Source organism: Salvelinus namaycush, chromosome 24, assembly GCF_016432855.1.
Source record: "Salvelinus namaycush isolate Seneca chromosome 24, SaNama_1.0, whole genome shotgun sequence".
In the NCBI taxonomy this organism is placed as follows: Eukaryota; Metazoa; Chordata; class Actinopteri; order Salmoniformes; family Salmonidae; genus Salvelinus; species Salvelinus namaycush.
Genome location: NC_052330.1, coordinates 17,506,709 through 17,578,797, shown reverse-complemented (window position 1 = coordinate 17,578,797; position 72,089 = coordinate 17,506,709). Strand labels below are relative to the sequence as shown.

The 72,089-nt window shown below is 42.7% G+C and overlaps 1 protein-coding gene across 1 annotated transcript; it reads right to left on the bottom strand.

Annotated features, from left to right (window-relative positions):
- Positions 1-52,833: 52,833 nt before the first annotated feature.
- Positions 52,834-57,134, bottom strand: LOC120019314 (terminal nucleotidyltransferase 5A-like). Its single transcript, XM_038962612.1, has 2 exons — positions 56,697-57,134; positions 52,834-53,715 (listed from the first exon to the last, which is right to left on the bottom strand). The coding sequence occupies exons 1-2, from the start codon at positions 57,132-57,134 to the stop codon at positions 52,834-52,836; spliced, it is 1,320 nt and encodes a 439-aa protein (XP_038818540.1).
- Positions 57,135-72,089: the final 14,955 nt, after the last annotated feature.

Sequence of the window (72,089 nt, the reverse complement as noted above, 5' to 3'; positions counted from 1 at the left end):
CATGAGTTGCATCCCACTCCCGAATCACTTTCTTTGCCTCTGTCATTGTATCAGTCTATGTCACTCTGTCTGGCTATTTGTCTGGTCTAGCTAGACTAGTGTATGATAATAAACAGACCAAGCATGGATATTTTTTCTGCCTTCACTCACTGACCCTTCTATTGGTTGAATAGGCCCATTTCAGTCACCAATTTGACGTTGAAAACATCTTGCCATTCACCCACGTGCACGAGTGCACACACACACGGACACACCGACTTTGCTTACCAAACTGTGGACTTTCAAACTTGAATGGAAGAATTTGTCTGCACCACAAAAATAATATTATCAATATTATAAAAAAGAAACAGATCCCATTTTTGCAACGGGGCATGACATTAACCCTAAAAACATAATTTCTAAACCCATTTTTTATCCTTCTGAAATTTGTTAACTTTGTCAAGCAACTAGCTACCATATAAAATATATATATATATATATATATATATATTGTGTTATGTGTAATATGGAAGAATGAAAAGTTATCTCTTTACTAGCGGTGAACTAACACTCCCACTTGGATTCCCCCCCACTATGTTACGGCCGTTGTAAGAAGTGGACCAAGGTGCAGCGTGGTGAGTGTACATTATCCTTTATTTTGGAATGACGCCAACAAAACAATAAACAAAATAAACAACCGTGAAGCTTACAGGGCATTAGTGCCACAAACAAAGTTAACTACCCACAACGAAAGGAGGGAAAAAGGGATACCTAAGTATGGTTCCCAATCAGAGACAACGATAGACAGCTGTCCCTGATTGAGAACCATACCCGGCCAAAACATAAAAAACTAAACATAGAATGCCCACCCCAAATCACACCCTGACCAAACCAAATAGAGACATAAAAAGGCTCTCTAAGGTTAGGGCATGACACACTAGCTCTGACTTTACTGAAAAGTCTGTCTGTATACAATTGTTGGAAAAATGACTTGTGTCATGCACAAAGTAGATGTTTTAACCGACTTGCCAAAACTATAGTTTGTTAACAAGAAATTTGTGGAGTTGTTGAAAAACGAGTTTTAATGACTCCAACCTAAGTGTATTTAAACTTCCGACTTCAACTGTATGTTGACACCACATTTCATGCATATACACGAAACAGGATTTGTTCTGTGGCACGTGAATGGGTTAATGTATTGTGACGTCTGAGAACAGTGATCGGAAAGATTGGTCGACCACTATTGGTTAATCTCCTGCGAATTTGTAATGAACCTTTTCCTAAATAATTTTTTCCAAATAATATACTGTCAGAGTCTAAATCATTCTAATTACTCTTTCATGTGTGAATCTCTAAATCGTAAATCGTTAATTCAAATTCCTAATTTCTATCTCATTTGGGTGTTCTTCAATTATAAGATGATGGACGGGTGAATGAATCTGAATGAATTCTCTGTCATGTAGACGGCATTGCCAAAATGCTGCAGGCTTTGAGTAAATCATTAGGTTTTCAATGGAGATTTAAAAAATCTGATGTCCTCATGCATCCAGGCAATATTGCGGGTGAATAATGCAGTTTGCAACGTTCAGATTGATTTCTATTACATACTAATTATCATGGAAAGACAATCAATGTTTGCGATACATCCCTGGTCTTGAGGTGCAACAAGGGATCAAATGAACCCAGATTTATGAATTAAAATTGATTGATGTTTATCTTGCCTGATTGGTGGTATTTGATGCAGGTGTAACGACTGTCTTCGGGTGAAAGAGAGGAGGACCAAGATGCAGCGTGAATATAATTCATATTTAATGGGAAATACTTAAACACCGAACAAAACAACAAACCGACAAAAAAGGAACGAAGACGATACAGTCCCGTAACGTGAACACTAAATACTGGTACACTGAAACAGGAACAATCACCCACAAACAAACAGTGAAAACAGGCTACCTTAATATGGTTCCCAATCAGAGACAAATGACAAACACCTGCCTCTGATTGAGAACCGTATTAGGCCAAACAACAAACCCAACATAGAAACACAAAACATAGAATGCCCACCCAGCTCACGTCCTGACCAACTAAACAAAGACTAAACAAAGGAAATAAGGTCAGGAACGTGACAGCAGGTTTCACAATATGGCAAATTGTGACAGAAATCAACTCCTGCTTTGCAAATCTTAATGAATATTCCAAGTCTACCACAAAATAAGTTAAAACCAGCATCCTGAGCATCAGTCATCTTCATAACCTGCATCCCATTTTTTTTTTAGCATACTCTGGTTAGTAACCAAATGCTTGTGTGTGTGTGTGTGTGTGTGAATGTGTGTGTGTGATGTTGGCCTAGCCCTCCTTGTTCAAAATCACTTACTCACCCTGTCACAGAAGCAGCTTGCACCAAGCTCATTGTCACGGGGAACTTTAAATATCTGACCAGGACTCCATTTTGATCCTCCCTGCCTACAAACAAAGACTCAAGAGGGATGTTTCGGTGGTCAGGTCTGTACAACGCTGGTCTGACCAATCAGAATCGATGCTCCAATACTGTTTTGATCACGTGGACTGTAATATGTTCCGGGTCACCTTTGGGGATAACATCATTCACCAGATTCATCAAAAAATGCAAAGATGATGTGATACGCCAAATTCTTGTGTGTGTGTGTGACCATATTATTATTATTATCTCCCAAGAGAATTCCCTTCGGTTATAGTCACAGCTGTGTATATCCCTCCTCAAGTCGATGCCACGACGGCCCTCAAAAAACTTCACTGGACTTTATGCAAGCTGGAAACCACATATCCTGAGGCCACATGTATTGTACTGTAGCTAGGGATTTTAACAAAGCAAATATGAGAAAAAGGCAGCCGAAGTTCTATCAACACATTGACTGTAGTACTCGCGCTGCTAAAACACTCGACCACTACTACTCCAACTTCTGGGATGCCTACAAGGCCCTCCCCTGCCCTCCTTTCAGCAAATCTGATCACGACTCCATTTTGCTCCTCCCTTCCTATAGGCAGAATCTCAAACAGGAAGTACCCGTGGTAAGAACTATTCAATGCTGGTCTGACCAATCAGAATCCAAGCAGAATCACGCGGACTGGGATATGTTCAGGGAAGCCTCCAAGAATAATATTGACAAATACACTAATACAGTGACTGAGTTTATCAGGAAGTGTATACTGTAGGAGATGTTGTACCCACTGTGACTATTAAAACCTACCCTAACCAGAAACCGTGGATAGATGGCAGCCTTCGCGCAAAACTGAAAGCGCAAACCATCGCATTTATCAAATCAAATCAAATGTATTTAGATAGCCCTTCTTACATCAGCTGATATATCAAAGTGCTGTACAGAAACCCAGCCTAAAACCCCAAACAGCAAGCAATACAAGTGTAGAAGCACGGTGGCTAGGAAAAACTCCCTAGAAAGGCCAAAACCTAGGAAGAAGCCTAGAGAGGAACCAGGCTATGAGGGGTGGCCAGTCCTCTTCTGGCTGTGCCGGGTGGAGATTATAACAGAACATGGCCAAGATGTTCAAATGTTCATAAATGACCAGCATGGTCAAATAATAGTAATCACAGTGAACAGGTCAGGGTTCCATAGCCGCAGGCAGAACAGTTGAAACTGGAGCAGCAGCACGGCCAGGTGGACTGGGGACAACAAGGAGTCATCATGCCAGGTAGTCCTGAGGCATGGTCCTAGGGCTCAGATCCTCCAAGAGAGAGAAAGAAAGAAAGAGAGAATTAGAGAGAGCATACTTAAATTCACACAGGACACCGGATAGGACAGGAGAAATACTCCAGATATAACAGACTGACCCTAGCCCCCGACACATAAACTACTGCAGCATAAATACTGGAGGCTGAGACAGGAGGGGTCAGGAGAAACTGTGGCCCCATCTGTTGATATCCCCGGACAGGGCCAAACAGGCAGGTTATAACCCCACCCACTTTGAAAAGCACAGCCCCCACACTACTAGAGGGATATCTTCAACCACCAACTTACCATCCAGAGACAAGGCCGAGTATAACCCACAAAGATCTCCACCACGGCACAACCCAAGGGGGGGCGCCAACCCAGACAGGAAGACCACGTCAGTGATTCAACCCACTCAAGTGACGCACCCCTCCTAGGGACGGCATGGAAGAGCACCAGTAAGCCAGTGACTCAGCCCCTGTAATAGGGTTAGAGGCAGAGAATCCCAGTGGAGAGAGGGGAACCATGGCAAGGTGACTGGGAATATGGCCGAATACAAACAGTGTAGTTATTCCCTCCGTAAGGCAATCAAACAGGCAAAACATCAGTATAGACACAAAGTGGAGTCGCAATTCAACGGCTGAGACACGAGACGTGTGTGGCATGGTCTACAGACAATCACAGACTACAAAGGGAAAACCAGCCACCTCGTGGACCCCCGACGTCTTGCTTCCGGACAAGCTAAACACCTTCCTTACCCGCTTTGAGTATAACACAGTGCCACTGACGCGGCCCGCTACCAAGGACTGTGGGCTCTCCTTCTCTGTGGTCGACGTGAGTAAGACATTTAAGTGTGTTAACCCTGGCAAGGCTGCCGGCCCAGACGGCAACCCTAGCCACATCCTCAGAGAATGCGCAGACCAACTGGCTGGAGTGTTTAAGGTTTATCACTGCCTAGTACGGCAACTGCACCGTTCACAACCTCAGGGTTCTCCAGAAGGTGGTGCAATCTGCCCAACACATCACCGGGGGCAAACTACCTGCTCTCCAGGACACCTACAGCACCCGATGTCACAGGAAGGTCAAAAATATCATCAAGGACAAGAGCCACCCGAGCCACTGCCTCTGCACCCCACTATCATCCAAAAGGCGTGGTCAGTACAGGTCAAAACTGAAAAACAGCTTCTATCTCAAGGCCATCAGACTGTTAAATGCTGTTAAATAGCCATAACTAGCACATTAGAGGCTGCTGCCCTATATACAATGACTTGGAATCACTGGCCAGTTTAATAATGGAACACTAGTCACTTTAATAATATCTACATATTTTGCATTACTCATCTCATATGTATATACTGTATTCTATTCTATTCTACTGTATCTTAGTCTATGCCACTCTGACATTGCTCACCCAAATATTTATATATTCTTAATTCCATTCCTTTACTTTATATTTGCGTGTATTGTTGTGAAATTGTTAGATATTACTGTTAGATATTACTGCACTGTTAGAGCTAGAAGTGAAAGCATTTCCCTACACCCACAATAACATCTGCTAAACACGTGTATGTGACAAATAACATTTTTTTTAATTTTTTTATTTGATTTTGATACTGATGGTGTCTTTCAAAACTTACCCGAATTAAAAACCGTGGATTTATGGCAGTCTTGTCGGAAGATTGAAGGAGAGACATGCTGCTTATAAACACGGCAAGGTGACAGGAGACAATTGTGTACTTAAACAGTACAAATACAACCTAGGCACATCCATCAAGATAGGGACAAAGTGGAGGAGCAATTCAGCGGGATGGATACAAGGCTTATGTGGCATGGGCTTCTAACGATCACGGATTACAAAAAGAAAGCCAGTCACGTCGCGGGCACCAATGCTGCCCTTCGGAGCGAGCTAAACACCTTTTTCTCATGCTTCGAGAAAAATTACTCTGAGCTCGCCCCTATCCTCATGAACGGGGCCGTCATGGAGATGGTCAAAAACATCAAGTTCCTCGGCGTACACATCTCTGAGGAGCTGAAATGGTCAAACCACATTGACACGTGAAGAAGGCACTACAGCAACTCTTCAACCTCAGGAGGCTGAAGTAATTCGGACAGTCCCCGAGGGCGCTCACGGTGTTCTACAGGAGCACCATCGAGAGCATACTGTCGGGCTGCATCACAGCCTGGTATGGCAACCACCGCTGATGCTGACTGCAAGGTACTACAGAGGGTTGTACGCCCAGGCGAATGCATCATTGAGTGCACACTGCCTGCCTTCCAGGACACCTACAACACCAGGTGTCACACGAAGGCCTAGAAGATCCTCCGAGACCTCAGCCACCCATCCATGCCCTGTTCTCCCTGCTTCCATCACTCAGACACAGGCAGTACAGGAGCATCTAAAACTAACAGACTGGCCAATAGTTTTTACCCCCAAACCATCAGGCTGATGAATAGCCAGTCTTAGTCAGTTACCTGCACCTCCTGCCCCCTCAATGGACAATTAACCTGGCCACCCCCAATGGACATTTATATGTACAGTATCATTGTCCCAGTTGTAAACATGTATTCTTATTTTTTTTATTGTTTCATTCACACCTGCACTGCTGGAGCTCAAAGCTTTCACTGTACACTGCAACTACATATGTGACCCTGTGCATGTGACTAAATAAAATCTAATGTAATCTGATATAATCCACTCCTGAAATGTGGATTTAGAAAGAGCTCATGGTTATGCTTTGCAAATGTTTGGGATATGAGCTGATGTGAGCTGTTCCATCTCTCACTCTTCTCACTCCCTCTCTCCCCCCTCGCTCCGTTGTTAATATTAATACTCTGTTGTCTGTGAATTCAAATGCACATGCACCACTTTGAACCCTGGCACCCAAGACTGCTCTATAAAAGAGAGAACTGCCCTGAGGCTAAAGCAGAGCCAACCCTAGAGGCACTACACATTCTTCCATCTCTGTGGAGGGGTTAACTCCAGCAAAGCTGCAATTTACATCATATTAAACACAATATTTCTCACAACATTCTGAGCTCTGTTTTCACTTATCTTTTCAAAAAAATTATCCCATCCCTTAGTCAGAAACCCACAGCCAGACCGCCCCATATACTGTCTCTGTCGCTACAACAATGAATCATCCACTGTCTGTAATTTGGCAAAAAGGGACCAGCTCTTTATGTTCCATGAAATCTTTATCCCTCTAACTAGCTGTAAGTTAATAGGCTAAAGCCACAGGATAAACCAAGGACCATTTAGTTACATTACATTCACACGAGTCAGAACAGGCAGTCAGCGGAAATTTGGCTTGACATTTTCCTGTCAAATTGATGCAGATTGAATCAAAAGCAGGGCCGGCGCCAGAACGACTCAGTTTGATGGGCATTTCATTTCCATAGAGGGGCACTTTCTTTTCACTTTCACGAGACTTCATATGTGTGTACACATTTTATAAATGGATTTTATAGTAAAGACACAATCTAACTGTAAAAATGTGTTACCTTTTAATGTGTCATGAACACAACCATTCATGATGTTTTCATCTGATTTACAAACCTCTTAAGGATCTGACCCTTTTTGAAAATGTTCACCTAAAATTACTTTCCCAAATCTAACTGCCTGTAGCTCAGGACCTCACTTTTTTTTACCATCATCTTGAAATGCAAGAGAAAGGCCATAATGTATTATTCCAGCCCAGGCGCAATTTCGATGTTGGCCACTAGATGGTAGCAGTGTATGTGCAAAGTTTTAGACTGATCCAATGAACCATTGCATATCTGTTCAAAATGTTGTATCAAGACTGCCCAAATGTGCCTAATTGGTTTATTAGTACATGTTTGAAGTTCAAAATTGTGCACTCTCCTCAAACAATAGCATGGTATTCTTTCACTGTAATAGCTTCTGTAAATTGGACAGTGCAGTTAGATTAACAAGAATTTAAGCTTTCTGCCCATATCAGATATGTCTATGTCCGGAGAATTGTTTTTGTTACTTAAAACCTGATGATAATTACATTAGTCTACATTAGTTCAACTGTCCCGCGGGGGGGACACTGATCCCGTCGAGGTTTTAGTCACTTCAAGTTTGGGGAAGCTTACAATTTATCCTACCATTTATACAGATCTTCATGATTATTTTTACATGCACATTTTTAGTGGAACAATTTAATTTCATTAATAATATTAAAATTTCTCAAAATCATTGTCATCTGGTTAATCATATAAATATGAATTAAAATTATAAAAATCTAAAAGTTACAATTCAGCTCATGCGAGAGCACTGCCATATGGACACATTGATACACCTTGATCCATTGGTAGCTAAAGAAATGAGCGCATGGAACTCAGAGACAGCCTGTAGGCCAATGCAGCAGTAGGCCTATAACTTCCATCTCAAACTAAATAAAATACATAAGCCTAAACTAAAGCTGATAAATTAAAACAGTAGAAAATATCCTTATGAAAATTCAGGTTCTTTCAATCATATTAGTCTCTCTACTCCGCCTGTCTGCCTCTCTTTTTATTTGTCTTGACTTGAGCTTTCGCTAGTGGAGTGCAACATTGCATCAAATCAATCAACTGGTTGCTATCGAACTTGCAACATTGTATCAACCAGCCTATTCTGGGCATTCAGGGTTTCCTGCTCCAGTGAGCTTGGGATAAACAGTTTTTATGACGTTTCCATGATCCATGGGCTCATCAGACCATGATATTTTGCTATATCACACCGAGACTTGGTGATTATGGAGGCCGGGAGAGTGTTGTAAAGATTTGTTAAATACTGCGAGGAACTAATATCATTTACAATGGATGTTAAAAAAATTACTTAGTTGACTTAATGTGTGAGGTTAAGAAAAAATGACTGACAAGCTCAGCTTATCAGTGGTGGACGTGGTAAATTAAGAAAATCAGAAATCCCCAAATGGGCACCTACATTTGCGCAGAGCAGGCCAGGTACTTCTATGCGTACTTAGGCGTGCGCACTCCCTCAACATTATCAGGACAGAGAAACCAGACACATGCTCATTGCTGACATGTAGCAGGTAGTGAGCTCTGCAAACAATGTTTCCACTCTGAGAATGGTAAATGACTTTAATTAATATGTGCATTAACAGAAATGTATGTAACCAAATTATGGGGATTAACTGTACATTTACTAGGCCTACTGGTAACATACATATAGGTAATGGGGAATTTATCAAAATAAACAATCAAAGGGCAAACAATTCACACAATGAAACAATGAATGCGCAAGAATTGGCGGGAGACAGCTGAGTGCATTCTGGATAGCTGAGTGCATGACACGCTGTATCTTCGCCACACTCCCCTCCCTTGTTCTTGTCTCAACATTTTAAATGATAGTCAAGACACTATCTTCACACATATTTGAGATGCTTTTCACTGACAACCACAACTCAATAATCAGCTAGGCCTGTTGCCATGAGTGCTGCCCAAATTGCGGGCTACCCAAAATTTGGGTAGCGAGCGTGGCAATAGGCCTATCTGATTATTGCCCTTGTGATTTGAAACAATCCACATACATTTAAAAAAAGAAGCTAATAATCCTCTCTGGTTAAGTCATGTCTTGAGATGTTGCTTCAATATATCCACATAATTTTCCTGCCTCGTGATGCCATCTATTTTGTTAAGTGCACCAACCCCTCCTGCAGCAAAGCACCCCCACAACATGATGCTGAAACCCCCGTGCTTCATGGTGTTCTTCGGCTTGCAAGACTCCCCCTTTTTCCTCCAAACATAGAAATGGTCATTATGGCCAAACAGTTCTATTTTTGTTTCATCAGACCAGAGGGCATTTCTCCAAAAAGTAAGATCTTCTTCCCCATGTGCAGTTGCAAACCGTAGTCTGGCTTTTTATGGCGGTTTTGGAGCAGTGGCTTCTTCCTTGCTGAGTGGCCTTTCAGGTTATGTCGATATAGGACTCGTTTTACTGTGGATATAGTTACTTTTGTACCTGTTTCCTCCAGCATCTTCACAAGATCCTTTGCTGTTGTTCTGGGATTGATTTGCACTTTTCGCACCAAAGTACGTTCATCTCTAGGAGACAGAACGCGCCTCCTTCCTGAGCGGTATGACGGCTGTGTGGTCCCATGGTGTTTATACTTGCGTACTATTGTTTGAACAGATGAACTTGGTACCTTCAGGCGTTTGGAAATTGCTCCCAAGGATGAACCAGACTTGTGGAGGTCTACAATTTTTCTCCTGAGATTTTGGCTGATTTCTTTTGATTTTCCCATGATGTCAAGCAAAGAGGCACTGAGTTTGAAGGTAGGCCTTGAAATACATCCACCGGTACACCTCCAATTGACCTAACTAGCCTATCAGAAGCTTCTAAAGCCATGACATAATTTTAAGTAATTTTCCAAGCTGTTTAAAGGCACAGTCAACTTAGTGTATGTAAACTTCTGACCCACTGGAATTGTAATATAGTGAATTATAAGTGAAATAATCTGCATGTAAACAGTTGTTGGAAAAATTACTTGTGTCATGCACAAAGTAGATGTCCTGACCTACTTGCTAAAACTATAGTTTGTTAACAAGAAATTTGTGGAGTGGTTGAAAAACAAGTTTTAATGACTCCAACCTAAGTGTATGTAAACTTCTGACTTCAACTGTATAATGACAAGATGCTCATGTCTCTGCCCTGACAGTGGGAGTTATTGTGCCAACGGCGGGAAGGAAGGCGACAAGCTGAGTTCTGCATATTAAGGCCATAGAAACACATTGGGCTTATTCTTGACCTATTTTGGCGAGTGAGCCCTCTTGCTTCACCTCTTCCTCTCTGCTGAAACTCTCACCAGAGAAAGCATCCGTGCAAGCGATAAGAGAGCCCCTATGCTGTCTTACTATACTGTATGTAGCTTGTGTATCTGATGCTGTCTGGACAGAAATCGTCTGACATGCCATACTCTTTTTGTCCAGACAGCATCAGATACATGGTCAACACGTACTGAGACAGAGGGGTGCTGTTTCCCTCGCTCGGATGCTTTATCTGAGATTAATCCTTCTTTATGTCGGAGTATGTCTTGGTGAAATAAATGATCAACATTTACATCTTTTTTTTGGAAAGGCAAGGAGGTACGGTAGGGCGGGCAAGGCATAATGCTGGCCTTGATCAAAGGGAATCACTGAGATGAATGAGAAGATAGATAATGTATTTTTTTCAGTTTCCTTCTGATGTATTTTTCTACTTTTATTTTCACAATACACACGTCACACCTCTATTGTTCTGATACGACCCCAAAAGCAGACAAGTAGTCTACAATCTTCCACTGTCCACTAAATCCTCTATGGCGCCCCTAGTGTTCTGAAAGGGATAGAATCTGTATTCATCGCCAAAGGAAACACTGTAGTGAATGAGTCCTGAAAAGTACACTTTCATAATGTTCTGTGTTCTCTCTTTCCCATGACGGGGTTCTTCTCAATAGGGGGTGCTGTTTGCACTTTGTAATAATTTCGTTCCCAAATTAAACTGCCTCGTACTCAATTCTTGCTCGTACAATATGCATATTATTATTACTATTGGATAGAAAACACTCTCTAGTTTCTAAAACCGTTTGAATTATATCTGTGAGTAAAACAGAACTCGAGTTGGAGCCTTTTTCCTATGAGGATGTGAGAATGCTGAATTCTGCAAGCTGTTCCCAGGTCAGTTTATTAATTTGCCTGTCTTCTATTGGTTGAGATGCACTGCATACGCCTTCCCCTGGATGTCAGCGAATAGTGAGAATTGAAATGGAGTCTCTAGGCAGATCTGAAGGCCTATAAATAGGCTGGCAACGTGGTGTACCCTCTTTCCCCTTTTCGCCATGACGCAGGAAGGACCTTGGCATGTCGTACTAGAAAGCTCCGGTTATAGCTCTTAGATATATCCGGCTCTGTTTTTATTCGATATAGCTGTTAAAGACATCATAATGTTGTTATTTTAAACCGAGTTATATCAGTTTATGTCAGTATATTGCGAGAGTTGGGCACGTCTGGCCCACATGGCTAATGTTTACTGCTAATTCCAACGTTGAAGACTACATTCTACAACCGAGCAACGATTCTTTTGGAAAAAGGACAACTTGCCCAAGATTCTGATGGAAGCACATCAAAAAGTAAGAACTATTTATGCTGTTAATTCGTTGTTCTGTTGAAAAATGTAAAATGCATAATCTGCATTCATTTCGGTGCGGTCTCGCTTTAACGCACGCTGTATGTCGTAGTAACGTTAATTTTAAAAATGTAACACAGCGATTGCATTAAGAACTAATGTATCTTTCATTTGCTGTCCAACCTGTATTTTTTAGTCAAGTTTATGATTAGTTATCGATTAGAATAGGTGCCTCTCCCAAGATTTCTCCCGACATTTTGTTTGCATTTTGGCTACTATTCATATTGTATAACCACGATTTGTGCCACTAAATATGCACATTTTCGAACAAACTCTATATGTATTGTGTAATATGATGTTATAGGAATGTCATCTGAAGAATTCTGAGCAGGTCAGTGAAAAAATTTATATCTTTTGCTGGTTTATACGTTATCGCTATTTTTGGCTTGAATCAATGCTGTTGTGTGGTTGGCTATTGTAGTAAGCTAATATAATGCTATATTGTGTTTTCGCTGTAAAACACTTAAAAAATCTGAAATATTGGCTGGATTCACAAGATCTTTGTCTTTCATTTGCTGTACGCTGTGTATTTTTCAGAAATGTTTTATGATGAGTATTTAGGTAATTCACGTTGCTCTCTGTAGTTATTCTAGTCGCTTTGGTGAGAGTTGTGATGGTGGCTGCAATGGTAAACTATGATTTATACCTGAAATATGCACATTTTTCTAACAAAACATATGCTATACAATAAATATGTTATCAGACTGTCATCTGATGAAGTTGTTTCTTGGTTAGTGGCTATTTATATATTTATTTGGTCGAATTTGTGATAGCTACCTATGCAGGAAAAAAATGGTGGAGTAAAAAAAGTTGTCTTTTGCTAACGTGGTTAGCTAATAGATTTACATATTGTGTCTTCCCTGTAAAACATTTTAAAAATCAGAAATGATGGCTGGATTCACAAGATGTGTATCTTTCATCTGGTGTCTTGGACTTGTGATTTAATGATATTTAGATGCTAGTATTTACTTGTGACGCTATGCTAGGCTATGCTAGTCAGCTTTTTTACTGATGGGGGTGCTCCCGGATCCGGGATTGTGTGGAAGTAGAGGTTAATCTAATGCATGATCTGAAAAATATTTGATCTCTGTCCCTCTTTACACATACACACGATGTACACACACACACACACACACACACACACACACACACACACACACACACACACACACACACACACACACACACACACACACACACACACACACACACACACACACACACACACACACACACACACACACACACAGAGTGGCAGTGCTACCCATAGCGGACCCACGTCTTTGTGCAACCCCCTCTGCTTTACATGAGGTACATTCCCTATACTGTCCACTTCTTGTAACAGGCTGTCAGTCATGAAGATTATTTTATTCGTTTTGATAGTTTCACAGGCAGACAGTGTGCTGGGCTCCTATGCTCCACAAATATGTCTGAAGCAATCAAGGCCAGGGTTGTGACGGCCTGAATCTCAGACCTGACTATTACTATACTCTGTCTCCTGTTTCTATGGCTGTGCAGCATTATTTTCAGATGCGTCAGTTGGCTGGAGCACAACTCTGGCAATACCAGAGTTGTGGCTTTGATTCTTTATAGACAGCACATCATGTATCAAATCAAATCAAAATGTATTAGTCACATGCTCCGAATACAAAAGGTGTAGACCTTACAGTGAAATCCTTACTTACAAGCCCTTAACCAACAATGCAGTTTAAAAATATGAATAAGAATAAGAAATAAATGTAACAAGTAGTTAAAGAGCAGCAGTAAAATAACAATAGCGAGACTATATACAGGGGGTTCCGGTACAGAGTCAACGTGCGGGGGCACTGGTTAGTTGAGGTAATTGGGGTAATATCTACATGTAGGTAGAGTTATTAAAGTGACTTATGCATAGATAATAACAGAGAGTAGCAGTGGCGTAAAAGGGGGGAGGCAATACAAATAGTCTGGGTCGCCATTTGATTAGATGTTCAGGAGTCTGATGCCTTGGGGGTAGTAGCTGTTTAAAAGCCTTTTGGACTTTGACTTGGCGCTCCGGTACCGCTTGCCGTGCGGTAGCAGAGAGAACAGTCTATGACTAGGGTGGCTGGAGTCTTTGACAATTTTTAGGGCCTTCCTCTGACACCACCTGGTATAGAGGTCCTGGATTGTCGTGCCCTTTTCACAATAGAATAATTCACTGTGTGTGGATTCAGAAACTGCTAAATTATCATATATAATATTGCCGTATGCTTTTGATCAATGCCATTATCATGCATTTAAATTAAACACTGGATTCCGGTGGCAGTAAGTGCATCTTGGCAGTTTGCCTTCTGAGTAATGTGGTGACAACATGGCGGCAGGCTCCTGCCAGGTGAGCTCTCATTGGCTCTGTGTTGTGTTGGACACGTGGAGGTCACTGTCTTGCATGATAATAAAACAGACAGAGTTATAGGGCTGATCTCTCCTGCCAGTATTAACTGCAACACACATGAGGAGCCACATCAATCACTCACCTCCCAATGGAGACCAGATGGTTCCTTACTTCAAGGGTAGAATGTGCTATCAGACCCTGGTGTTGGTTTTTAACCAAGGCCAGTCCACACAGATAGAGCCATTGGCCAACTTGGTTGCAGTTTTAGAATTCTTATGGGTGCCATGTTGGCAGCAAAGGTCATGGAAACAGGTTGTTTAACTTATGTGGTTATGCAATAACGTAATTTTCCACATAGTAAAACAGGTATTTGGATACAACACCCCAAATGTCTTACATTTTTCAAAACCCATGGAATAGGAGTATAAAACGACCTTCCTCAAGATTATCATTGGGTTATTTATGATGCTCTTGGAGACGGTTCTGGAAGGGGCTGGGATTCCCTTCTCTGGGACCTAGAACCTTGGAAGTATTCTGACCAGCAAGGCGGGAAGCACGGCTATTTTTCACAGCTGATTCTGGAGAGAGATGAAGATAGATAGGGGGAGAGAGAGGAATAATGTATAATGTATATATGGAGAATATACACTTGCCATGGTAATTTTACGTGGTCATACAGTATATGAATGAGTCATGAGCCCTTTGCGAGGATGAACAATAAAGCGACATACTTAATTTCCCCTCGCTAATGATGAAAGTCATGTCAATCATTCAGCCCTCCATACTTCCTCTCCTCTTTTCATTCAGCCCTCCATACTTCCTCTCCTCTTTTCATTCAGCCCTCCATACTTCCTCTCCTCTTTTCATTCAGCCCTCCATACTTCCTCTCCTCTTTTCATTCTAGCACTCCTGTCCTGTCTCCCTTACAGCCCAATGACTGCACTCAAACATCCACATTCATCTCCAGTGTGTGGGCGTGAGGCTGGAGGGGATAGCTGCATTTGATAAATCACAAAGTTAATTCAATTTAGGTGAGTTTCCTGCTCCTCGTTCCTTTGTTTTACAGCTAAGAAAGAGGTCAATGAAGCTGAGGAATTTTCTCTTTTTCTTTTCTGGGGCCCATAAAAGTAAAATGAATGTCTGGCTCCTGGACTGAGTTAGGGCATTAAGGTCTTCCCTCCTTTTATGAGTTTAGACAGAATAGACTCATCAGTAGTGATGGTTCTGGCTTTCGGGTTATGGGTTAACTGTATGCCACTTTGAATAGAAGTGTGACATAAACTGCCATTCTGACTAGCAATGATTCAATAGCTAGCTAAACTGCAATTCTGACGAGCTATGATTCAATAGCTAGCTAAACTGCCATTCTGACTAGCTATGATTCAATAGCTAGCTAAACTGCCATTCTGACTAGCTATGATTCAATAGCTAGCTAAACTGCCATTCTGACTAGCTATGATTCAATAGCTAGCTAAACTGCCATTCTGACTAGCTATGATTCAATAGCTAGCTAAACTGCCATTCTGACGAGTTATGATTCAATAGCTAGCTAGCTACTACAGGAAAGGCTGCACAGAAAATATGTTTATTTGTGGTCAAGGTCAGGGCCGCTCTCCATCACCTAAGGCCAGATTTATTTTTGATTTTGTTTGGTTGACAGGGCCATATTTTTAAGTGGTGTATGTTTTTACACATTGGGACGTATCCTCCATTTCGAAGGGAAATTCATGAGCACAGCGTCTTCAGGTTTCACATGGTGTGTAATTATATTTTTACTGCCTCAGTGCTAAAAACAGTTAATGCCATTCTGACCATGAATTATCGCTTTATGTACCTTCATTTTAACATGATAAACTGTCCTGTCACGTTTGAGGTAAATCTCACTCTTTGTTCCCTCCTCTCTCCTGCTCGCTCCTCCCTATAATTACCATTCTCTCTCGTTCCTCCCCTTCATTGAAGGACAGTAAGCAGTTAATCAACCCGGTGTCTACTGACAGTATGGATTCCTCCTCCTCTGTTTTTTTTCTGGATTCCTTTTTTTTTTACGATGTCAGTTTTGGGTTTTAAAGTCTTCTGTGCCAGCTGAATTGGCTGTAACCACACAGTGCGGTACACACACTGAATCCATAACGACCCAACGGAGCCAGGAGCCCTTACTGCCCTGGCAGGACAGACAAGAAGAGAGGTGTGTGTGTGTGTGTGTGTGTGTGTGTGTGTGTGTGTGTGTGTGTGTGTGTGTGTGTGTGTGTGTGTGTGTGTGTGTGTGGAATAGCCGCATCTCTCCATATTCACGTAGGCTTGTTCCTTGTATTCCTCATACAAAGTGACCCTCCCTCTGTGGTCCTACTGTATCAGACCTACAGCAGTGGAGGAAACAGCACAGCAAGGTAAAACATTTCACTCCTCTGGCGATAACACTGTGGATCATAAACACTTCACAGAGATAATCTCTCATCTGAACCCAGAGACCTAACAATTCAGGCGTCCCCTCTCAAACACAGCTGGTGCCAATATCACACAGATTATAGCACAGGCATTCAAGTCTGGTTCAAATAGTGGTTGCCCTTAGACACAGATCCAGGATTAGGACTCCAGCCACCCTAGTCATAGACTTCTCTCTGCAACCGCACGGCAAGCGGTACTGGAGCACCAAGTCTAGGTCCAAGAGGCTTCTAAACAGCTTCTACTCCCAAGCCATAAGACTCCAGAACATCTAATCAAATGGCCACCCAGACTATTTGCATTGCACCCCCCCCCCCTTTTGCACCGCTGCTACTCTCTGTTGTTATCATCTATGCATAGTCACTTTAATAACTCTACCTACATGTACATATTACCACAAATAACCGGTGCCCCCACACATTGCCTCTGTACCAGTACCCCCCAGTATATAGTTTCGCTATTGTTATTTTACTGCTGCTCTGTAAAAACGTGTTACTTTTATATCTTATTCTTATTCGTGTTGTTCTATTTGCTATTTTTGGCCTGTAGGCCTCATTGACCTGAGCTCATACAACTCGTTTTTGAGTTTAAAAAAAGCATAATGTATGGATTATTTTGACTGTAACAAATACTCAGATGAAACATATTGTGCTATTTATCACAGACTATTTTGTGTCAAAGTTTAACAAGGAATCTCTCCTCCTCACCCGTGTCATGATCAAAGATATGATCAAGAGCCTCACATACAGTATATTGTTTAGTCATTGTGCTGCCACAGAAAGAATTGTGAGCAAGGCCTCAAAAAAGCTTTATATACCAGAGCTGCAAGAAAAGTTCTATATATTATTGAAACAATGTTACGATTGTTTGTGAGAATGCCAACAGGTGTGGTTTCTATTGGGGAAAGGTTCCCGTGTGGGGTTAACATGGAATCCAAGAAGGGGAGTGAGGTGTGTGTGTGCTCAAACACACATCAAATCAAATCAAATCAAATTGTATTTGTCACATACACATGGTTAGCAGATGTTAATGCGAGTGTAGCGAAATGCTTGTGCTTCTAGTTCCGACAATGCAGTAATAACCAACAAGTAATCTAACCTAACAATTCCACAACTACTACCTTATACACACAAGTGTAAAGGGATAAAGAATATGTACATAAAGATACATGAATGAGTGATGGTACAGAACGGCATAGGCAAGATGCAGTAGATGGTATAGAGTACAGTATATACATATGAGATGAGTAATGTAGGGTATATAAACATACAGTGGCATAGTTTAAAGTGGCTAGTGATACATGTATTACATAAAGATGGCAAGATGCAGTAGATGATATAGAGTACAGTATATACATATACATATGAGATGAGTAATGTAGGGTATGTAAACATTATATTAAGTGGCATTGTTTAAAGTGGCTAGTGATACATTTTTACATACATTTCCATCAATTCCCATTATTAAAGTGGCTGGAGTTGAGTCAGTATGTTGGCAGCGGCCACTAAATGTTAGTGGTGGCTGTTTAACAGTCTGATGGCCTTGAGATAGAAGCTGTTTTTCAGTCTCTCGGTCCCTGCATTGATGCACCTGTACTGACCTCGCCTTCTGGATGATAGCGGGGTGAACAGGCAGTGGCTCGGTGGTTGTTGTCCTTGATGATCTTTATGGCCTTCCTGTGACATCGGGTGGTGTAGGTGTCCTGGAGGGCAGGTAGTTTGCCCCCGGTGATGCGTTGTGCAGACCTCACTACCCTCTGGAGAGCCTTACGGTTGTGGGCAGAGCAGTTGCCGTACCAGGCGGTGATACAGCCCGACAGGATGTTCTCGATTGTGCATCTGTAGAAGTTTGTGAGTGCTTTTGGTGACAAGCCGAATTTCTTCAGCCTCCTGAGGTTGAAGAGGCGCTGCTGCGCCTTCTTCACAACGCTGTCTATGTGGGTGGACCAATTCAGTTTGTCCGTGATGTGTACACCGAGGAACTTAAAACTTACTACCCTCTCCACTACTGTCCCGTCGATGTGGATAGGGGGGTGCTCCCTCTGCTGTTTCCTGAAGTCCACAATCATCTCCTTTGTTTTGTTGACGTTGAGTGTGAGGTTAATTTCCTGACACCACACTCCGAGGGCCCTCACCTCCTCCCTGTAGGCCGTCTCGTCGTTGTTGGTAATCAAGCCTACCACTTTAGTGTCATCCGCAAACTTGATGATTGAGTTGGAGGCGTGCATGGCCACACAGTCGTGGGTGAACAGGGAGTACAGGAGAGGGCTCAGAACGCACCCTTGTGGGGCCTCAGTGTTGAGGATCAGCGGGGTGGAGATGTTGTTACCTACCCTCACCACCTGGGGGCGGCCCGTCAGGAAGTCCAGTACCCAGTTGCACAGGGCGGGGTCGAGACCCAAGGTCTCGAGCTTGATGACGAGTTTGGATGGTACTATGGTGTTAAATGCTGAGCTGTAGTCGATGAACAGCATTCTCACATAGGTATTCCTCTTGTCCAGATGGGTTAGGGCAGTGTGCAGTGTGGTTGCGATTGCGTCGTCTGTGGAACTATTGGGTCAGTAAGCAAATTGGAGTGGGTCTAGGGTGTCAGGTAGGGTGGAGGTGATATGGTCCTTGACTAGTCTCTCAAAGAACTTCATGATGACGGAAGTGAGTGCTACGGGGCGGTAGTCGTTTAGCTCAGTTACCTTAGCTTTCTTGGGAACAGGAACAATGGTGTCCCTCTTGAAGCATGTGGGAACAGCAGACTGGGATAAGGATTGATTGAATATGTCCGTAAACACACCAACCAGCTGGTCTGCGCATGCTCTGAGGACGCGGCTGGGAATGCCGTCTGGGCCTGCAGCCTTGCGAGGGTTAACACGTTTAAATGTTTTACTCACCTCGGCTGCAGTGAAGGAGAGCCCGCAGGTTTTGGTAGCGGGCCGAGTCAGTGGCACTGTATTGTCATCAAAGCGAGCAAAAAAGTAATTTAGTCTGTCTGGGAGCAAGACATCCTGGTCCGCGACGGGGCTGGTTTTCTTTTTGTAATCCGTGATTGACTGTAGACCCTGCCACATACCTCTTGTGTCTGAGCTGTTGAATTGCGACTCTACTTTGTCTCTATCCTGGCACTTCGCTTGTTTGATTGCCTTGCGGAGGGAATAGCTACACTGTTTGTATTCGGTCATGTTTCCGTTCACCTTGCCCTGGTTAAAAGCAGTGGTTCGCGCTTTCAGTTTCACGCGAATGCTGCCATCAATCCACGGTTTCTGGTTTGGGAATGTTTTAATCGTTGCTGTGGGTATGACGTCGCCGATGGACTTTCTAATGAACTCGCTCACCGAATCAGCGTATTCGTCAATGTTGTTGTTGGACGCAATGCGGAACATATCCCAATCCACGTGATCGAAGCAGTCTTGAAGCGTGGAATCAGATTGGTCGGACCAGCGTTGAACAGACCTGAGCGCTGGAGCTTCTTGTTTTAGTTTCTGTTTGTAGGCTGGAAGCAACAAAATGGAGTCGTGGTCAGCTTTTCCGAAAGGAGGGCGGGGGAGGGCCTTATATGCGTCGCGGAAGTTAGAATAACAATGATCCAGGGTTTTACCAGCCCTGGTAGCACAATCGATATGCTGATAGAATTTAGGGAGTTTTGTTTTCAGATTAGCCTTGTTAAAATCCCCAGCTATGATGTATGCAGCCTCAGGGTGTGTGGTTTCCAGTTTACATAGAGTCAGATAAAGTTCGTTCAGGGCCATCGATGTGTCTGCTTGGGGGGAATATATACGGCTGTGATTATAATCGAAGAGAATTCCCTTGGTAGATAATGCGGTCGACATTTGATTGTGATTCTAAGTCAGGTAAACAGAATGACTTGAGTTCCTGTATGTTGTTATGATCACACCAGGTCTCGTTGATCATAAGGCATACCCCCCCCCCCGCCCCTCTTCTTACCAGAAAGATGTTTGTTTCTGTCGGCGCGATGCGTGAAGAAACCAGCTGGCTGCACCGACTCCGTTAGCGTCTCTCGAGTGAGCCATGTTTCGTTGAAGCAAAGAACGTTACAGTCTCTGATGTCTCACTGGAATGCTACCCTTGCTCGGATTTCATCAACCTTGTTGTCAAGAGACTGGACATTGGCGAGTAGTATGCTAGGGAGTGGAGCGCGATGTGCCCGTCTCCGAAGCCTGACAAGAAGACCGCTTCGTTTGCCCCTTTTACGGCGTCGTTGTTTAGGGTCGCCGGCTGGGATCAGATCCATTGTACTGGGTGGAAGGCAAAACACAGGATCCGCTTCGGGAGAGTCATATTCCTGGTCGTAATGATAGTGAGTTGACGTTGCTCTTATATTCAGTAGTTCCTCCCGACTGTATGTAATGAAACCTAAGATTACCTGGGGTACCAATGTAAGAAATAACACGTAAAAAAACAAAATATTGCATAGTTTCCTAGGAACGCGAAGCGAGGCGGCCATCTCTGTCGGCGCCGGAAGTATGCATGTGTGGGTCTGGGAGAGGAAGTGTGTCCATCTGATGATCCATCTGATGAATGGGCATGTGTCACGTCCTGACCTTAGAGAGCCTTTATATTTCTCTATTTGGTTAGGTCAGGGTGTAATTTGGGTGGACATTCTAGTTTGTCTATTTCTTTGTTGGCCGGGTATGGTTCCCAATCAGAGGCAGCTGTCTATCGTTGTCTCTGATTGGGGATCATACTTAGGCAGCCCTTTTTCCCACCTTCAGTTGTGGGATCTTGTTTGTGTGTAGTTGCTTTCTGCACTGCATATAGCTTTACGTTCGTTTTGTATTTTGTTGTTTTTCGGTGTCATTTTTAATAAAGAAAAATGTACGCCTACCACGCTGCACCTTAGTCTCATTCTAATGACGAGCGTTACAGAAGATCCCACCACAAACGGACCAAGCAGCGTGGTCAGGCGGAGAGGACACGACGGAAACCCGAGAGGCAGCCCCCAATTTTTTTTTGGGGGGGGGGGCAGATGACGTGGGCGTCGGTGCTGAGGGGTGAGTCCGAGACCAAGGAGGAATTCTTGGACCGTTTGAGCGAGGAGTGGTTAGCAGTGGAGAGGGACGAAAGAGTTTGGAGGGGTTGGAGTCTGAAGCAAGACAGTCGCTTTGAGGAGTGTGTTTGACCCTTCAGGCACCATGCTTTGCGGTTACACGCACTGTGTCTCCGGTACGCATCCACAGCCCAGTGCGTCCTGTGCCAGCGCCCCGCAGTTGCTGGGCTAGGGTGAGCATCCAACCAGGACGCGTTGTGCCAGCTCTATGCTCCAGACCTCCAGTGCGCCTCCTCGGCCCAGGATATCCTGCGCCGGCTCTGTGCACTGTGTCCCCGGTGCGCCTTCACAGCCCAGTACGTCCTGTGCCAGTGCCCCGCAGTTGCCGGGCTAGGGTGAGCATCCAGCCAGGATGGGTTGTGCCAGCTCTGCGCTCCAGACCTAAGGTGCGTCTCCACGGCCCAGTATATCCTGTGCCAGCTCCACGCACCCGGTCTCCTGTGCGTCTGCCCAGCCTGGTAAGCCCTGTGCCAGCTCTACGCACCAGGCCTCCAGTGCATCTCCCCAGCCCGGTAAGCCCTGTGCCAGCTCTACGCACCCGGCCTCCAGTGATGATCCATGGCCCGAAGCCTGCAGTGATGATCCATGGCCCGAAGCCTCCAGTGATGATCCATGGCACGAAGCCTCCAGTGATGATCCATGGCCCGGAGCCTCCAGTGATGATCCATGGCCCGAAGCCTCCAGTGATGATTCATGGCCTGAAGCCTCCAGTGATGATCCATGGCACGAAGCCTCCAGTGATGATCCATGGCCCGAAGCCTCCAGTGATGATCCATGGCCCGGAGCCTGCAGTGATGATCCATGGCACGAAGCCTCCAGTGATGATCCATGGCCCGAAGCCTCCAGTGATGATCCATGGCCTGAAGCCTCCAGTGATGATCCATGGCACGAAGCCTCCAGTGATGATCCATGGCCCAAAGCCTCCAGTGATGATCCATGGCCCGGAGGCTGCAGTGATGATCCATGGCACGAAGTCTGCAGTGATGATCCATGATGTTCTGCAGTCCAGAGTCTCCAGCGACGGTCTGCAGTCCAGAGTCTCCAGCGGCGGTCTGCAGTCCAGAGCCTCCAGCGGCAGTCTGCAGTCCAGAGCCTCCGGCGATGATCCACGGTCCGGTTCCTCCGGCAACGATTCACGGTCCGGAGTCTCCGGCGACAATCCACGGTCCGGTTCCACGGAAGCGGAGGGATCAGTGTGCGGAGCGGGGGCTACGTCCCGAACCGGAGCCGCCACCGAGGATAGATGCCCACCCGGACCCTCCCCTATAGAGTCAGGTTTTGCGGCCGGAGTCCGCACCTTTTGGGGGGGGGGGGGGGGGGGGGGGGGTACTGTCACGCCCTGACCTTAGAGAGCCTTTTTATTTCTCTATTTGGTTAGGTCAGGGTGTGATTTGGGTGGGCATTCTAGTTTGTCTATTTCTTTGTTGGCCGGGTATGGTTCCCAATCGGAGGCAGCTGTCTATCGTTGTCTCTGATTGGGGATTATACTTAGGCAGCCCTTTTTCCCACCTTCAGTTGTGGGATCTTGTTTGTGTGTAGTTTCTTTCTGCACTGCATATAGCTTTACGTTCGTTTTGTATTTTGTTGTTTTTCGGTGTCATTTTTAATAAAGAAAACTGTACGCCTACCACGCTGCACCTTGGTATCATTCTAACGACGAGCGTGACAGCATGTGCTTGAACTCAATTTTATACACTAATTGTAGTCTCACCAATTAATTTCTAATGACCAGTAATTTTTGATCAGTAACACCACAGGTGTACAAAAGTTAAATAAAACACCCAAAATGTAATGAAAACCATCAAAATATGTTTTGTGTGTTCAGATGCCCTGTGTGGACAAAGTCATGAAACCTTATGACAATCAAGTTAAATTAACTACATTTTTCAGAGAGACAACTTGTAAATCGGTCCAATTCGACCGGAACACAACAGGAGGGTTAAACTGCATTGTTGGTTAGGGGCACATAAGTAAGCATTTCACTGTAAGGTCTACAGCTGTTGTTTTCGGCGCATGTGACTAATACAATTTGATTTGATTTGAGCTTACTCTTCCCATACCATAACCTGAAAGATTACCCAGCTAGCACATGTTATGCTTAAGTACTGAAATTCCCACCTAAAAAACACATGGTTCTCAGAACGTTACGTGCTAGCTGGCCATCCAGCACCATTCCAAGAAAGTTGTGGGAAGGCTGTATGCAAAATAACCATAGGACAACTACGCTATCACTAAGCTCTAAGAAACATACGATTCTCAGAACGTTATATGCTAGCTGGGTAGAGAGAGAAAATGCAAAATGGACCTTCGATCAGTGTCTAGGCAGGGGCTACATTCTCAGGTCCAGGTCCATCCCAGCTGGATCCATACAGATAACAGCTGTCCATATCTCTGGAGGCAGACTGTTTGTTTGTAGTCTGTCAGCTGTAGTGGCTTATAGAGACAGAAATTCTTAGGGTCTTATGAAGTTCAGTGAGGCTATGGTAGAATACAGTAATTTATGCTTTGGGTTTCACTGCTAAGCTGCACACAACCAAAATGAAGTCCTCCAGCACTGTAGACAATTTAGACACGAGGTGACGCCATTTTTCCACTTTGGCATTTGGTGTGCCATCTCTATGGTGTTTCTGTCTTTTGTCATATTTCTATTCATTGCTCCAAATATCACTCAATTCCCCCCAAATGTCACCCCTCAACTCCCCCCATTCTTAACTCAATAGTTTCCCACACCTTCAACTAACATTTTATTGTCAAATAATACGCATAGTCTACCCCTAATCACACCCTAGACCCAAGTCTCACCTCAAACTACCTTTGTCCTTGCCCTAATCCCAACCTTTCCTCCCTCTCTTTCTCTCTCTCTCATATTGCCTTGTCCCATTCTCACAGAGCCAGACGTCTGTTCCCCAGCTGTACTCAGATGGCTGAGATAAGTCTATGGGAAGAGGTCTGGCACACACAGAACCACACACCACACACACCACACACACACATACACCACAGGAGGTTGGTGGCACCTTATTTGGGGAGGATGGGCTTGTTGTAATGGCTGGAGCAGAATGAATACAATGGCATCAAACACATGGTTTCTATGTGTTTGGTGCCAATCCATAGGCTCCGTTCCAGCCATAATTATGAGCCGTCCTCCCCTCAGCAGCCTCCACTGACATACACACGCACACGAACACACATACACATACACACACGAACACACATACACCACAAAAGGGATCATTAAGCGCCTTCTCGGTTTTCACTTTCCCTCTGTCTCCTCCCTCTCTTCATCCTCGATGAGCAAATCAATGTAAAACAGAACCCACAAACAAACAATTAACAAGACATAACTATGACTGTCAGGAAATTGTCCGCTTGTGATTTAGGGACTGGGAGTGAGTAATGTGAAAGAGATTAAAAAGCAGTATGTGTGTCACTCAATTATACAATGTGAAAATGAGCTGAAGCTTGCTTCATTCTCTCTCCAGAGTCATTATTGTTTCACAGCTTCCTCTTTCTCTCGCTCTCTATCTACTGTATACTCATCCATCACTGTATGTTCTCCATCACTCTTCTCCTCTCAACACTATACTGTTTTCATTTGTCTATTCCTTTATCCCTCTCACAAATCACATCTCATTCCAGCAGGTTGTATGGTGGGATCCATCTCTATAGCCTGGATTTATTGAACCCATGGCTTACCACACTTACACACCACAGCAATGGGTATGGTATGATAGGAGGACTATTTCTTTCTTTCTCCCCATCTCGTTAGATTGGATTCAAAAGGGCATTTTTGTGTTATCTAACGCTGTATTCATAACCAAGTGGGAGGTGGGAATTTACCAGTAGTGAAGTCATAAATACCAGTAGTGAAGTCGTAAATACCAGTAGTGAAGTCGTAAATACCAGTAGTGAAGTCGTAAATACCAGTAGTGAAGTCATAAATACCAGTAGTGAAGTCGTAAATATCAGTAGTGAAGTCGTAAATACCAGTAGTGAAGTCATAAATACCAGTAGTGAAGTCGTAAATACCAGTAGTGAAGTCGTAAATACCAGTAGTGAAGTCGTAAATACCAGTAGTGAAGTCGTAAATACCAGTAGTGAAGTCGTAAATACCAGTAGTGAAGTCGTAAATACCAGTAGTGAAGTCGTAAATACCAGTAGTGAAGTCGTAAATACCAGTAGTGAAGTCATAAATACCAGTAGTGAAGTCGTAAATACCAGTAGTGAAGTCGTAAATATCAGTAGTGAAGTCGTAAATATCAGTAGTGAAGTCGTAAATATCAGTAGTGAAGTCATAAATACCAGTAGTGAAGTCGTAAATACCAGTAGTGAAGTCATAAATACCAGTAGTGAAGTCATAAATATCAGTAGTGAAGTCGTAAATACCAGTAGTGAAGTCATAAATACCAGTAGTGAAGTCATAAATATCAGTAGTGAAGTCATAAATACCAGTAGTGAAGTCATAAATATCAGTAGTGAAGTCGTAAATACCAGTAGTGAAGTCGTAAATACCAGTAGTGAAGTCGTAAATACCAGTAGTGAAGTCATAAATACCAGTAGTGAAGTCGTAAATACCAGTAGTGAAGTCGTAAATACCAGTAGTGAAGTCGTAAATACCAGTAGTGAAGTCGTAAATACCAGTAGTGAAGTCATAAATACCAGTAGTGAAGTCGTAAATACCAGTAGTGAAGTCGTAAACACCAGTAGTGAAGTCGTAAATACCAGTAGTGAAGTCATAAATACCAGTAGTGAAGTCGTAAATACCAGTAGTGAAGTCATAAATACCAGTAGTGAAGTCATAAATACCAGTAGTGAAGTCATAAATACCAGTAGTGAAGTCATAAATACCAGTAGTGAAGTCATAAATACCAGTAGTGAAGTCGTAAATACCAGTAGTGAAGTCATAAATACCAGTAGTGAAGTCGTAAATACCAGTAGTGAAGTCATAAATACCAGTAGTGAAGTCGTAAATACCAGTAGTGAAGTCATAAATACCAGTAGTGAAGTCATAAATACCAGTAGTGAAGTCATAAATACCAGTAGTGAAGTCGTAAATATCAGTTGGATGCATTCACATGCTTTGATCTTGTTGAGAAAGGCTGATTGGCTAATGGCCAAAAACCTGTGTAAACCATAAACTAAAAGTACAGCTATCATGCTTGTGAAGAAATTACAGTGTTCAAAAACCATATTAATCGATTGGTTAGATTGTTGCATTTACCTGCCAAAAATGCTGTTCTCGAGGTCATTTCCTTAGTAGGTCATGTCAGAGGTCAGCATGTGGGAGAAGTGGGAGCTCAGGATGATAGAAGAGTTGCCCACTAGCCATTAGTTGGAGGGCCGTTCAAGTGGATTTATCCCAGTCGTATGTGCTAACTTCCCGCTTAGTTTCAAAAGCAACATTAGTGGCTCTCAGTTATTTAATCTACAGGTAACTGCTAAAATAAAGGAAACGCTTGAGTGAATGAGGGATGCAAAGTTGACAGCAGGTGCTTCCACACAGGTGTGGTTTTCTGAGTTAATGTAAGCAATTCACATCCCAACATGCTTAGGGTCATAAAAATGCCCAGTTGCCCATTATTTTGGCTACCATCACTAGATGAAGAGATCTCAGTGAGCACAGGGGATTTAAGTGTGTGTGTTTATGTGTGTGTATGTCTCTCAGTCACCACATCTCAACCCAATTGAACATTTACGGGAGATTATGGAGCGGGGCCTGAGATAGCGTTTTACACCGCATTCAACAAAACACCAAATTATGGAATTTCTCATGGAAGAATGGTGTTTCATCCATCCAATAGAGACACTTGTTTAATCTATGCCAAGGCGCAATGAAACTGTTTTGGTAGCTGGTGGTGGCCCAACGCCATATTAAGACACTTTATGTTGGTGTTTCCTTTATTTTGCCAGTTACCTGTGTGTGTGTGTGTGTGTGTGTGTGTGTGTGTGTGTGTGTGTGTGTGTGTGTGTGTGTGTGTGTGTGTGTGTGTGTGTGTGTGTGTGTGTGTGTGTGTGTGTGTGTGTGTGTGAGGTTGTTTACGACTGAAGAGAGTTCCTTTAAACTCAAACTAGGAAATAAGTTTCAGATGTCAAGTTTTCTGCTTCTCATGCAACACACACCCCTTAAGTCAAAACATGTCTACCCTAGACATGACCACCACTTCTAATTGAGTTGCCACAGTACCCTGTGGTTGTTTCTGTTTTCAATTTCTGTAGTTCTTCGGTCTTAAATCCATGCACAGTTTTCACATTTTGCTGCCTAAAAAGGGATTTTATTTTTTTATTGTATATTTTCTTTCACTTTGAAAAGGTGGAGAAGGTTGTGTAGATACATGTAAGTAGGAAAAAAATGTAATGTAATCCCTTTAAAGATAAAGTTACGAAGCCTGTTACAGTAATTTTAAATCCTATCATTGAGACATTACACATGCACTAGACTCCAATGTGTTGTTTTCATGCAGGTTGTGTTGCCTTGGTGAAGGAGTTGGCGTGACATCAGGCCTCTGACCTTAGATAAACTGTCAACAGGCTTTTGGAAGGTTCTGGGAGGGGTTTGAAGGTAACATACAGTACACGTAAGCACAGACATCATGGGAGGAGAACCCTGTATGTCAACATAGCCTTGGTGCGAGATGACATTCAATTCAGCATTGAAAAAAGCACAAGTTTTAGTTTGTTCCGCCCTTTTAAAGCTAATTCCTGTTACACACACTCCCTCTCTCTCGCTCTCTCTCTGTCTGTCTGTCTGTGTTGTTTCCTTTGCGTCCTCCCCTGGCCCTTAGTCTCAACTCACCCTTGATTCCACAAGAGGCTGCTGAGGCGAGAACGGAGAGAATGGAATGGCATCAAATGTGTTTAATGTATTTGAAATCATCTAATTCCGCTCCAGCCATTACCACGAGCCCATCCTCCCCAACTGAGGTGGCATCAACCTCCTGTGCATGACTCCTACCCCCTGACCTCAGGCAGAGTCAATCATGAGTCCACAGACAAGGCAGTAAATCTGTCATTACAGTGATACAGAGATCTGTGGCTCAGTCCTAGACTTTTCCACTCAACCCCACTGGATATATAAGTCATGTCAGTCCTGTGCATCAAACTGGACTCAGAAAAGTGAACTTATGTTGAAAGGAGATGAAAGGAGAATGTCACTCCTGCACATTTTCTTTTTTCATGGCCTTTTTATGTTTGCAGAAATGTGCAAACAAACAACAAACTGTTGATCAGCCTTGTTAGTTACACATCAGAACAAATTCCTCTTCTCCACCAGCTATGAACCACACAAACATATCGTTTCCTCTCTGTGCCTGAACCAAACCATTGATCAGAAGGAACATCTGATTATTCTAATAAGCACATACTTTCTCCCGGGCATAAGCGCCATGTGTGGAACGCATAAAAACCCCTCTTTTCATTCGGCCCCAACCAAACTGACATGGTTTGCCATAACCACGTTATAACCGAGCCAGAGTTTCAATGGAAAACGTATCCTCCTGTTCTTCTTCATGTTTGCTTTAGAACAACATGTTTATGTGGCCGGTTAGAGGGGGATGGTCTGCTGGAGAAGCCTGACCGGCGCGGTCGCAATACCGCCTTGATTTACTATGTTATAACTACAGTGAAGAAATGCTTTAACATGCAGTTTGTCGTTCTCTGTTGTTGTTTTTTTGCTGTAAATTGTCATGTACAGCAACCAGTCTCTTTTGGATGTTCATATCTGCTCAATAACAACAAGGCAGAAACATAGGCAAACTTTCAGGCTGGTACACACACACACAACTTATTTTGGACATGGGTAGAATTGCATTGTCAACTGCAGTGCAAAAGCGAGACTACATATTTTCACTTATCATTCACTGAGAGGGATATACCGGTAGTGCAAATTCAGTCAGTACACCTACATAAACAGGCCATATCTTCGTGACAAGTCTGAGAGAAAAGGCATAGCTTTGTCATTTATTTACCAAGACGGTCAGAATGCAAACACCAAAATATTTCTGTCTGTAGAGAAAGGCCATCTCCTCGAAATATCTCCAGTATCTTAATTTGATCACCCTGTTGCAGGAGAACATTCCTGACATGCAGGATAGGTATAACTTGTAATGTATTCAAGGTTTAAAAAGGCGTCTGGCTCAAATGATGATCTTCTCGAAGCATTTTTCGGAGAATCTCAATAGAATACCTCCACTGCTCTTACATGCAGAATAACATTACCAGAACCGCGGGGATAATGTTGCAGCATGGAGAGTGCTGACTGTATATTATCCATCACCAATATAACACAGACACAGCAAAAAGGCTAAGGAGGAGTACAGGGATGTATTTCATACTTTATTTAGAGTTGATCTAACTTACTGTAAACACAATCCTGTAATGTTCTATAGAAACTGAGTACACATTTCCTTTAAATGTGCAATATGCAGAAATCGCTCTGCCATTTCCTAGTTGCTAAAATTCTAATAGTTCGCCTCATGTCACGACTCAGGATATGACCCAGATGCAGACACGGGAGGCAGATAGTATAGTTCACAGATGATTTATTAGAAACACAAATATTGTTTGTCACATGCGCCGAATACAACAGGTATTACAGGGAAATGCTTACTTACAAGCCCTTAACCAACAATGCAGTTTTAAGAACAAGACCAAAAGAAAAATAAGAAATAAAAGTAGCAAATAATTAAAGAGCAGCAGTAAAATAACAATAGTGAGGCTATATACAGTGGGTACTGGTACAGAGTCAATGTGCGGGGGCACCGGTTAGTCGAGGTAATTGAGGTAATATATACACGTAGGTAGAGTTATTAAAGTGACTTATGCATAGATAATAACAGAGAGTAGTAGCAGCATAAAAAGGGCAGGGCAATGCAAATAGTCTGGGTAGCCATTTGATTAGATGTTCAGGTGTCTTATGGCTTGGGGGTAGAAGCTGTTTAGAAGCCTCTTGGACCTAGACTTCGTGCTCCGGTACCGCTTGCCGTGCGGTAGCAGAGAGAACAGTCTATGACTAGGGTGGCTGGAGTCTATGATAATTTTTTGGGCCTTCCTCTGACACCGCCTGGTATAATCCTGGATGGCAGGAAGCTTGGCCCCATTGATGTACTGGGCCATACGCACTACCCTCTGTAGTGCCTTGCGGTCGGAAGCCAAGCAGTTTCCATACCAGGCAGAGATTCAACCAGTCAGGATGCTGTCGATGGTGCAGCTGTAGAACCTTTTGAGGATCTGAGGACCCATGCCAAATCTTTTCAGTCTCCTGAGGGGGAATAGGTTTTGTCGTGCCCTCTCCACAGGGCTCTAAAGGTTAGAGCCCGTGTTCACACACGCAACATACTTTGAGTTTATTTATAATCTGTGAGGAAAAAATATACCTCTCTTTTTTCTATAAACTGAGAAACATCAATACCATTTTCCCTCACTCTCTGTGAGTGTGTGTGTGTGTGTGTGTGTGTGTGTGTGTGTGTGTGTGTGTGTGTGTGTGTGTGTGTGTGTGTGTGTGTGTGTGTGTGTGTGTGTCCATTCCTGTGCATACAGTATATGCTTCCTTGTGTGAGTGTGCGTGTTAGAGAGAGACTGTGGCTTTATGGGGTGTCACAATGTTATTCTTGAGTGTGAAGCTGACCCAATTCCTCTCTTCAACTTCAGAACCAAACACCCCCCGCACCCTAGTCGAGGAATTCTCAACTCAGTTCTCTTATATCGAGGCGGAGTTGAGCAGTGAAAACTGGTCGCACGATTTGCTAGCAACAATCACCATCAGTCGATACTTGTAAAAATGTCAATTCTGAAAATACTTACCTGTACCTGTGTTTGTGCTGTACAACTGAGGTCCTTCCACGAGGTGCTGAAATTCATACTTTTAATAAAAACTTTTATTGATTACAACCACAGACTTTTTCCTAATTTGTGTTGCTCAACTCAGCGTGAATGGGCTTGTACCAATTGAATCTCAGTTTACGTAGAACGTCAAGGCTGCTATGCCTCCAGTTGAGGAACACAAATCAGGAAAAAGTTGGTCATTGTATTCAATAAAAGTTTGTATTAAAAGTATGAATTTCAGCACCCCGCGGAAGGACCAGAGTTGTATCGGACAAACAGGTACATGTAAGTGTTTTCAGAATTGACATTTTTACAAGTATCGACTGATGGTTGCTAACAAATCGCGCGACCAGTTTTCAATGCTCAACTCTGCCTCGATATAAAAGAACTGAGTTGAGTGTGCCTCATCTACCCACACCCCCAAACACACACAGCCAAGACAGGGCCTACAGGGGAAAAGAAACGTGGTTAGTGATCTACTACAGTGTAGCACAATCTGTCTAGTGTTAGCTACATTGAAAATATCTCACACAGATAGAGCACAATAAAACATTCACCGGTTTCAAGACAATAACAGAGAAGAGAACATTGGAAGGAGGGGAATTTTATGTTGGAAGGAGGGGAATTTGAGGGCACGACAAAACCAGTGATGTTCCATTGGGTGGCCAGAGCCCAGAATCTTACAGTAAATTAAGGGAGTAGTTGATGAATGTCATAGGAAGTGTAGGATTAACAAACTGTGCCTTTGGCAGATCTTATAAAGATTAATGATAGTGTCTGCTGGATGCTGTTCTCCCACTGTTAAAACACTGACATTTTACATGGTAGCAGAAGTTAGAGATGGAATGAGAGCGAGAGAGAGAGAGAGAGAGACTGACAGTCCTCCAGCCATAATGATGGAGCTGCTTCGGATATCTTCAGCCTGGATCAGAGTTTGAATAGTTCCATCCAGTCGGTTCTGGCTTCCCTCCAAAAGCAGTTGGTTTTACACCTTGACCAAACCGGCTCTGCACGTGCATCCGTGTGCTCATGTTGGTTTAGTCTATTCCCAACAGACGCATTTATGACACGCAGGTTAAAATACCAAAATCAACTGTGAACCAACTATATTAATTCGAGGACGTGTTGAAACACACATGAAATATTCATGGCTATTTTGCTAGCTTTCTCTTGCTATCAAATTTGTCCTGGGAGATGAACATGGGTTATTATTTTACCTGAAATGCAAATGGTTATTTTATCATTGCAGAATTTTGACCCATTTTGAGTCATACAAAATCGTGTGTTCTCTACTCCGACAATTAATCCACAGATAAAAGGGGAAACCTAGCTCGTTTTTAGTTATTTTTCTAAGTTTAATCTCTCATAGTGCATTCTTCTTCTTCTTCTGTGGATTTTTTATGGTGGTTGGCAACCAACTTTAAGGTGCATTACCACCACCAACTGAACTAGAGTGTGTACCTCGTTCATCTTTTAATTACCCACGTGGGATAGTATGCTCATAAAAATCAATGAGCAGATGGGAAAGGTGGGACTTGCTGCGCGTCACGCGTCTAAAATAGAACCAAGTTCTATTGAAGTGCCTGGCTATGCAGACGCTTGTTGAAGAGCGCAAGCAGTTTGGATGAAATTATTGAATAACATGTATGTGTACATTTATTATGCAACGCTCGTGCACGCAAGGCGTACGGTTTAGTCAGCATGTTATAGAAGGGTCTACGAGGTCAGATGTCAGCCAGGACAGATCAACAGCACCCATGTGTTGGCTGTTTGTCAACAACAGAATGTGTCCAATAGATCAGGGACGACCGGACTCTGGTCTGAAGGTATGGATTATCACATATAAGACACCATATCGGAAAGAGCATTCTAGAAGATAAACATTCTCCTAGACATGTCGGATAAGACTTATCCAATATCCGATAAGACTTATCCTTATGTCATTAGTATAAACCATCCCTTTGCATAGCGCTGTCGATGAGTTGTTTTGGTTGATTTTGGCTGTGTGTGGCTTTGGGGCAATGAGAAGCCAAGCACCAAGCCAAGATTCCATAGACTTGGCTTGTCTCTTCATGTTTTTATGTGAAATACTAATATGACACCAAGTAAGATTTGTCTATTTTCTTGTTTTCTCGCTCATAGAAATGTGGCTCGTGGTAGACTTTTTGCTGTCTCATTTGGCACAGACAATCAGTTATAAGTCAGTCATTAACTTTTCATTTGGCCATTTATCAATTAGAAATCAGTGTACTGTTGTTCATGTACAGTATAACCCTCTAATTGTGAATCTCCAGGGCCTGAAGGGGATAAATACACACTGTAGTTACATTGTCAGAGTTGATCACAGATTAAATATGAAATAGGATGCCATAAAGTCAGGCGTAGTGACATAATAAACAATATTTCATATGTGCAGCACATTCAGCAGCTGAATATGAGAGGTTTCCATAGTGGCAGAAAGCTATACTTACCTGGGCACAGGTGTGTTCTTGGCAGAGACCCTGCTCTGGCAGGTGTTGGATGATTAGTATGTGATAAGGACTGTCATTATGGTCCAGGTAAGAACAGGTGTGAGAGGGGTAGGCCTGTGGAGAAGCAGAGGTTTAAAATTATATCTAACGTTTATTTTATCAGAGAGTCATACTGAGTCTCCTTTAGAGATGAGCCCTGAATTACAGAAATTACAGAAAATACACACATCAAAATATAAAAACAAAATGCAAGCAGAAAAAAAACACATTCATCAGTAATGTGCTCAATCAGCTTTCTGAATTGCCCTAGAGGCACCAAAACATTTAGAAAATTGTTCCACAAATAAGGTGCAAGAAAACTAAAAGCTGATTTACCTAACTCAGTACAGAGCAAACGATTGTCCGGAGTTAGCCATCACTGGGATAGGGTCTAAAGTTTAGTAATGATGTTAGGTACAGTGGGAGCTTTGTAATATGGCTTTATACTTGACATGAAAACATAGCAAGATGTGAACGTACGTGACATCAAAGAGGGCCAACCAACTTTCTGGTAGAGGATGCAGTGGAGTACAAAAACTGTTGCCTGTAATAAAGAGCAGTGCACTATGATAAACTGCATCTAACGGCTTTAATGAAGTCTCAGCTGCGTTCATATAGAAGATGTCACCATAGTCTAGGACCGATAGGAATGTCGACTGAATAATCTGCTTTCTACTATTTAGTAAGAGGCATGATCTATTTCTATAAAATAAGCCCATTTTTATTCTCAGCTTCTTAACTAATTCATCAAAATGCTTTTTAAAAGACAGCTTTTTATCTATCCAGATGCCCAGATATTTTTAAGCAGGGACACAGTCAATATGGACACCATCCAAAGTATATACTGTATGTTTAAATCATCAAAGTTATTTTTATGCGCTCTAGAGAACAACATATACTTAGTTTTACTTGATTTCAATACACATTTCAGGTCAATAAAGTTGTTCTACAATACACTTAACACAGACTGTAGATATGTGTGGATACACACACACCAACACACAATTGCGTGCACACTTGAAAATGACCTATTGACAACAACCTTCAAGCACTGTCTGTATTTATCATATAAAATCATCTACATTTTGTGTTAAAATGATGCCGTATCGTCACTTTGATGATGCTTTTATCCATAGTAACCAACAGTGAATATACACTGAGTGTACAAAACATTAGGAACACGTGCGGGCTAAATGGCGCAGGAGAAGAAGGCAGGGGTTTTACATGCTCCCAACCCCTAATCAAATGGCTACCCAGACTATTTGCATTGCATTACTTTAATTTCTTATTCTTATTCTTTTAAACTGCATTGTTGGTTAGGGGCTCATAAGTAAGCATTTCACTGTAAGGTCTACATCTGTTGTATTCGGCGCATGTGACTAATAACATTTGATTTGACCTTCCTAATATCGAGTTGCACCCCCTTTTGCCCTCAGAACAGGCTCAATTCGTCAGGGCATGGACTCTAATTGTCATCAGCCTTCAACAGGGATGCTGGCGAATGTTGACTCCAATGCTTCCCACAGTTGTGTCAAGTTGGCTGGATGTACTTTGGCTGGGGGACCATTCTTAATACACACGGGAAACTGTTGAGCATGAAAAACTCAGCTGAGTTGCAGTTCTTGACACACTCAAACCAGTGCACCTTGCACCTACTACCATACCCTGTTCAAAGGCACTTAAATCTTTTGTCTTGCCCATTCACCCTCTGAATGGCACACACACAATTCATGTCTCAATTGTCTCAAGGCTTAAAAATCTTAATTTAACCTTTCTCCATTATTTCATCTACACTGATTGAAATGGATTTAACAGGTGAAATGAATAAGGGATCATAGGTTTCCCCTGGAATTACCTGGTCAGTCTATGTCAAGGAAAGAGCAGGTGTTCTTAATGTTTTGTGCAGTCGGTGTTTAACCTATTCAGCATGTGGCCCATGCTCCAGCCAACTGAGCCATCTGAACTGTATTAGCTCCCTCACAAGTGGCGCAGCGGTCTAAGACACTGCATCTCAGTGCTAGAGGTGTCACTACAGACCCTGGTTTGATTTCAGGCTGTATCACAACCTGTCGTGATTGGGAGTCCAATAGGGCGGCGCACAATTGGCCCAGTGTTGTCCGGGTTAGGGTGTGGCCGGGGTGGTCCGTCATTGTAAATAAGAATTTGTTCTTAACTGACTTGCCTAGTTAAATAAAATGCAAAATTACTCAACCCAGATCCAGAGAGTTTCACATTCCCCACCTTGTCACATACTGTACACCTTATTTTGTCCAACTGTTGTTGAGAAACACTCACTGGTGTTTTCTTTTACTTTTCTCAGGCTCTCTCTGTCTCCATCTGGGTCAAATCCATCACAGCTTTTCACAAGCTCCCTGGGTGTGCCAGACACGGGGGAAAGGTCCAAAGAAAACTATATATTTTTAAGTGTGTTGTTTTTATGGTTGACATGGACTGGGGCAGGCAATTAAACATAACCTCCTTCCCTCCCAACAAGTTGGACGTGAATGAGATCTCCAGAGATATCAGGGAATATGTTACTGATTCCTTGAAATCTGTGTTTAATTGTGTCTGTCTTTAACTTGAAATCTGTGTTTAATTAAAGTTTTTATGTATATCACACATAACATGAATCACAAAGATGGATCTCATGTTAAGATTTGGGCCTGTAAAAATGTGTGTAGAAAATTAGAGCAACTGCCCCTAAAAACCAACGACTCATTAAGAAAACAGCCTATGTGGCATCAATATGTGTAATTTATTCTACTGTCAAAATTGACTACAAAGTGTAAATAGGATAATTTTGGTCAAAAAGTCAGTCTCATCCAAAACTGAGTTTTGTGAGACTTGTGGTCATGACTGCATCACAACGTAAATGAAGTTTGGGTTTATTACAATCCTGCCCACATGCTCACAGACGGCAGCACACAAGTCATCATCAATTCGGAGTGCAGCTACACACGACCCAATCGTAATGCCCATGATAAATGTGTAAATGTATCCCTATGGGGCTAGCTCGAGACCATCAGTAAATTACACAATGTACATGGAACAACATGTTAAAATTACAATAGCTCCAAATTTCAATGACTTCAAAACCTAAAACCAACTATACATTTGAGAAATTCATATACAAATGTTGAAAGCAATTCATGAGAAACTAAAAGGTATGCAACATGAAAATATTGTTTTCAATGTGTAATCTAGCCCCAGAGATAAGCTATCCAAAGTCAAACCAACTTTGCCACGGTAACACACCAACCGGCTGAGAACTAATTGGCAAAATAACTTGGCTAACTATTCCCAACACACACAAGAGGCACCCACATCAAACCACATCCCCAAAACAACTCTTATTTAACCAAATGTAAAACGAGGCCAAGTCAGGAAGTCTAGTCGTCCTTTGAGCATCTTAATTCTATGAATGTCTCAAATCCATTTTACTTCTGTATTAGGTAGTATATGAGATGCTTTATTAGGCTTCTCACTGACATATCAGTTGCATGGATTTGTGGGTGCATCTTAATGACTTTTGAGTGAGTTTTTTTCTGTTCTGATATCCCTAAGTTATGGACAGGGTTTTAATATGGAGGATGAGGCCTATATCCTGTAGTCTATATTAGTCTCTCTAGCGAGCAATAGGGGGATTGGGACATTGTATTTTAATCTCTTCTTTTCATTTGAGTTCTTCTTCATCCTGTGTGTTTTTGTGTATAAGTCACCCAGCAGATGTTATTTTGCAACAAGGAGGACCCTTCCATCTGGCCCATCATAGAGAATTTTAACAGTTGTGGAAATACAGCGAAACACACAGAGCACTGGCTTCATGAGAAACCAGAGGTACTGTTATAGTAAAACCTATGATAAATTCCATCGCAACATCCAGAGACACACACTTGTAGAGCAGTGGAAATAATTGTGTGTGCGTGTGTGTCCAAGGGTGTGAGTTTGAGTTGCATATTGGGTGGGGGTGGGGAGGTCAATGTGTTCTGAGATCAACATCCTTCTGGGGGGGTCTGGGGGCCCTGGAGATTTGTGACCCAATTCAGGAAACTAGGCGTATGTCGCAAGTCACGACTTCACAGGAGAGACGTTTGAACATAAAAAAATAAAAAAAACTCAAAATGTGTTTTTTTTTGGCAGAAATGCCTTCTTGAACATGTGAACTTTCATGTGCCTTAATAACAAACTTGTATGCCATCTGTAAATACGAATAAAATTGTTAAATTACGAGCCTTGTTGGTTAAGCCACAGAAAAAGGTAGCAAACTTCCGTGATTGGCTGAGATTATGAGTGGGCTGGACATGCCGAGAGAGGAGTTCAGATTGGTCTGGCATAGAAGCTCGTCAGTCTGTGTTGGTAATCCTGTCGAACACGTCTTTTTAAAAATGAATTGTGTAGTGGAGCTGCATAAGTGTTGCTCTCCACTTTCTGGAGGATCAAGTTTTGAAATCAGTGGAATTAGAGTATGATAGCTAAAGGGATGGAGAAAACACCTGTCTCCGGATGGCATCTTCAAACTAAGGGCAACCATGGCATGGTATTCCTGACAGGGAGGCGTCCATGCACGATGATGTATATAGGTAAGATAGCCTAGCGCTAGCTAACTACATTTTCAGATATTACACGTTTTCAAATTTTGACAGAAAGTGGTTTCATTTCAAGCTAAAGTGTGCTGTTAGCTAGCTAGTTAACGTTAGCTGGCCGGCTCCCTAGCTGATGTTATTATTCGTTTCCCAGAGCCGTTTGCTGTTCTAGTTAGAGCCTAATGTTAGCTAGCTAACATTGAACATGGTTGGTTAGCTCCCCGCACTTTGGCATTGTTGGCACTGTTCATTGTTGTTTAACTAGCTAACATTGGCTAGCTGGCTCGTTAGCTAACGTTACGTGACGTGTGTACAACACCCGTTGAATTTGGCCAGTGACAGTAAATGTCTGCAAAAAAGCGTAATGAAATTGTTGCCAGCAGAGCTGGTTAGGCTGTTTTCATGTTTTCCAGAGGTAAACAAATCACCGGCCAGAGCGCCAAGTGTGCGCTTCAAGAGCAAAATGAGATGGGTGGGGCTAAAGCTTAAGAGGGTGTGAACGATGCTGAATGGGTGTAAACAAAGAGCTCTTCACTAGATATCATAATATTCAAAGGTGATTTTCTCTCAACTTTCAAAGCAGAATTACTTTCCCATTGTTCCATCAAATGCAGTGTTGCATATACCATTTTGTAGCTCTCTACTTTTATTTAATGTAAAATACATAATTTCAAATTGTGCTACATAAGACCGAATCCTGGTGGTGAGTCACATTTAAACAAATTGCTGTGAAATTGTTGTTTCTGGTGAATTTTGACGGGACAATACATCCAAAAATATACTGATAATTTGGTCAATATACCCCAATCACAAATTAAATACCAATATTTTTCTCGATTACTTTAAATTGTGTAAAAAAATGTATCTGCAGAATGCAGGCAACGACATTTGTTAGAGCACTTGGGCTACAGTCACCAAAGATGAGAAGTTGAACCGATTGTTTAAATATGTGTGTGATGTAAATTGCTGTGCAAAGTGCTCTACTAGACTGCCTTATAACTCAAATGCAAAATTCTCACCTGATGACCTATTCGTTCTCTCCCTGCCTCAACATGGGCGGAGCTCTCTCTCTTGGCCTCTCTTTGACCCCTACCATAATCATATGACCAAATACCATTATTATTATGACAAAAATGGCTGGCCTTAACGATGATGTTAGCGTATTATATTGAACAAAAATATAAACACAACATGTAAATTGTTGGTCCCATGTTTCATGAGCTGAAATAAAAGATCCCAGAAATTTTCCATAAGCACAAAAAGCGTATTTCTCTAAAATTTTGTGCACACATTTGTTTACATCCCTGTTAGTGAGCATAACTCTTTTGCCAAGATAATCCATCAACCTGACAGGTGTGGCATATCAAGAAGCTGATTAAACAGCACAATCATTACACAGCTGTGCCTTGTGCTGGGGAAAAGGCCACTCTAAAATGTGCAGTTTTGTCACACAACACAATGCCACAGATGTCTCAAGTTTTGAGGGAGCATGCAATTGGCATGCTGACTGCAGGAATGTCCACCAGAGCTGTTGCCAGAGAATTGAATGTTAATTTCTCTACCATACGTCTTTTAAGAGAATTGTCCAACCGTCTGTCCAACCAGCCTCACAACCGCTGAACACGGGTAACGACGCCAGCCCAGGACCGCCACATCCGGCTTCTTCACCTGCAGGATCATCTGAGATCAGCCACTGTGGGTTTGCAAAACAGAATAATTTTTGCACAAACTTTCAGAAACCATCTCAGGGAAGCTCATCTGTGTGCTCATCGTCCTTAACAGGGTCTTGACCTGACTGCAGTTTGGTGTTGTAACCGACTTCAGTGGGTAAATGACTCATGGTGGTGGTGGGGTTATGGTATGGCCAGGCATAAGCTACAGACAATGAACACAATTGCATTTTATCGATGGCAATTTGAATGCACAGATATACCGTGACAAAATCCTGAAGCCCATTGTCCACCGCCATTCATCCACCGCCATCACCTCATGTTTCAGCATGATAATGCACAGCCCCATGTCGCAAGAATCTGTACACAATTCCTGGAAGCAAAAATATCCCAGTTCTTCCATGGCCTGCATACTCACCAGATATGTCACCCATTGAGCATGTTTGGGATGCTCTGGATCTACATGTACGAAAGCGTGTTCCAGTTCTTGCCGATATCGAGCAAATTCGCACAGCCATTGAAGCGGAATGGGACAGCATTCCATAGGCCACAATCAACAGCCTGTTCAACTCTATGCAAAAGAGATGTGCCGCGCTGCATGAGGCAAATGATGGTCACATTTGAACAAAATATATAGGACATTTGAACAAAATATATACTTTGTCATGACGATATAGACAGATAGATGTGTTCTTGACAAGTATACCTATATTAATCTATTGGCTTATTAGGCGATCTGGAGTGCAGGTAATTGTTTTAAAAGCATTATGAAATGTGAGTTTGTTATCCCCTATCTCCAGTGACGAGAACCTTATCATGATGATGTATATCATGCCACATTTCATTTCTACAGTGGATTATTCCTTTAAGGGCACAATGTTTTCACTTAGGGTGAACACTGACTCACCGAGTGCTGCTCATCTGAAACTGCAGTTGAAAAGGAAAAGAGGAAGATCCAGATACATTTCTAACTTTGTTGCTAACTTAGCTAGCTAGCTTACCAGCTAACAAGATTAGGTTGTCACAACGTACTGATTAGTTACGTAACTACCTCATCCGTACATTGTACCAACGTGATGTACTTCATATTGCCTATTCGTCATTTGCGAGTTATTGGCAGCCATTGCAGGTTTTTGGTTATTGTACTGTATATTGGACTGGCCTTTTTTGCACTTGCGAAACGAGTCCACCCATTCAGTCTACATGATAGCTAGCCTACTTGTGACCTTCCAAGTCTATTTATCCTACCCTCGGTGTGCATGGTGTGGTGTTAAATAAGAGAACACTTTGTATGAGTTAAATTAACCCGGAGGCTATTTATTTACTGTCTGGCATTGTATCGCTAAATAGCTGACTACATAGTACCAGTGTATATGAGTAGTACAGTGTAGTTAGCTAACATTATGCAGCCATTCATTCATTTACTTACAGTCCTCTGGACTCTCCAAAAAAGTATTATGTCCTTCACTTTTCTCCTCTTTGGCATTAGCACCTCCATTAAGAGCGCTACTTTTTCACTAATGGTGAACACTGACTCACCGAGTGCTGCTCCTCTGAAACTGTAGTTGAAAAGGAAAAGAGGCTTCACTGTTCTAACTTTGGTGCTAGCTTAGCGAGCTAGCTAACATTAACCCTAGCTGAAATAGCCAACCTAGCATTGCATCACTTGGCATGAAACTCTATTTTTACACAATATTATCTCATTACAAATAGTTTGCTAGTTACACAACAACATAGGAATACATTTATGAAATGTTCATGAACTTTCTCGTTTTAAACTTTCGAAACTTCTATACGTTGGCGGACTCATGAATATAGCTAGCGTCCTCTCCTCACATGCGCCGAATACAACAGGCACCTTACAGTGAAATGCTTACTTACAAGCCTTTAACCAACAATGCTTTAAGAAGTTTTAAGAATAAAAAAGTGTTAAGTAAAAAATAGAAAATAAAAGTAACAAATAATTCAATAGCAGCAGTAAAATAGCAATAGCGAGGCTATATACTAAGGGGTACCGGTACAGAGTCAATGTGCGGGGACACCGGTTAGTCGAGGTAATTGAAGTAATATGAACATGTAGGTAGAGTTAAAGTGACTATGCATAGATAATAAACAGTAGCAGCAGCGTAAAAGAGGGCTCTGGGTAGCCCATCGATTAGCTGTTCAGGAGTCTTATGACTTGGGGGTAGAAGCTGTTAAGATGCCTTTTGGACTTAGACTTGACGCTCCGGTACCGCTTGCTGTGCGGTAGCAGAGAGAACAGTCTATGACTAGGGTGGCTGGAGTCTTTGACAATTTTTAGGGCCTTCCTCTGACACCGCCTGGTATAGAGGTCCTGGATGGCAGGAAGCTTGGCCCCAGTGATGTACTGGGCCGTACGCACTACCCTCTGCAGTGCCTTGCGGTCGGAGGCCGAGCAGTTGCCATACCAGGCAGTGATGCAACAAGTCAGGATGCTCTCGATGGTGCAGCTGTAGAACTGCACCATCGAGGATCCATGCCAAATCTTTTCAGTCTCCTGTGGGGAAAAATTTGTTATTGTGCCCTCTTCACAACTGTCTTGGTGTGTTTGGACCATGATAGTTTGTTGGTGATGTGGACACCAAGGAACATGAAACTCTCGACCCGCTCCACTTCAGTCCAGTCGATGTTAATGGGGGCCTGTTCGGCCCTCCTTTTCCTATAGTCCACGATCAGCTCCTTTGTCTTGATCACATTGAGAGTGAGGTTGTTGACCTGGCACCACACTGCCAGGTCTCTGACCTCCTCCCTATAGGCTGTCTCATCATTGTCTGTGATCAGGCCTACCACTGTTGTGTCGTCAGAAAACTTAACAATGGTGTTGGAGTCGTCCTTGGCCACGCAGTCATGGGTGAACAGGGAGTACAGGAGGGAACTAAGCACGCACCCCTGAGGGGCCCCAGTGTTGACGATCAGCGTCGGCAGATGTATTGTCGCCTACCCTTACCACCTGGTTGACAGTCTGTCAGGAAGTCCAGGATCCAGTTGCAGAGGGAGGTTTTTAGTCCCAGGGTCCTTAGCTTAGCGATGAGCTTCGTGGGCACTATGGTATTGAACGCTGAGCTGTAGTCAATGAACAGTATTCTCACATAGGTGTTCCTTTTGTACAGCTGAGAAAGGGCAGTGTGGAGTGCGATTGAGATTGCGTCATCTGTGGATCTGTCATCTGTGGATCTGTTGTATGCGAATTGGAGTGGGTCTAGAATTTCTGGCATGATGGTGTTGATTTGAGCCATGACCAGCCTTTCAAAGCACTTCATGGCTACAAACATGAGTGCTACGGGGCGGTAATAATTTAGGCAGGTTACCTTCGCTTTCTTGGGGACAGGGACTATGGTGGTCTGTTTGAAACATGTAGGTATTACAGACTCGGTCAGGGACAGGTTGAAAATGTCAGTGAAGACACTTGCCAGTCGGTCCGCGCATGCTTTGAGTACACCTCCTGGTAATCCGTCTGGCCCTGCGGCTTTGTGAATGTTGACCTGTTTAAAGGTCTTGCTCACATCGGCTACGGAGAGCGTGATCACACAGTCGAACAGTTGGTGCTCTCATGCATGCTTCAGTGTTGCTTGCCTCAGAGTGAGTATAAAAGGCATTTAGCTCGTCTGGTAGGCTCGTGTCACTGGGCAGCTCGTGGCTGGGTTTCCCTTTGTAGTCCGTAATAGTTTTCAAGCCCTGCCACATCTGACGAGCGTCAGAGACAGTGTAGTAGGATTCAATCTTAGTCCTGTATTGACGCTTTGCCTGTTTGATGGTTTCACTATGACGTCAACACAGGTTACTTGGATTGGTGTCTTTGTAAGATCACAGTAGAATGCTCACACCATCTTCACTGTGACATCACAATAGGGCAAACCATCACCTCATTATTGCGGCATCACAAAATGGATGGCTACCTTGATTAGTAACGTTATCACAGTACTATGTAAGCCACACACAGTATTAATCTAGCTAGGTCAGTCCTGTGTTGGGCAACATTAGAAACACATCCGGCTATTTTTCTAAAAATGTTTACCAGGACCCAGAGAAGGAATTGAACTGGTTCACTCAGCAGGGAGGACTGGGTGACCTAACAGAGTGATGATCATCCTCATTGGGGTGTGTGTTACAGTACAATGGCAGTAAATCCCCCTGCAGTAACCACAGTAGACCTCTGAGCACATGCTTATAAAGCAGCTTTCCCCAGACAACAGGGTAATGTCCTTATCGTGGCCAGCACTATATTTAGCTACCACTTTCTCCCTCTTAGCAGGGGATAACATGGTCCTGGTTCCCTTCCATCACCGCTGGTTATCATCCACACTAATGCCCCAAAGGGACCACACACACACACACACACACACACACACACACACACACACACACACACACACACACACACACACACACACACACACACACACACACACACACACACACACACACACACACACACACACACAGAGAGAGAGAGACCCATCTTAAAACAGGTGTGAGAAATTCCTTTTGTCCTTTCCTCTGAGAAATTACAGAAAGAAAAGGGGACAGTGAGAGATATGACAGAAAGGATAGAGGACACAGAACAAGAGTGGAGAGAGAGAGGGAGGGAGAGGGCCAGTTGGTCACCAGGGAGAGTGAAATCTGGAGTCCTGGTTACATTAGTATGACGCAGGCCTGGAGCAAATCCACTCATTCCTCTCCTTTACTCTGCTCCTCAGCTCCTAGCTGAGCTCACTGTGAGGACAGGGCTCTGCCGGGAGCGCCACAATCTAAAGTACATATCACCCGCACCTGGCGGGTAGACAAACACCTGGCCCATGTCTGGCAAACACACACAGTAACTGTTGGTGACGGTTGGTGACGGTGGGTGACGCTTGGTGACGTCTGACTGTGACGTCTGTAAAAGGAAATCCTACAGGATCAGCTTGGTGTGATCAAATCAAATCAAATTGTATTGGTCACATACACATGGTTAGCAGATGTTAATGCGAGTGTAGTGAAATGCTTGTGCTTCTAGTTCCGACCATGCAGTAATATCTAACAAGTCATCTAACAACTTCACAACAACTACCTTATACACACAAGTGTAAAGGAATGAATAAGAATATGTACATATAAATATATGGATGAGCGATGGCCGAACAGCATAGGCAAGATGCAGTAGATGGTATAGAGTACAGTATATACATATGAGATAATGTGAGTATATGAGTAATGTAGGGTATGTAAACATTATATAAAGTGGCATTGTTTAAAGTGACTAGTGATACATTTATTACATCCAATTTTTAATTATTAAAGTGGCTAGAGATTTGAGTCAGTATGTTGGCCGCAACCACTCAATGTTAGTGATGGCAGTTTAACAGTCTGATGGCCTTGAGATAGAAGCTGTTTTTCAGTCTCTCGGTCCCAGCTTTGATGCACCTGTGCTGACCTCGCCTTCTGGATGATAGCGGGGTGAACAGGCAGTGGCTCGGGTGGTTGTTGTCCTTGATGATCTTTTTGGCCTTCCTGTGACATCGGGTGGTGTAAGTGTCCTGGAGGGCAGGTAGTTTGCCCCCGGTGATGCGTTGTGCAGACCTCACTACCCTCTGGAGAGCCTTGCGGTTGTGGGTGAAGCAGTTGCCATACCAGGCGGTGATACAGCCCGACAGGATGTTCTCGATTGTGCATCTGTAAAAGTTTGTGAGTGGTTTTGGTGACAAGCCAAATTTCTTCAGCCTCCTGAGGTTGAAGAGGCACTGTTGCAGTTTCCCCGTTGGAAACTGTGCCCAAAGCTGGGCATGTGGAACAATGTCACTACAGATAGATTGTATAGTATACTGTTGGCTCCAGGCTACACTGCACTAATACCTTAAAGGAACCTCAGCGTCATCTTAGCTCAGCCTTCTCCTGGCTCCTCTCCCTTTTGCCCTCCTCTCCTCCACCTCTGGCTTTCTGCCGTGGAGGAAGGCCTTCTCTCCAGGGTCAGACCACATCCAAGTGGCCTCTCTTCTTCTCTCCTCTCCATCCTGCTCACAGCCAAGCAAAAATATGCCTCTCTTTGAGTCTCTGTTTGAATAAAGAGAGGAACCACCATCATCCTGTGATCCGTTCATTAGTTAGGATGAGAATCCCATCGTTCCATAAGTGACTGTGTGTGTCCACTATCTCACACTCAGTTGCAGGGCATCCATGCAGTGTACATGAGGTGGTGAGGAGGCAGATGGTGTGGAGGGGGGTATTGCTGACGGTGGTACTGTTGATGGGGGTACTGTTGAGCATGAGTCACGCTTCACATGACTCATGCTCTTAAAGGAAAAATCCACTCCATAGTTATATTTGGGGCCTGGCTTTTTCTTGTAACCTCTTTGTTGATAATACATTTGTCTCATTTGAAAATCAGAGAGTTGACCCAATACCCACTTTTGGGGGTATCTCCAAACTTGCAGCTTTGCTAAAAAAGATTTCCCTTCATTTCTGCTCCTGCCTGTAAAGCGTCCAGTTGAGAGGTGCTTAGACCTTAACCCCTATCTGGAGGGCACAATCTCCAGGTTATATGACATGATAAAGAACATTAACCCCCCTTTCTGGGTAAGTACCAAATCTGCATGAGAACAAGACATGGGTGGCAAGCTACCCGATGATATTATGGCAATGTAGTACAGAGCTTGTCGATACCTCATCATTTTGCATACGGCACGTGCTCATTCAGTTCAAATTCTTACACCGTCTCCATTACTGAAATGACAGACTAGCAAAAATATATCCAAATGTCTGTGGGGCAACTGTGGGGCATTTGTTTTGGTCATGCCATTCTCTGAGGGTTTTTGAGATCCGATATTTGAGGCATTTTCACATCTATGTAACCAAACTGTTGACCCAATCCGTTCACTGCTATTTTTGGCAAACCACCTTTGCATTGTACTGCTACCACCCACCAGGCGAATGCAGTAGCATTTGCTTCACGTCTAGCTCGCCATCTTATCCTCTTTAATTGGAAGATCTCGGCAAGACCTCCTTCTCTTACACAGTAGGTTAAGGAAGTGATTTCATCTCTGCCACTTGAAATGGATAGATACACTATGCGGGGGTCGCAAGAAAAGTTTGGCTTGACATGGTTCCCTTTCATTGAACATGTAGAGAGCCTATCTCTCACATTTCAGTATAGGCAGTCATGTCCTGTGTAAGTGGATGCGATGTGTTAATAGAAATCCACTGTAATTTTCATACCCGTTTTATTATCTTTGTTATTTTTTATATTCTGTCAACCTAGCACTGTTGCCTTGATGTTTTCTCCAGCCTCTGTATGGACCAGATTCTCCTGGTCCTGGGGTCCCAGGGGGTGCAGGTTTTGTACTTGCCGTAGCGCCGGCACACTTGATTCAATTTACCTGTCACGACTTCCGCCGAAGTCGGTCCCTCTCCTTGTTCGGGCGGCGTTCGACGGTCGACGTCACCGGCCTTCTAGCCATCGCCGATCCACTTTTCCTTTTCCATTTGTTTTGTCTTTGTCTTACACACCTGGTTTCAATTCCCCAATTACTTGTTCATTATTTAACCCTCTGTTCCCCCATATTTGTTTGTGAGTAATTGTTTATTGTATTGCGGTCCGTATTTGTGGCCTTGTATTTATACAACGTGTATTGTTATATTATTGAGTAAATTGCTTTCATTACTCATATCTGCTGTCCTGCGCCTGACTCATCTCACCAGCTACACACAGACGCATTACATTACCAACTCATTACCAAACTTCTGACTGGAGTCGAGTGCGTTGGATGCGGAGGCGGGGATGTGTGTCCCCTCATGTCCCCGGGGCCAGGACTGGGGGACACTGTCATGGGCCAGATGGTATTTGAGCTGCTAGTGGAGAATTTCTATTGTTTTTTTCAGTATACGCAGTTATGTAATATGTCAGTGGCTACAGTGTGCAAATTGGATTCCATTGTTATTGTGACACCAATTAATTTTATTCATTGTATTTTATTTTATCTTTTGTGTATTTTATTTATTTGTAAAAAAAAATATATGGTTTGTTATTTATTTTGCTTTAGTTTTGTTTCTATCATTGTTCTTGTGCAGTTTCTTTGTATGATGCCTTGGTGTTTGGAAGGGATGGGCTGGGTGGATAAAGGAATGGGGATATTGTATTGACATCAATGTCTCTATGTTCTCAAATTTGAAAACGTACAAATAAAAAAAACGATATTTGCATATTAATGTTAATACAGACCCAAAATGTTTTGGATGTCAGCAGTCAAGTTTACAAGATATTAAGCAGTGTCACTTGCCACATCATCATGATGATGCAAAGTGCCTGATATGATGCAAAACGCATCATCCTGAGGATGTGGCAAATGACACTTTGCTTCTTGAAAATCCTTAATCTTGAAAACTTGACTCCTGAAATGGAAAAAAAATGGGACTGTATAAGTGGACTAATGAAAGAATATCAAAAATATAGTTTTTGAGTGGATTTTCCTTTCAGAGCATGAGTCATGAGAAAGTACAGTAATTTATGAGTATTTAAATACTGTATATACAGTTGAAGTCGTAAGTTTACATACACTTAGGTTGGAGTCATTAAAACTCGTTTTTCAATCACTCCACAAATTTATTGTTAACAAACTATAGTTTTGGCAAGTCGGTTAGGACATCTACTTTGTGCATGACACAAGTCATTTTCCAACAATTGTTTACAGACAGATTATTTCATTTATAAATCAATGCATCACAATTCCAGTGGGTCAGAAGTTTACATACACTAAGTTGACTGTGCCTTTAAACAGTTTGGAAAATTCCAGAAAATTATGTCATGGCTTTAGGAGCTTCTGATAGGCTAATTGACATCATTTTAGTCAATTGGAGGTGTAACTGTGGATGTATTTCAAGGCCTACCTTCAAACTCAGTGTCTCTTTGCTTGACATTATGGGAAAATCAAAAGAAATCAGCCAAGACCTCAGAAAAAAAATTGTAGACCTCCACAAGTCTGGTTCATCCTTGGGAGCAATTTCCAAACGCCTGAAGGTACCACGTTCATCTGTACAAACAATAGTATGCAAGTATAAACACCATGGGACCACGCAGCCATCATACCACTCAGGAAGGACTCCTAGAGATGAACGTACTTTTGTGCGAAAAGTGCAAATCAATCCCAGAACAACAGCAAAGGACCTTCCAGCAAAGGTTGCTGGAGGAAACAGGTACAAAAGTATCTATATCCACAGTAAAACAAGTCCTATATCGACATAACCTGAAAGGCCGCTCAACAAGGAAGAAGCCACTGCTCCAAAACCGCCATAAAAAGCCAGACTACGGGGGAGGGAGGCTTGCAAGCCGAAGAACACCATCCCAACCGTGAAGCACGGGGGTGGCAGCATCATGTTGTGGGGGTGCTGTGCTGCAGGAGGGACTGGTGCACTTCACAAAATAGATGGCACCATGAGGAAGGGAAATTATGTGGATATATTGAAGCAACATCTCAAGACATCAGTCAGGAAGTTAAAGCTTGGTCGCAAATGGGTCTTCCAAATGGACAATGACCACAAGCATACTTCCAAAGTTGTGGCAAAATGGCTTAAGGACAACAAAGTCAAGGTATTGGAGTGGCCATCACAAAGCCCTGACCTCAATCCTATAGAACATTTGTGGGCAGAACTGAAAAAGCGTGTGTCAGAAAGGAGGCCTACAAAACCTGCCTCAGTTACACCAGCTCTGTCTGGAGAAATGGGCCAAATTTCACCCAACTTATTGTGGGAAGCTTGTGGAAGGCTACCCGAAACGTTTGACCCAAGTTAAACTATTTAAAGGCAATGCTGCCAAATACTAATTGAGTGTATGTAAACTTCTGACCCACTGGGAATGTGATGAAAGAAATAAAAGCTGAAATAAATCATTCTCTCTACCATTATTCTGACATTTCACATTCTTAAAATAAAGTGGTGATCCTAACTGACCTAAGACAGGGACTTTTTACTAGGATTAAATGTCAGGAATTGTGAAAAACTGAGTTTAAATGTATTTGGCTAAGGTGCATGTAACCTTCGACTTCAACTGTATTCTGTACTTTATACTTTTGGAAAAACTGAAAAGATAATGAATTCATAATTGACTACAGGAGTGCATAACTGGTTTTTCTTCCTTCTTAATGATAAAGTAATTCATCTTAGACAAATGTGTTTACACATTCTTTTCAAATTTTTGGCCAATCCCATATTGGTTGGCAATCAAAATAGACATTTACACAACAATAAGACATTGAGAGAAACTCAAAAAATACATTATCTTTCTTAGTTAGAGAATAACGTTTTGAAACAAAAAAGAAAGAAAACAAAAGAAATTGCATGAGCAATGCCATGGACACAAGTGAGTCTGCATTTGAAAGTTTCCCACTGGGCAAAAACTGGTTGAATCAACGTTGTTTCCACGTCATTTTAACCAAAATAATCTATGTGATGATGTTGAATCACAGTGAAAAACGGATTGCATTAGCAAAAAGTGATCAACATGAGGGCATTTCGTCTCAACTTTCACCCAACTTTTAAGCTAAATCCAATGACATGGGGAAATGTTTTGTTGATTTCACGCTGAATTGACGTTAGTTGACAACTCAACCAAATGTAAATCAAAACTAGACATTGAACTGACGTCTGTGCCCAGTGGGTTGTGTGTATGAGTCACCATTGAAATAACATTCTCTCACCCACATATGCAAACACACACACACACACACATACGCACTTGCATTAATACTCTTTACAACCTCTTGGAACGTGGCAATCAACAAGACTATGGCATGAGCCGAACAATGTACAATGTACAAAAATAGAGAGATTGATAGAAAAATATGAGATCTGAGAACAGGTTTAATAGAAGGATGTGAGATGTCGCATTGATCGGGGTAGACTTACTCAAAGTTTGCACCTGGTATCTTCATAAGGGAACAAAAAACAACCATTATTGATACATTAACTTAGTTATTATCCTTGTCTTAACCTTTACCTTTCGTTCATTATTTTAGGTTTTATTACTTAAAAATAACAGGCTTGAACCCTCCCCCTTTCTCACATCCCACATGGAAATTCATCACAAAAAGCCCATCAGAAATGTAACAAAGAAGAATACATCAAAGGACAATTTCCACCTTTTGAACCCAAACATATACTGCCCATACACACACACACTGAAATATCACAAATACATCTCTCAAGCAACACTTTCAGACCCCTCTCTCTACTGGTAAAAACACTCTCTAACAGTACGAGTCAGGCCTGTAAACTACTACACACTTGTAGTGTGCAAGAGTTTACAGGCCTGTCACCAGACACTACACGTTTGCAGGAGTTTAAAGGCTTGACTCATACTCTAATCCTCTCTCCTTGTAACCTCCTCACTCAGGACCCTCTCTCACCTTCTCCTTCCTTTCTCTCTCACACTATAACTCATCTCCCTCTCTTGTCATCCAATTAGAATTTTGGGAGATATGAGACACAAACCTTGTTCCTCTACTTCAATAACAGTTCACATTGTGTCCCTCTCTGGTCTAAAAAACATTCATTTACACAAGTAACACACCATCATCATCCTTAAAAAGGTTCATGGTCCTTTGTCTAAAATGAACAAGTCTGGGTTTATTCACAAAATATTCACAAAAACCTGTTTCTTCCTTTTAGACATGTAGGCACTTAAAGCAAAAATATTCACATCAACATATTGCATTTTTATGTTGCTTTTTCTTCTTCTTCTCCTTGATCAGCCAAAATGTAGGTCTCAAAAAGATAGATCTTTGGTTTGTAAACAATGTCCAGTTCTTCTTTTGCAATGTCTGGGGTAAGCCTTACTTCTTATTTTCACTGGTCAGAAAAAGGTAGCCAATCAGGACGTGTCCACATCTTCCTGAATTCTCTCACTTTCCTACACAATACACTCAGTGTTTGCCTATGTACTGTACATGTCTTATGTATGCACTGTATGGTGTGTGAGAGTGTGTCTGTGTTTTTATGCATGTATGAGTGTTATGGAGTATACTGTAGATGGGTGTATATTTAAGAGTGAGTCTCAAATTCAAGCCATTGCTTGCCAAAACATAACCACTAACACGTTGGTTACATACATAATTTCACTGCATCATCAACACTGGTAGTATTCAGCCCTAAGCCGAATGTTCCTATCTCTGTCACTCTGTGGTGGTGCTTGGTTGTCCAGCAAGGTGTTTAGCCTGGTCTCCTAGGACTGGCTAGTCGCCATGGACAAACTAGCCTCCTGGGTTCAACCTCAGCCTCATCTTAGGTCAGCCTTCTCCCCTTCCTTTTGCCCTCCTCTCCTCCACCACTGACTTTCTGCCTTGGAGGAAAGCCTTCTCTCCAGGGTCAGACCACATCCAAGTGGCCTCTTTTCTTCTCTCCTCTCCATCCTGCTCACAGCCAAAGCAAAAATATGCCTCTCTTTGAGTCTCTGTTTGAATAAAGAGATGAACCACCATCATCCTGTGATCCGTTCATTAGTTAGGATGAGAATTCCATTGTTCCATAAGTGACTGTGTGTGTCCACTATCTCACACTCAGTTGCAGGGCATCCATGCAGTGTACATGGGGTGGTGGGGAGGCGGTTGGTGTGGATGGGGGTATTGCTGAGGGGGGTATTGCTGAGGGGGGTACTGTTGATGGGGGTACTGTTGATGGAGGTACTGCGGAGGGGGGTAGTAAGGGTAAACAGGCTGCACCTGGGCAACGTAGTAGTTGCTGAAGTTGCTGTCGGCCACATAAGGGGCAGGCTGGTAGTAGCAGGTGACGTTGGCCGTATTAGGGATGACATTCTGCTCTGCAAGGACCCGAAGGGCCAGGGAGGAGATGAGGCCCAGTGTCTGTCTCCTCTCGTGGCCCATCAGGCACACTGTGCTCTCCTGCACTACCCCATGCAGAGTGGCCAGATAGTCGTATTTCCTGTCTTCGAGACCCACAAAGTGGTTCTGGAGGTAGGATTCCAGCTTCCTCCTCTGCTCGCCCAGCTCTGGGAAGTCTATGAAGAACCTGGAGCACATGTAGCGTTGCAGAATTTTCATTTCGGTTCCGGAAGCGGCGCAGAAACCCCGGACCAGCAGATGGCAATATTTCAGAAGACCACCACCACGAATCTCCTCAGGGTTCCTCGTGCAGATGAGGCGTTTGCGTAGATGGTCGAGGGCCGCGGGGAAATCCCCGTAGACACTTTCTCCCAGGATGGTGGGGTGGAAGGTGTCAGCCATGGGGTGCTCGGAGCACTCGTAGAAGAGGAGAAGGGAGTCCAGGCGAATCTGGAAGGAGTCCACACTGAACTCAAACTGGCGACGCAGAGAGTCCACAAACTTGAGCTCCACATTCTTGCCTTTGTTGTTGGAGAGGGAGATGAGGCTCCAGCGGTCTGAGTCATTACATACTTTCACCATCTTCTGCACATAGGCCTCCTGAAACACAACAACACAGACATAAAAAAACATGTCTTAATCACACATCTGACATCTCTACATCTACATGTTTTGTCTATGGTAATAGGTCGTTAATAAATGAATGATTAGATACAGATGTAGGATATTAATTTGAGCCAGTTTGCTAGCAAGAGGAAATTTGAATTATAATGTGGATTATAATTAATGGATATTATTGTAGGGGTTGATACATTTTTTGTAAGGGAAAAACAAGTGGAAATGTCAAACTTCAGAAGATATTTTAAACTACAATTAGACTACACATTTAAAATATCCCACATTGCAGGAAAGTTCTCCTGCTACAGGGCGATCAAATTAAGATCCTACACCTGTACATTAAATACATAAATTAAATGTTTCATTGTATAGAATTATCAGCATATTCATCATAATTTAACCAAACATGTTAATAGATTAAAGTGTTTATTATGTCTCATGGTGCATTTCTGCATTTATTCTCAGTACATGTATCATCCTCTGTATCTAGGTCTGGCAATGTGTCTGGTGACGGGGAGTAATAATACAGTATATTAAGAAATAAAGTATGTCAGGGGTTCATTTGAGTGTGGTAGATGATTTTCTGGTGTCATTTTTACTTTCTGTTCAATATTCAATTAATCTACAGTACCAGTCAAAAGTTTGGGCACCCCTACTCAATCAAGGGTTTTTCTTTATTTTTTACTGTTTTCCACATTGTAGAATAATAGTAAAGACATCAAAACTATGAAATAACCAAAAAAGTGTTAAACAAATCAAAATATATTTTAGATTTTAGATTCTTCAAAGTATGATTACAGCTTTGCACACGCTTGGCATTCCCTCAACCAGCTTCACCTGGAATGCTTTTCCAACAGTCTTGAAGGAGTTCTCACATATGCTGAGCACTTGTTGGCTGCTTTTAATTCACTCTGCGGTCAAACTCATCCCAAACCACCTCAATTGGGTTGAGGTCGGGTGATTGTGGAGGCCAGGTCATCTGATGCAGCACTCCATCACTCTCCTTCTTGGTCAAATAGCCATTACACAGCCTGGAGGTGTGGCGTGTCATTGTCCTGTTGAAAAAAAAATGATATTCCCACTAAGCATAAACCAGATGGGATGGTGTATCACTGCAGAATGCTGTGGTTGCCATGCTGGTTAAGTGTGACTTGAATTCAAAATAAATCACAGACAGTGTGACCAGCAAAGCACCCCCACACTATTACACCTCCTCCTCCATGCTTCACGGTGGGAACCACACATGCAGAGATCATCTGTTCACCTACAATGCGTCTCACAAAGACACGGCGGTTGGAACCAAAAAATCTCAAATTTGGACTCATCAGACCAAAGGACAGATTTCCACCGGTCTAATGTCCATTGCCCGTGTTTCTTGGCCCAAGCCAAGTCTCTTCTTCTATTGGTGTCCTTTAGTAGTGGTTTCTTTGCAGCAATTCGATCATGAAGGCCTGATCCATGCCGTCTCCTCTGAACAATTGATGTTGAGATGTGTCTTTTACATATTTATTTTGGCTGCAATTTCTGAGGCTGGTAACTCTAATGAACTTATCCTCTGCAGCAGAGGTAACTCTGGGTCTTCCTTTCCTGTGGCGGTCCTCATGAGAGCCAGTTTCATCATAGCGCTTGATGGTTTTTGCAACTGCACTTGAAGAAACTTTAAAAGTTCTTGAAATTTTCCACTGACCTTCATGTCTTAAAGTAATGATGGAATGTCGTTTCGCTTTGCTTATTTAGGCTGTTCTTGCCATATTATGGACTTGGTCTTTTACCAAATAGGGCTACCTTCTGTTTACCACCCCTAACTTGTCACAACACAACTGACTGGCTCAAATACATTAAGAAGGAAAGACATTCCACAAATGAACTTTTAACAAGGGACACCTGTTAACTTAAATGCATTCCAGGTGACTACCTCATGAAGCTGGTTGATAGAATGCCAAGAGTGTGCAAAGCTGTCATCACGTCAACGGGTGGCTGTTGTGAAGAATCTCAAATATAAAATATATTTTGATTTGTTGAACACTTTTTTGGTTACTACATAATTCCATGCGCATTATTTCATAGTTTTGATGTCTTCACTATTACTCTACAATGTAGAAAATAGTAAAAATAAAGAAAAGCTATGAAATAACACACATGGAATTATGAGTAGGTGTGTCTAAACTTTTGACTGGTACTGTATATGTTTTGCATTGAAGGGAGGGTAATCCTCTCCCCCCAGCGCTGGGTCATGCGTAAGTACGTATCCATGTAACTGAGAAGCGACCATTAATGCGGCTCCCCTTCCGATTGGATTAGTGTGAATCCTCTTTGTAGTGGAAACCACTGTTTCTACTATCTGCAGCCCTATCACCATGCAGCTTAGAATGTGATGCAGGGAAGAATTCTGAATGCACCATTTTGCAAATAAGTTAATGTTGATACTGTGCAGATTGGCATAACTGTAATTTATTGACTGCTGTAGGGTGCATAATGTATTGCAGTAAGCACTTTGAGATGGAATGAAGATATGAAAGTAACGTGTAATTACATTTACGTCATTTAGCAGACGCTCTTATCCAGAGCGACTTACATTTAACCTTTATTTAACTAGGCAAGTCAGTTAAGAACAAATTCTTATTTTCAATGACGGCCTAGGAACAGTGGGTTAACTGCCTTGTTCAGGGGCAGAACGACAGATTTGTACCTTGTCAGCTCGGGGATTTGAACTTGCAACCTTTCGGTTACTAGCCCAAAGCTCTAACCACTAGGCTACCTTGCCGCCCCGGCAATCGAAATGCATTATCATTCTTGTGCATAACTTTCACTGGTTGCATTAGAATCCAAGTCTTGATACGACGCTTGCAATGAATATAGAAACATTTGCGCTCCTAAATTAGTGCGTAATAAACTACATAAACCTGCATTATGAATGTCAAATGTCAAATGATAATGTCAAATGAAAATAAAAGTTATGTTACCTTTAAGGTCACTGGCGTTATCTTGTCCTTGTTCACTCCCTCGGGTAAGAAGTCTAGCAGAGCGCCCAGAACTATATCCTTCACCGTCTGGAACTCCATCTCGCCTTTCAGGTCAGCACAGAATATCAAGTCCAGATCCTTCCATCCTAACCCGCTGTCCTCATGTAGAACATGGCTGGCCGCGGAACCGTTCAGACGGACCTCTCGGACATGTATCCGTTTCTCCTCCATGCGACACCGGACCACTTTGACGATGTCCCGCGGTTTTATCTCCAGGGTGGGGAAGTTCCAGCGGCCGTGGATGGGGATGGACCCAGCCAGGATGACGTCCAGGCGCTGCACTTGTTCCCAATTGAGCACGCTGAAGTTTCTGCTCTCCCCGTCCACCAGACAGCCTTCCACCGGAGTCGATCGACTCGAGTCGACTTTCTCGCCCATATTGGTAAGAGGTAGATATGAAAATGTAAACGCTAAAAGTGTCCTTTCGTCTCCTGCTTCGCTGTGAGATAAAGCGGCCGTGTTGCCGCTGGGGTAGATTGACAGAGTACTTTGGCCACATTAGCTGGCTGCATTTATCTGTATCACCGACCTTTAGATAACGTATCTTTATCACCGTCCTTTAGATAACGTTGTTTACCATAACAAGACGAAGCATCTCTCATTTAAACACAGCATACGTGTAGTTTCACTTCTCTGTTGCTTGTAGCGGAGATGAGGCATATGGTCAGCCAGTTGTCCTGCGTAAAGCTAGCTGTCCATTGTCTTCCCTTTCCCCAAGTTCAGTGGGGATATTATTCGATTGCTGAGCAGGTCTAAAGGGCTTGTCCAGCCGTGGGGTTCACACACTATCCTGTATTCCTTACCTCACTGTGCGATTTCTCTTCCGTCTGTGTCGCCGTCGCTTAAATGTGCGCCTGTCGATGATCATCAATACAGAATAGCGTCTTGCACTTTCTCAATGCGCCTTTTCTGTTCGACTCAAAAACATTTTTGCACCTCCCAAAGTTGATTTTCCTTTCACTTTTACGCGCAGAAGATTTCACGGATCTTGGTATTTCTCCTCTGCTTCTATTTTACGCATCAGATTTAACCCACGAAATACGTATTCCTATACACTTTCTTCACCTATCATTCACAGAAAATGGTCTATGGCTTCTACTTGCCTGTTACATTTTGCCAGTTTTTCGCTTGACGGCAGTGCGTCATGCCACAGAGGACTCGCGCTACAGATGAGAGGTTCTGACGAGTATGCTTTCCCCAGCAAAGGAATGGCGGGGCGGGTTAGTTTGAGTGGCAGCTCGTTCCATCAATCGCTGTAATCGGTACATTCCTAGCAACCTGTAGAGCGAATTAAGTTGTCCCAAATGCTGATATGAGGTCAGTTTTGCATTTCACCCCTCATGTTATATTGGCAGAAGGAACCCTGATTATAGATATGTCACTATAGGCTAAATCTACATGGACACTTGCAGACCAACGCTGGTTTTATAGATGCAACACCTTTTGCAAAGTTTTTTAAATATATGCTTTTCACAGTCATTTTACACCCCAATGATTCACTACTACAGCCACATACATGTGTTGTTATACCCTTCACATGTGTCACAGAGAGTACCGTTAATGATGTGTAGATATTATATCAGATATGTAGATACATGTTATTTATACAAATATTCATGTTAACTATCAGTCACTCATATTCATCTTTTCTTAAATCTAAATTAGGCTATGCTAGATCCTTGCATATATCACTATCTAGGGGTGGCAAGAGCAACACCTCTCTCTCTCTCTTTCTCATTTACATTTAACATGTTTATATTATAGTAATATTGCAGACTTTTATCCAGAGCAACTTAAAAGAAGTGCATTCAACTATGGAGCCAGCACATGACATGAACATTGCATGTACAACCTTCTTCAAAAAGTAAGTGTTGGAATCACAGTGCTAAAGTCAATGCAAGGTGTATTAGGTGTGTGTATAGTAACAGTACTCTGAGTAATGGTACAGTATGTAAGCTATATTCCATAGTGTCAGGTTGGGCTCCTTATCACTCAGAACCCATCAGATAGAGCTTCACTGGCATATCTGCGTCACTGTTGACTACCTCATAAACCAGCTTAATGCAGATTACTCTGTATGTACAGTAGCACACACACATATACAAACACAGCCACACACACATACTGTAGGTGTGCACCCATGTTGACTCCAATTCTTCCCACAGTTGTGTCAAGATGGCTGGACCATTCTTGGTACATACTGTATGGGAAACTGTTGACTGCTAAAAACCCAGCAGTGTTGCAGTTTTTGACACAAACCGGTGCGCCTGGCACCTACTACCATACCCAATTCAAAGGCACTTATATATTTTGGCTCACCCATTCACTCTCTGAATGGCACACATACACAATCCATGTCTCAATTGCCTCAATACTTAAAAATCCTTCTTTAACCTGTCTCCTCCCCTTCTTCTACACTGATTGAAGTGGATTTAACAGGTGACATCAATAAGGGATCATAGCTTTCATATGGATTCACCTGGTCAGTTTATGTCATGGAAAGAGCAGGTGTTTAGAATGTTTTGTACACTCATTGTATGCACACACACACACACACACACACACACACACACACACACACACACACACACACACACACACACACACACACACACACACACACACACACACACACACACACACACACACACACACACACACACACACACACACACACAGCTCATACTATTGTTTCTAGTAGGCCTGTGTTTTTCCCCATGACTATTAACCTAACTTGCTCTTTTACAGTGTTACAGTTACAATTACAACTTATTGGCAGAAACAAGGAAGGAATGACCACCCTGCCAAATGACATGTGACCTGGACCTGTGCAGGCTCTGCATTGTAAAACCACTATTTTACTGCCACAGAGGGCACAGCCATTTTGGGTCTATAAACAGTGACCTGAAAAATAAACCTTTGCACAGTCACGCTATGAAACCACCCACTTTTCTCTTGGGCTGGCCTGTTGAAAAGAGAGGTGTGTGAGAGGAGAGGTGGTGAAAGAGAATACTGATAATCCTACACCTCTCTGAAAAATAGGTCTCGATCCAGAAACAGAATGGAAAATAGTTTGATTAGTAAAATTCGGACACACAGTTACACAGTGTTTTTTAGATTAGTTATTTGAGATAGTATCTGGAATATAGTCCATGCAGAAAGAGTGGCTGCAATTTCAATCCACCATTTCTGTATGGTTACTTTGTCAGACTTACAAACGGCTCATGTTAGAATCGACCATTGAAATGACTCAAGAAATTCATCACAGTGGCCTACCCTCACCTCCAAACTAACCGTTTTACCCCAGAATCATAATGGATTTAGGAATATGGTGGGCAACGTCTGGGAAAAGGGGTGCAACACAGGACTAACATATGTGTCATACTCTGAGACTTAGTCGTAGAGGTAATAGGTTAGGGGTCAGAGTGCAGCTATACGCTTCCGGCTCAGGTTATACATAGTCACGTTCACACAGGAGGGAAGAGGGAGGGCAGTTGAGTGATCTGATTGGTTTATAGAGGCTGATTTGACCCAGAATAACAAAAGTCTCTTTGAAGACTTACAGTAACAAGAGATAATTGTCAATCCTCTATCAGCTACCAATGCAATTTCACTATGAGTTAGTTTCTGTTTGTCCTCCAAAGAATCTTGCCATAGAATATAATGAAATGCATGCAATATTAATCAATGCAAAGCAACACAGTAAAACTGTATTTGTTCAAGGATTCATCTAATGCACAATAGGCTACATATCACACAGCTTTTGTGTACATTACAAATAGAGACATGATGTAGCTGTATAAGAGAGCAGATTATTTCTATAGGTGACTCCATGTCAGGCTTAGGAGACCATCCGTATGATACAGCCAACTAGATTAGCTTTGACACTAAGACACTGCAAGTGGATGACAGCTTGCCCTCAAGACCACTCCTTAAATCATGTGGTTAAGTAAAAGGCCAACTTAATACAAATATGTGTTTCATGCTGTCTTATTATAAGCATATTGAAGTGTAGGATTTGCAGTTGTGACACAAACATGTGAGTGCAGACAGGATTTTGTGCACCGTGGGACGTCATAGTAAAGCAGATGAAGACTGTAGGTAGTAGTAAAGCAATTGAGAGAGCGGGCAACCAGCGACTACCTCTGCCCTCCTTTCCCCCCTCTATCTCCTCCTCCTCCTCCTCCCTCATCCACTTTTCCATCTTCATTTTCACCAACTCCTCCTCCTCAGGAAGTTCATAATAAGATTACCATGAGCCTGTGAGCCGAATATACATCCCCTCCCTCTCTCCCACTCTCTCTCCCTTCCTCCCTCCCTCCCACTCTCTCTCCCTTCCTTCTAGTATTCCTTTCCCTCCTCCCTCCCTTGCCCTGTTTTTCTTCCACTCCCCTCCCTCTTCTGCCACTTTCCTCCCCCCTCCCTCCATGTCTCCTCCCCCACCAGCTGTAGCAGCTATTAGCAGGTTATGTCAGGTATGCTCTGAGCAGGCCCAGAAAAGACGTATTGAGCAACAGTGCTTAATTGATGCTCATATATAGAGAGTACATAGAACTCACTGGACATTAGACATTTTGGAGAAGTAACTTCAGTTGCACTGCAATTGCACAAGTCTGTGAAATATAGATTCTAGCAAGGATAAATAGATTCTGATTTGCCCATGGTTGTGGAATAGAAGTGCTAGCACATGTGGAGAAATGTCCTTTCTAGACAAGGTACAAATGTAGGATCTTAGTTTGATCACCCTGTTGCAGGAGAACTTTCCTGTAATGCAGAACATGTACAAATTGTAGTGTATTTTAGGTTTAAAATGTCTTCTGAAGTTTGTAATTTCAATTTATGATTTTTCCTTATCAAAAATGTATCAACTCTACAAAAATGTCCATTATTTATATAATCCACATAATAACTCATATTTCTTGTTGCTGCAGGATTATATTCCTGCTGTAGCAAACTGTCTTAATCTGTACCTCTATGTGAACTGCCAGTCATTTTGTGGAGGTTACTTTGGAATTATACAGCAACTGCACCAATTCTTGTATATGTTGAATTACAAGCAGGACCATGGTACAGTATGTGTAAAATGGTGGATATATTTCCATTCGATCATTTGTATTTCTTTATGGCCACTCCCACCCCTCCCTATGGCCCTGACCTTAATGAGTGACCGCTCCAGACCACAGCTGACCTACTGGAGCTCTCTCAGTAAGCCTGCTAAACAGCTCCATTGCTCCTAATGAGATCGCTGACTCGCCCAGCCCGTTAAGCCAAAGATTCACAGCTTCCATCCCTACAGGGTACTATCTAACAGTGTGTGTGTGTGTGTGTGTGTGTGTGTGTGTGTGTGTGTGTGTGTGTGTGTGTGTGTGTGTGTGTGTGTGTGTGTGTGTGTGTGTGTGTGTGTGTGTGTGTGTGTGTGTGTGTGTGTGTGTGTGTGTGTGTGTGTGTGTGTGTGTGTGTGTGTGTGTGTGTGTGTGCGTGTGTGCGTGCCTGCTTTCCTACCTTATCAGGACCAGATTTTCTGTCTGATTTTCTGTCTGCCTGTCTGTCTCAATTAATTAATAAATTGTTAATTAGGCTATTTAAGGCATTGCTGTTCACAAGGCAATATCCTGCTTCAATGAAAGCTATAAAGGTGATTGGTGTTAATTGTTTAATCACTGGGAAGGGCAACACGTACAGTGAGAGACTGACTATTGAAATTAAATTCATGGGGCCAGCAGTTGTACAGTAGGTATGCATATAGACATGCATATTTGGGCCTGTACAGTGATGCATAGAACCATGACTAGACAAGCCTATTTTTGCAACTGCAGGGGGATGATTACTCAATATTCTTTACAGCGAACAGCTAAATTTGCTTTAAAAAAATGAATAAAACAACACCTCACAACACAACGCCTCTCCCCTATCTGATCTATCTGGTCATGCAAGATTGCACCGTCAGAGAGGGTCGCCTAGTTTCTAGTCCTTAGGAAACTATGCAATATTTAGTTTTTTTAATATATTATTTCTTACATTGTTAGCCCACAAAATTTTAAGTGTTATTACATACAGCCGGGAAGAACTATTGGATATCAGAGCGACGTCAATTTACCAGCACTACGACCAGGAATACGACTTTCCTGAAGCGGATCCTTTGTTCGAACCACCCAAGGCATTCAAACTGATTCCAGAGGCTGACCCAAAACAACGTCACCGCATAAGAGGTAGATTGAGTGGCCTTCTGGTCAGACTTCGGAGGCGTGCACACCACACACCGCTTCCGAGTATATTACTTGCTAATGTCAAGGTAGATGGAATTAGGGCAAGGGTTGCTTTCCAGAGAGTCATCCGGGATTGTAACCTACTCTATTTCATGGAAACATGGCTCTTTGGGAACATGCTGTCGGAGTCAGTACAGTCACCGGGATTCTTTGTGCGTTGCGCCGACAGGAATAAACATCTCTCCGGAAAGAAGAAGGTCGGGCGTGTATGTTTCATGATTAACGACTGATGGTGTAATTGTAACAACATACAGGAATTCAAGTCCTTCTGTTCACCTGACCTAGAATTCCTTACAATCAAATGCAGACTGTATTATCTCCCAAGAGAATTCTCGTTGGTTATTGTCACAGCCGTGTACATCCCCCCCCTCAAGCCGATTCCATGACGGCCCTCAAGGAACTCCAATCGTATATCCTGAGGCTGCATTTATTGTAGCTGGGGATTTTAACAAAGCAAATTTGAGAACAAGGCTACCTAAATTATATCAGCATATTGATTGTAGTACCCGGGCTGGCAAAACACTGGATCACTGCTACTGTAACTTCCGCGATGCATACAAGGCCCTGCCCTGCCCTTCGTTCGGCAAATCTGACTACGACTCCATTTTTCTTCTCCCCTCCTATAGGCAGAAACTCAAACCGGATGTACCCGAGACAAGGACCATTCAACGTTGGTCTGACCAATCGGAATCCACGCTTCAAGATTGTTTTGATCACGCGGACTGGCACATGTTCCGGGTAGCCTCAGAGAATAATTTTGATCTATACAGACAGAGGTGCAATGGCTCTGCTTTGAGTTAAGGCATCCGCATGCATAGTTTCGGTTTGTTCCTAGCAGAACTCGGCTAGATGAAGCCAATGTCTGTGCTCGCATACTCCCTAAAAACCTTTGCTTGAAAAAAGAGAACAAAGCGGCAATATTACTATTGTTTGTCCCTCTTGATCCACCATAGCAACAACTTAGCCATAACATTTCCTTAAAATAGTCAGAATTAATCTAAGATAAATCAAGAAATCTGTAATTAATTAGATGTTTTTGTCGAGAAGGTCTTAGTCAAGCAATTTTACATCTAGCTAAGAGATTTGGTGCAGTTCTTCTCAAGGCAAAAAATGTGCATGAAAACTAGCAGTGCACTACTGACAATACGGCCTAGCTGCTGCTGCGCTCCCCTCTCTCTCGTTGAACCGTTGAATGACAGCAAAAACTTCACTGAAGAATCCCATCCATAGTTCCCAACCCTACTGTTGGCCAATCACTGACAAAGGGTCTGAACACCAAAACAAACAAAAACTTCACAAAATGTAGTCATAATAAAGAGCAAGCTGTTCATGACTGTCTCAACTATAGGTCAGTGACTTCCAACAGTGGTTAGCAGGGGTACTGCAGGTGTTTAGATTATTTTAATTATTTCATAAAAAAATATATATCAAAAAATATTAAAAACTGGGAGTATTAATGGTATTAGAAAAGATTTACATTACTTTACACAATGTAAATTGTTTACAATAATACTCCTTTAATTTGTTACACTCAATGCTAAAAATGACAAAAAAAATTGCGAACCTGTGAATTGTGGTCCTCAAGAGCTTTTAACAGTGATTTGGTGATGCCCAGAACAGACAAGTTTGGGAACCGCTGTTATAGGCTACTGGGTGGTTCCACCAATTCGGTGCCTTTGGAGAAGTGCAACTTGGTCAAAATGACAATTGATTTCACTTTATTTTAACATTCGGTCATAATTAACACATGTTCAACTTGATAAAAAACATGTTTGCCCAGCCCTAGAGGTTAAATTTAAAAAATACTATAGTTAGTGCCTAGTGCCAAATTAAGTGACATGTTTGACCGTAACAGGGTTGATGATTTCATCTAAAATCAGCCCTAAATCCCCTTGTAACAGGGTGAATGGGAAGCTTGTTGTGTGCAACAGGAAGTGGGAAATGAATGCACGTTTTTATTTTTTTAATTACAATTGTTAAAACATTTCTAGCATGTCTATCTATGGGTAACAGGGTTGACGTGTTATGTTTGACCCACTCAGTTTCTCACCACAAAACACCAGAAAATTGCCCCAAAAAACAGAACCAGCTCACCTGCTTTTACACTAGGATATCACTATTAGGTGTTCAATGTTTCTTTTGAAAAAAAAAAAAAAAAAGACCGTTCTCTGCGGCGCAACACGTCTCTGCGGCGCAACACGTCTCTGCGGCGCAACACGTCTCTGCGGCGCCTGGGGGGGCGATTTAGCTCCCCCTCCTGTCCAGCTCAGGCGTTCGGTGTCGCCGGCCTTCTAGCCGCTGCCGAACCTACTGCTGGCAAACGCCCTTCACTCATCAACCCCGGACTTGTCTCGTCATCATTACACACACCTGGTTCCAATCCCCACCATATCACTGTATATATACTCCCTCTGTCATTTGTCTTTGTCGGTCATTGTATATGTTGCTTGTTTTCCTGAGAGGAATCTCCTACTATTTCCTGAGTAGTTTATTATTTTGCACTTTAGGTTTTGTCCCGCTTTAATATATGGTGTTTTAATAAACTCAATAGTTCTAAACCTGCGACTGCCTCCTGCCTACTCCTCTCTACACTTGTGACAGGTTGACCTTAAAATGAGGGACAAATGTAAATGAATCACTAATCACATAAAATAAATACAAATCTTCAGTACCATATTTGGAAATCACTGTCACAGCAACCAAATAACTAGGGTTTTACAATGACGGTGGAAACTTAGAGAAATGTTGGGGTTAAGTGGGTTAAAATCTTCCTGAGGGATGTCAAAATGCTGCATTTTTCACTGTAAATTCTCCATGTGGTCTGTATTAAAGAGCACTTTATTTAATATAAAAAGCTTTTAAAATTAAATATTGGTACACAATTTCAAAAGGCACTCTTTGCATGGAATGACCCCTCTATCTATGCATCTAACAAGTGTGATGTTTTGTTATGAATCCTCACAGATATACACTTTGGTTAGAACAATGGTTAACAAGGCTGATCACACACACATGCATGCGTGCGTGTACACACACACACACACACACAAACACACACACACACACACAAAGTATAGCTTGACATTGCATTGCATTTGGAATTGAGACCCAAGTCCATTCTACTTAATCTATTTCCATTGCTGATTGTCTTTAATCAGACTGTTTCCCCCTCATGTTGAGGGACCTTTCACAGTGTGTCCCCTAAATGCAATTAGCAATGTTTTCAGTGTAAAATGTCAATGACAAACACCAGATATAAAGTATGTAGAAAATATATATTTTAAATAAGATCATCTTTGAGAACTAACAATCATCAAAATAAAAACTAGACTGTCATGGAGAATCTGAAATTCCAAAAATGTCATGGCATGTGGCCCCCATTGATTTTGTTATAATGTTTGAGTCACTCAGACAGCAGAAGAACAAGGCATAAGCCATGGTAAAATGTGTAGAATTACAGAAAATTAGCTTTAAAACTAAAAATTACCTCAGCCCCATGGCAAAATGTTTTGAATTGCAGAAAACTAGCTTTAAAACAGCCTCCCCCCTAACTTTGCCACCGCTACTTTAAAAAATCCAAGAAGAAACACAGAATTGTCTGAGGACTGGCGTTGCCAGAGCGACATAAACAGGAAGTGAGGCGTGTGGTGTCAGTTAGGCTGAGAGGAGATCGGACTCAGTTTCCTGTTTATAAATGTGGCGATCACATCTCCTACCACAGAATCATTCTCAATAACTTCACACAGGCACACCGACATTCACACACACACACACACACTTGAGAGAAACACAGCAACACCCCTTAAAGCCACAGACAAATGGTCCAGATACTCTCTTGCTGCTTATACCCACAATATCTCTTCTTAAGATATAGTCTTACACACCCTCACATATAAGCTGCTGTCTGATTCTCTACCCTTTTCCCTGAAGTATACAAGGGCAGAAAGGTAAGGAATAATGCCTTCTCTCTCCCTGTCCCTCACTGTCTAATGAGTCATACAACTACAAGGTACCGTTCTGCCATCTGCTGGACAGAGCTACACCAGGTCCGTCAGCTGGAGACTTTCTATCATTGGAGAAGGCCTCCTCTCCAAGACGTCTCCCTCTTAGCTGACACTAGGTGGCAGTCTTTACACAGTTACAATGGCCCCAGCTGTCATTTACTGCACCCAGAAAAGACAGGAGGGGACAGAATGCTTGAGACCCTTTGAGTCCTCACCAGTCAAACATTAAGGAAGTCTCAAATGATAAGTAGGTCCTCTTCTGCTGGTTTTCAAACACAGCGTTTTGATTTAAACATAAGTTCAAAACACAAATGAGAATAAGAATGTCAACTAAGTGTTTTTAAGTGTTTGTCATTATAGTGACAGCCGCTTTTAGATGCAAATCGCTTTTTATACAACTAGAGAATAAGTGATTCATCTAATCTTATGCAATTCACCCCATATCTGGTAGTAATTTATACGTTTTATTCTTCAAGGTTCAGTGAGCAATGCAGTGCTCCCTCGTATCATGTGGATTTCAGTGTGACCAAAAGGATACAGGCTCCTAAGGCCTCTATCTGTATGATTGTATGTGATTGTATGTGACTGTATATGATTGTATGTGATTGTATGTGATTGTATATGATTGTATATGATTGTATATGCTCTGGAGAACCATTTGAAACTCTGACTCCATTAGTCATGGTTAATGTTCCACATCATCTTAATGATTTTGACTGGAAAGAACTTGATTTCGAACAGAGAGAGAGAGAAAGACAGAAAGATACGAGAGCAATGGACAGAGGGTTCAGATCAACCATCTCTCTGTAGTCTGGAGTATTGAATAGAATACAACTTTACTGTCACGGTTGCAAAGCAGTTCCGTTGTTATGGTTCTGCATTTGGTGTCTACAGGCTACTGGCCCTGATACTGACCTGTCAAACCTTCATTCACCTCCTACTGGGATTTCTCTCTGCTAACACCATCACTACAGAAACATACTGTGGGGTTAAATAAGCATACAGTATCTGGGGTTTCCCACAGTATACGAACCTTCAGGGTCGTCTCTGTAGGATCTCTATCCAATCTCACTCTCATAAGTGAAATAGATAGGCCTGTACAGACCATTATATAATGCTGTAGTGTATACTGTGCTATGGCCTATTATCTCTTTCAACAAGTCTGCTAACAGACATTATGAAATTAAATTGCTGTCTTTTTGCATGGGAAGAATTCTGTTTTGCCTCATCCGGAAACTTTTGATTGAATAGGCCCAATTATTATAATTTATTTTAATGGCCATGATTTCAATCAAATCTCCTTCTGTGAACATACTCCAGTCCACTCTCTGCTTGTACTGCATATATTTATGTTCCATTCTGTATCAGTCACTGTTTGGTGGTTTTTGGGGGGAGACAAAATGCTAACACTTACGGTCAGTGAGTCTGAGCCAGCTAGTTTGGAGTCTGGCCATGGTTGATGAGACCACTTGCGCTCTGTCTGTCTCTGTGTCTCTGCACAGTCGTGTGCACTGAAGGGTGAGTCACAGTCAGGCTTGAAGTGGTCTTTACGTTAAGGATCTCTAGCATGCGCTATTGATGTATAGAACGCAACATGGTAAATGTTGGAAACATGGCTGAACAATTTGCTGTTCTATCTGCCTCAAGGGAGAGTGGTGTGGTCAGTGGGATGGTCTGGACCGAGCATAAATGACCAAACTCTGAACTCCAATGAATCCAATTAAAGCCTCACAAAATGAGCACAACCTGAGGGCCCCCCCCCCCCCCCCCCCCAGCCACAGCCACAGTTCTCCATCCACAGAGAGAGAATACCACAGTTATTCAATCATTGAAATATAGTAGAATGTGCTGAATAGACTTGAAGTACTGTAGTATGTACCAGGTCTGGTCTCATTGCAGAAGGAAATGAGAGACACAGCATGGTGGTTGTCATGGCAAGGGGCTTGCCAGTCCTGTGACATTCCCTGAGTAAGCAGAGTTACATATCAGTGGAGGCTGGTGGGAAGAGCTGTAGGAGGACGGGCTCATTGTAATAGCTGGAATGGAATTCATGGAACGGTATCAAACAGATCAAACATATGGAAACCACATATTTGACTCCATTCCATTCCAGCCATTACAATGAGACCATCCTCCTGTAGCTCCTCACACCAGCCTCCACTGTTACATATTGCTTTATGGTGTTACTTTATGACTGATGATGAGTTTTATGTGGGAGAAGAGTTGTGCAAGGCTTTATTTTTGTAATTTACGACCACAGTGATGCGAAGGTGAAAGTGTTTCCTTTGAATCCAGTGCCAAAGTTTGTGTGTGTGTGTGTGTGTGTGTGTGTGTGTGTGTGTGTGTGTGTGTGTGTGTGTGTGTGTGTGTGTGTGTGTGTGTGTGTGTGTGTGTGTGTGTGTGTGTGTGTGTGTGTTTGTGTATATGCATTTCTAGGTTTGTATGTAAGGGTTCAGGGTTGTGTGTGTTTCCAAGTGTGTGTGTGTGTGTGTGTGTGTGTGTGTGTGTGTGTGTGTGTGTGTGTGTGTGTGTGTGTGTGTGTGTGTGTGTGTGTGTGTGTGTGTGTGTGTGTGTGTGTGTGTGTGTGTGTGTGTTTGTGTATATGCATTTCTAGGTTTGTATGTAAGGGTTCAGGGTTGTGTGTGTTTCCAAGTGTGTGTGTGTGTGTGTGTGTGTGTGTGTGTGTGTGTGTGTGCGTGCGTGCGTGCGTGCGTGCGTGCGTGCGTGCGTGCGTGCGTGCGTGCGTGCGTGTGTGTGTGTGCATGTGGATTTTAAAGTCTGGAAGTATGTAAAAGTACTGTATGTATAAATACGAGTGTCCACGACATTGCATGTAATATGGAGAGTTAACTGATATCCCTGTGTGTATAAAGGTGTGTGTATCCTGACATTTCTATGTGTCCTATAAGCTGAGTGAAAGCTGATATTTCCACTGTGCTCAGCACACTGACAGTGCTCTGGAGGAGTGTGTGTTGGCTGCTGTCAGACCTGCTCCAAGCAGTACACATCTGGAACCAGTTAACAGCTCTCCCATGTTCAGGAAAGGAGAAGGAGGAATACACTGTCCCCATCTGCAGGCATGTTCAGAGGAGACACACGTCTCTCACCCCTCCCTGCTCTCCAAAGGTAAATCCACTGTCCCCCTCAGGTGAAGGACTGCACCATGGGCCTCCCTAGTTGAGCTGATGTGTCATTTTGTGCGACGTGTATGTAGTTATTTTCTTGCTGCCCATCCCTTTTTGTGCTGTGTAGTTTTATGTAACAGTGCATAACTTTGGGTCACCCTGGCCCACTGCGTAAGGTGATGTGGCAGTATGGATGTTCTAACGTCAGTGCTCTTATTTAGAAGGTTCTATTGGCATGACAGGTCTAGACTAGGGTGGAGTCCCTTTCTTCTTCTGCTTTCTGCCTGCTTGGTTTATGTGTGCAGGGTAATTTAGGGAGAGGCTTTTCTGCTGAGTGTGTAGGAGACAAGGGAGAGGGGGAGGAGTGAGTGAGTGAGAGAGAGAGAGAGAGAGAGAGAGAGAGAGAGAGAGAGAGAGAGAGAGAGAGAGAGAGAGAGAGAGAGAGAGAGAGAGAGAGAGAGAGAGAGAGAGAGAGAGAGAGAGAGAGAGAAAAGCAGAAGAGGAAGATATACAGTTCTCTGGGTTGTGGTCAGTTCTCCTCCCTTCTCTTGGCTAGTGTTAGACGTGTACCTTGAGCCAGGGATAGTCTTGTGGAGTAGGGAGTAGAATATGAGAAGGTGCAGCAGGGAGAAGGAATGAGAAAAGTAACAGAATGGGGGAGAAATGAGGGGGCGGATAGGCCTGAGATGGAAGAGGAGAGGAGGAGGTGGAATGAGGTGAATAACTAGGAGAAAAGGGGCATGGGAAAACAGAAAATAACACTCAGATGATCAGTGCTCTGAGTCATCCCATCTATGAGATCGTACAGTCTGGGATCCTCCAAAACAATGATGTCACTAAGAAACATCTCTCTCTCTCTCTTTCCTTTGTCTCTGTCTCTTTTCACTCTCTCTCCTGCATTTTCTGCCTTTACGCTCATTCTTTTTTTGTTTTCTCTGTTTTGCATTGGAAGTTCCAGTATGTAATAAACAAACAAACTAAATCAAGCAAATACAAGTTAAGAACCCATTCCTGAGACACATGCTGTCTGAAGACGTTTCTCATGCAGATCCTAGAGAGAGAGAAACTTGAAGCGAGAGAGAGAGAAACTTGGAAGCTCATCTCTGAAACTGCCTCCAGACTTTGGAACAGCCAGGACACCATCAACAGTTTTTATTAATTATATGCACTTTACGAGCACATTATTAGTGTTTATGGCGTTGTTTTCACTACGGAGTTGAACTTGTTCCGCTCCCATACACATAGCAAATATCTAGATAGAAAAACTTCTTGGCCTTGGTTTTAGTTGCCTTGTAAATATTGTGTGTGTTTATAGTGCACCTTTCAAACACGGACAGAAGGAATTATCAACATCAAATGAGCCAGATTAACTATGCACTTGTTCAACATTTCAGCCAGCATTGCAGGCGACTGCCGACTCACTGATCTACAAATCACCTTGCATCAATAAGTACTACTCATTATTATTCATTATACTGTAGCTCTCGAACACGGCCTACTGTATTTGTTCCTGATCAATTGTTAATCCATGGGTGCATGGAACCAGTCAGGGGTTGGATTACTCATTGTATGTTAACTAATATGGGGTGCCGGGGTATGTTATGGGTGTACCCAGCACCCCGGTCATTTCCACCCTGAGACCAGGGCTTAAGAAACTGTTTGCTCTCACCGCTCCAGTCCTCTACTGTACAGGGAAGACTCCTTATTTCCTACCCAGCTCAATTATTCATTGGAGATCCAGAAATGTTCTGACACCCACTCTGGACTGGCTGGTTCTGGCAGTCCAGTGGGTCTCCACTGACCTGTGGACAAATGCTTTTAGTTTAAAAAAAAATAATAATTTTATGCCCCCAGATCATGGAATAGCCTTCAGGCCACCTTGAAATTTTACTCACTGGTCTCTATTGGAAAGCTTATATTGAGTTTAAGGGAGGTGAT

Coding starts and splice junctions, on each gene's coding strand:
- LOC120019314 (XM_038962612.1), bottom strand. CDS start 57,134: ATGGGCGAGAAAGTCGACTCGAGTCGATCGACTCCGGTGGAAGGCTGT. Junction 53,716..56,696: donor TAACGCCAGTGACCTTAAAG/GTAACATAACTT, acceptor GTTGTGTTTCAG/GAGGCCTATGTGCAGAAGAT.